A 71146-nucleotide genomic window follows, 5' to 3' on the forward strand; every position below is an offset into this window, starting at 1 on the left:
GATGCTTGTTTATGAACATTTTTTTTGTTGAAGGAGAGGCTCGGCTGGGCAGGGTAGAACATAGAGTCCTCGCAACAGGGAGGCAGAAACAGAAAGATCCAGAGTTCAAGGCCAGCCTTGGCGACAGAGTGAGATGTCTCCAATGCCAAACACGGGTCTGTAGAGATGGCTCAGCAATTACAAGCACTGGGTGTTCTTCCAAAGGACCATGGCTGGATTCCCAGCATCCTCATGGTGGATCACAGCCTTCTGTAGCCCCAGTCCCAGGACATCTGGTGCCTGCTCCGACCGCCATGTGCACCACGCACACAGGTGCTGCACCCGCATAGTCAAAATACCCATCCATGTAAAATAAAATGTAATTTAAAATAAAAGATGAGAAAGATTTAGACTTTGTATTCCTCCCTAAGGGCTGAGCAGATGTGAAATGACCCTTGGATAACTGCATCTTCAGGGTCAGAACTGCAGGAACAGGGATCAGGCCCACCAGGAGTGGCAAAGCCTAGGTCCCAAGCTCCTGGCCTGGTAGGCCCAGGGAACTCAGGGCACTCCGACTTAGGCTTCCACAGCCACCTCTGGCCCCATCCTAAGTGCTCAAACATCAGGTCAGAAATGGAGTTATCCCCAGCTGCCCCATGATCACCTTGGACCGTCAAAGGGTTAGGCAGACACAGGAAGGGGGCCAGGAAGGCATGGAGTTCTGCATCTCCAGCTGTGGTGGCCTGCATGTCCAGGTAGTGGTCAGGCAAAGCAGGACAATGTATAACCTGCAAGGATGGCTCTAGGTACCCCCTGAGTCCAGCCAGCCAGACTCCCACTCCAAGGCACTGTCTCCACACTAGAGTTTTTTTTTTTCAGGTGAGAGCAGTCAGACAGTGGGAGGCTCCATTCAGTAGCCCAGGGGCAATGCATTATCAACATTTTCAATTAGCAGTACAGTCTTCTCCCCGCCCCCCCCCCCCCCCAGCACTCAGACCAGGCTCCAGGAAGAGAGGGCTGGTTTTAAACAGAGCTTCTCTCTCCTCACTAATGGGGTCAGACCAGAGGGTGTATTACTTGCAGGCACTGGGAGAGGTGAGCACGTCAAAGAGGTTCCTGGGTTCCCCTTGAGGCAAGGGGCAGTTCTAGAACCCCCCCTCCTGACCCCCCCACCCCTCCAATCCCCAGCTTCACCAGCCTCCCTGGGTCCACCCTTTAAGATCTAGAATGCTAGCCGGGTGGTGGTGGCGCACGCCTTTAATCCCAGCACTCAGGAGGCAGAGGCAGGTGGAGCGCTGTGAGTTCGAGGCCAGCCTGGTCTACAAAGTGAGCCAAGGACAGCCAAGGCTACACAGAGAAACTCTGTCTTGAAAAAAACAACAACAACAACAACAAAAACCCAAAAACCCAAAACCAAAAAAACCCAAAAAAGATCTAGAATGCTAAGCTCTCTCTAAGGGAAGAGACTCTGTACAGAGAGACCCAGTCGGATAGCAGGCACCCAGTTGCCATCTTTAGGAAGCAACCGGAAGGTGAAACCTCACGGAATGCCCCGATGACTTTCCTTAATCTGGGCTTTCCCAGGGAATGTAGATGGATGTTATCATTTAATTATATTATTAACGGCGGTAATTGCTGCCATTTATTATATGCTGACAGCGAGCTAAACAAATGCTACACAAAATTCTTGTGTTGTCTTCCTAGCCCCTACAACTTCCTCCCTGCCTCTGCGGCCCCCCCACCCCCACCCCACCCCGTCTCTCTGTCTGTCTCTGCTACAGTAAGGGAAGTTCAAAACAGTTAAGGAGCTTGCCTTTGATGGCGCTTGATTTTAAAGAGAGGTGTGTGTGAGGAGGCCCTGCAGAGGTGAGAGGAAAAGGAGAAGCGCCGATGAGAAACCACCTGGCTCCTGCACCCCATGAGACTGATGTGGGGGGGCTGGTGATGGGGTGGTGGAGTATAGGGGTTCCCTCTGTTCTGGGAGCTGGAGAGATGGCTCAGCGATTAAGAACACCGATCGTTCTTCCCGAGAATCCTGGCTCCATTTCCAGAATCCACATCCTGGCTCACCACCTAACTCCAGTCCCAAAGAACACAAATGCCCTCTCCTGGCCTCCACAGGCAGAGAACACTTGTAGTGTACACACATACATGGAGACAAAACGCCATTCACAAAAAATAAAGGGTTGAGTCAGGTGTGGCAGATCTCTGTGAGTTCCAGGCCAGCCCGGACTACAAAGCGAGTCCAGGACAACCAAGGTTACACAGGGAAACCTTGTCTCAAAAATCCATAATAATAATAACAACATAATAAGTAAAATAAAAGGTTAAACGAACAAACAAAACAACACCAACCCCCGATCTGCTAACTGTAGATTTGGCAACACCTTTAGGCACTTTCTAGAATGTAGATCCTTCCAGAGATGGGGGGAGGCACGGGTGGAGGCCAACAGCCTAACAGGGATAGAGATGTCAAGAACATGAGAGATTTGGGTTAAATCCTCCAAATGTAGGCAAACATCTGCACACCCCAACTCCGGATGCAAGGACCAGGTCCATCTCCCAGTATGGACAGAGATGGAGCATTCTGCCCAGTGCCCTGCTCTTCTGTAGAAGCCCTGCTCTGTCAAGGTGAGTGTCCAGTAAATCTATGGTCAATGAAGGGAACCAGTAAGGATGGGGGAAGAGAAGGACAGAGGGAGGGGGGAGAGGTGCCCAAGCTATTGCAATAAGGGTCCAAGCACAGAGTTTGCATTTGTTGTCCCAGGTCTGGCTTCCGGTGTGACCTTAGCCACTTTACTCCCCCTCCAATGGAAGAAACCCATTGTCCCTCCATGCAAAGAACTGGTCATCAGAGGCCTTAACGCAGCTCCCGACCAGCCTGCACACAGCAGTCTAGTTTCCACGTGGGGGCGCTGGCAGGGCGTAGGAAGGACGGAAGAAGGGTCTAGCGGTGTCCTCAAACTGTTTGCTAACAGCTGGCTTTCTTCGTAAGTGTCCCTACGGAGTAGCCGAGTAGCCGATTCCTCTCACTCGAGCCCCTCCCAGCCCCGACATCCCCCACCCCGCCTCTTTCCGGTTCCTTGGTCTAGGAAGTAAACGGACACAGGTGAAGGCAGATCCAGGTTCGAATCCAGGCTCTGCCACCCATGGCGCCTGGCCTCTCGGAGCCAGCCTGTGCAATGGGCCCACGACCCCCTCCTCTGGCTGAGTGGGCGCTCGGAAGCGTCGGCTTCCTGCCCGCAGCTCGCCCGCGGGATCTAGTGTTTCCCTTTTCTCCCTCGGCTTTTTCTTTTTTCATCCCTCCCTGCTTGCATCTTTTTTTCTTTTCTGCTCCGCGATCCTGGCCAAACCGCAGCCTTTAGCAATCCTTCGCGCCCACCCGGCGCCCAGCGAGCCTCACCGCTGCCGCGACCCGCCCCGCGGCCAGAGCGCCGCCCGGGACCCGGCCGCCCACGCGCGGTTGTTCCGGAGCTGAACCGATTTTAGACGGTCGGTGAGGGCTGCTACCGGCCTCCGCCGATAGGGGGCGCTGCCCAGCTCGCCCGGCTTGGGGCACTGCTTAGCTCCGCAGCTGGAAGGCGCTGCTCGCCCAGGCGTGCTCAACCTCTGTAGGTAGTACGGGAGAAGCAACCTGCCGGGGCCCCGCCCCCCTCACGCCTATCCACACTCCCACCCTACGTTACCCTGCCAGTCCTGCTCCGGACTCTCCTCCAGTGACCTTGTCCTCCGTGTGGCTTTGGCGCCCCAGCCCAGCCACCTCCCGGGCCTCAACGTTGCAGCGAAGGGGACTCACCAGCCAGGACCTCGCCCGGGTGGCCGAGAGCACTGGGCGGGGCTGCGAACCGGGTCGCCCGGCCTTCCAGCTTCAGCCTGACCGCAAACCGAGGGCGACGCTGCAAATAGCCGCGGTTTGCAGCGGGTGGCCTGCCTCCCTCTCAGCCTTCCGGACCTTTGGGGTTTTCTCTCTCTTCTTCCCTCCGCCCTCTCATCTGCCCGAAGCCTCCCGCGGCATCCACACAGTGCGCCCACCACATCCTGCCCCTTGCACGGTGGTGCCTTCGCAGCCGAGGGAGGGAGCCTCAAGACCAGTGCCGAGGTCCAGGCTTCCTCTGTGCCTGCAAGCACTTTAACCAGTCATTCCTGAACAACTTGCCCCACCCTAGGAGGTTTACAGATGGGGAAACTGAGACTCAGAAACTCCCCACCGACTGCCTGCAGTGGGAAGGTGGCCTTCCACATCCAGAGGTCTGTGCTAGGATCCCCAGGCCAGCCTACAAGCCCTAGTGGAATTGAAGTCCAGTACACTCCTTTAGAGCAAGCCTGACCTGCCTGCTTCCAGAAAAAGGAAGAGGGCAAAAGTGGTACCTGTGGAGAGGAATTTGTTAATGGCGATGATGGAAAGCCCAAAACAAGAGGGTGGCGGCATTGGGTGTCTTGCCTAGGAAAGAGTTTGAGTCAAAAGCAGGCTGAGTTCCTGTGGTGGGCTGAACCAGGGACTCTACATTTTAACATGTGCTGGCATTCTGAAACAATTCCCATTGCAACCTACCAGAGATTTCTGGTGTTGAGGCCCAGGCACAGGGTCTTCTTCGTCTTTCTATCCAGTCCCAATAATCGTAACAACAATAGTTAGGCAGGCATGATGGCGCATGCCTTTAATCCCAGCACTCGGGAGGCAGAGGTGGGAGGATCGCTGTGAGTTCGAGGCCAGCCAAGGCTAACACAGAGAGACCCTGTCTCGAAAAACCAAAAAAGAAAAAAAAAAAATTACCATTCCACATTGTGCTGAATGTTTCACATGCATTATTTTTTTTCATCCTCAGCCGTTGCAGAATATCATTATTAGCCTTTTGCTACCCCGGAGGGTCCTAAGTTTAGAAGGGTTAAGTAATAGGCAGAGGTCACACAGCTATTCCACAAGGATGCTACAAACGGATCTCTGGTCTCTGACCACAGGGCCCTTGTTCTAGGCTGACAGATGATGGATGGATGGACAGATGGATGGTCAGGCAGAGGGAGAAGCTGAACAGACTGGGAAGAAGCATACCCAGGATCTTGGAGTTTGTAGAAGAGTGGCAGGGAGGCACACAGGGGGACAAGTGTGGTTCTGTGATAGAAGGTCATGGGAGCGACGGAAAATCACTGGGGGTCAATGGTTGACAATGAAGCCATTTTCTGGCAAATGTTTCCACTTGCAAGAAGCCTCACTTCTCTAAGTACTGGCATCTCCTGGGGCACACAATGTGTTCTAGGCATAGATGGGGATGGTGTTTGGGGAAAGTACAGAGGGAGGAGAGATGGGGTGGGCGAGGCTGGTCAGCAGTGACATACTGGCCAACCTTCTCATTTCCAACAAGAGAGAGAGCCCCCTGGGGTTGTCCTCAGCAAGCTGTAATCCCCAGGCCCCACATACTGTGCCATTGTGCGCCCCGTCTATCACAGGAGGGAACTCAGCCAAAGGTAAGGCTGGTATCAGTGTTAAGCCTTGGGATCAAATGTTGGGGGTGGCTACGGGGGAGGTCTAGGCGCCTCATGTCATTGGCTCCGTCAGCTAAGGAGAGAGGCTGTTACATGAAGCTGCCCAAAGGTGGGAAAAAGCCACAGGAAGGAAGCAGAGAAGCTGGAAGAGCAGGGGAACAAGGAGAGGTTTCCTACCCTCCTTGGAGCAGCCCTGTGTGGACTTGAGCCTGCAAGAGGAGGTGGCACCAGGCTGAGAGGCGCTCCGGGATTCCCAGGACGGGAGCAGCATTTGCTCACCATGATGCCCCTCCTCCTTGCCCTGTTTCTCCTGATCGGGCCATCGGTGTGCACTACAGCTGGAGACAGAGAGGAAGCAGAGCCCTGGGTGACCGTGAACCTGAAGGTACCTTTCTGACATGGTGACCCACCGTGGAGGGCTGAAAGATCCCTTCTGAGGCTGCCAGGAGAGTGGAAAGCACTCTCCCAAGACCTTTTTTTTTTTTTTTAATGTGCATTGGTGCTTTGCCTGCATGTATGTTCTGTGGGTGTCAGATTTTGGAGTAACAGTTGTGAGCTGCCACGTGGGTACTGAGAATTGAACCTGAGTCTTCTGGAAAAAGTCAGTGCTCCCAACTGCTGAGCCATCTCTCCAGACCCCAAGTACTTTTATTGCAAGACAGGCTAGTCAATTCCCTTGGATGAGGAGAATCAAAGTCTTGAGTCCTGATTTGTCCAACCACCAGAGGGGCATGCAGCTTATGCATGTGAGAGCTGTGTGTATGGAAACACTTAGTTAACACCTACTGTGTTCCTAGTACTGTCCTGATTGCCTTATAAAAACAGTAACCCATTTCAACCTCATGGAGAAAAACACCATCGTTATCCCATTTCACAGGTGGGTACAGAGGTCAAGTAGCTTGTCTACGGTGTACCAATTCAAAAGCACAGCTTCTACCATAGCTGGGTTCTGACTCTATGTATCTGTGCATTAGAGGTTTTTTTTCCAGAAGTCTTTTCAAGGGACCAACTGGAGCAGAATCACTAATTTGTCTCACACAAAGAATCGGTTTTGTCTCCTGACACGCACTGGTGTTTGACTATGGTGGCGTCTACCAAACTGCCAGTGGAAAGAAATCTCAAAGTTGGAGCTCAACCCTATTCTGAGATCCAATACCTCTGACTAGTCGAAGACCCTGACCTTGGAGCGTGGGGCGGGGGCTAGAGAGATGGCTCAGAGGTTAGGAGCACTGGCTGTTCTTCCAAAGGTCCTGAGTTCAATTCCCAGCAACCACATGGTGGCTCACAGCCATCTATAGTGTGATCTGATTCCCTCTTCTAGCAGGCAGAGCATTGTGTACATAATAAATAAATAAATCTTTTAAAAAAAGAAAGAAAGAGACTAGCACGGTCAGGACAGCTTGCACAGGAGGGTAACTGCAGCCTGTTTCCCCCACAGTCCCAGGATGAAAGGACATTCAGCTGATTTAGGCCATGTGGGGTCCTTGGAAGTGCTCATCGGGGGTCTGGGGATGCAGCTCAGTAGGTAAAGAGCTCAAGCAGCATACAGCAGCCCTGGGTTCAATCTCCAACACCATGTAAAACTGCCTGGTGATGCAAGCCGACTGCGTGGTGGTGCAAGCCGACTGCATGCTGGTACACGCCTGTAGTCCCAGCACTCAGGAGGTAGAAGTTCAGGGTCATTCTTAGTTGCATAGGGAGCTCAAGGCCACCCTAGAGAGGGAAGGGGCACTAGAAAATGGGAGACCCAAGGAAAAGCCACGCAGTCTGCCCCATTGAGGGTTGGGGAAATGTGGACCATGGGAGAAGACAGCAGGCCCTGGAGACCTGGGCTCAAGTCTCAGCATGGCCGCTGACTCCTGCTGCTCCCCACCTCAGTGTCCTTACCTGCAAGATGGAGAGGGAGGGAAAATGAGCCCTCGCTCATTCTGGAGCTGACTTTTTTGTTTGTTTGTTTGTAGTCAGTGACAGACATGCAACGTGTGAAAATTCCTGGCTGGTGTGTGGCAGCTCTGATTTCCACCTGGAGTTAACTAGCTCCTCCTACAGGAGTGAATCTTGTCTCCTCTTCACTCCGTTAGTGCCCCCTCTGCCTCCCAAGACATGAGGCTGGGCTAGAACAGCAGAAATACTGACTCTGCAGGTTGCTAAGTGACACTTCAAATGGGATGTTCTGATGGCTCCCAGTCCCCAGGGTGCCCTGCCTGCAGTCACCCCTGGCTTCCTGGGTAAACTAGAATGTCGTCCTAATGCCTTCTCTCCCCCTAGCAGAAACCTGATGGGTAGATGGGTCTGCTTTATTTAATTAGTAAAAGAACCACTCTTTCTAGTTTGCACTTGAAGGATACCCTTTATTAAGACAAAATAGTTTTCATGAGCTTTTCAAAGATGGGCTTAAATCTCCAAAGAGACTTTTCTCTGGTTTATGGCAGCTGGTGACAGCTGCCCCAGCCACTGACATCCTAGGGAGGAGACAGATTGGGAGATAGAATTAGGCCAAGACTTAGAAAACACAGACACAGGATGTGACCAGCCCCAAACAGCCTGTGGGTCTTCCGTGACTCCCAGCTGGATCCCTGGAGTCCTTGGATGCTGCACTGGCCCTAAGGAGAGTCCCTGATCTGTCCCCAGCTGCCATCCTCACTCAAGGCTGTGGCCTGTCTTCAGCCGTATTGGGAAAGGTGGTTCCCACTTGTCTCAATTCAGAAATGGTCATAGAAAAGTGATCCCTCAGAGACTCAAAGTCACGGAGTTGGGGGGAGGGAACACCTGGGTCTACAGCAGTAGGGTAAGGATATTGCCAATGGGGCTACTTGGAAGATTAAAATGGCTTTTTCCCTGGAGCAATAGCTCCACCTAGGCCCCAAGTGGGATTTCTCCCAGGATGCCGAGTTCTGGGGAGGGTAAGTCTGGGGGGCAGAGAAGAGAACAGTCATAAATGCTGCTCTGCCATATTAAGTGGCAGCCTGATTCTGGTCTTTGTTGACAAAATTTCTCAAGATGAAAAAGAACATTTCTTAAGACTTTTGAATGCTTCTTCAGCTTCTCCTGCATTGCCCTGATTAGGTCACTAGCTTACCTCAGTTTCCACATCTGTAAAGTGGACAGAGGATTATACTTTCTTTTTGAGACAGTCTTACTATATATCCCTAGTTTACCTGGAACTATATGTAGAATAATCCAACACCCAGCTGGCGGCAATGCGCCTGTTTTCGTGTGTGTGTGTGTGTGTGTGTGTGTGTGTGTGTGTGTGTGTGTGTGTGTAGTGTTTTGGCTGTGTGGCTCAGATTGACCTTGTACTCACAATGCTCCTGCCTCAGCCACTCAAGTGCTGGGGCTACCATCACATGCCACCGTGCCCAGCTCCATAGTGTAATGGTAGTTAATATGGAAAATGTGACTGGAGTATTTGAGAGCCTGCCCTTTGAGCTAGATGGCCTGGGTTTGAGTTCTGGCTCCACTTCCCACTTAGCTATACTATTTTTGGACATATTTCATCTCTATGTACCTGTATGTCTTTATCTGTTAAGTGGTAACAGTAATAGTACTGGGTAAATACTATTTTTAGTATTTGAAACCTATTTTCATGAGGTTTGGGTGAGAATGAGTGAGTTACTAAATTATTTTTTAATGTTTACTTATTTATTATTTATACGGTATTCTGCCTACATGTGGGCCTGCAGACCAAAAGAGGTATAAGTGGTTATGAGCCACTATGTAGTTGTTGGGAATTGAACTCAGGACCTTCAGAAAAACAGCCAGTGCTCTAAATCTGAGACATCTCTCCATCCCAAGTTACTAAATTAATGTGCTTAGGACAGTGCCAGGAACACAATATGTGAAATTTTAGATCCTCTTTAATACAATGTGCTGTTTGTGGTAAAATATGCAGAAGGCCGTGGCGACAGGCTGTGGTTGAGATGGTTATGCACCCCCCACCCTCACATCTCATCAGCGCCCCACTCTAATGCTAACCCTTTGCTTCTCCAGGGCATACCTGTGCCCAGCATTGAGCTCCAGCTTCAGGACATGAAGAGAAGCAGGACTCGCCAGTTCTATGGTCTGATGGGGAAGCGGGTAGAAGGTGAGTGACAAAGGTAGTGGGTGTCGTTCCGAGTGGCTTCTGCAGTACCAAGGAGAGGATGCCCACGGGGTGGTGAGGTACACCCCCATCAGTCACCATCCAAGCAGGATGCTCTGGGGAGTGCCCCTGGCAACAGGTGTATAGGGGCTGTCCAGCATATGAGGGAGATTGATGCATTTTGCACCCTGGTTCCATACTTGGGCAATGGGGAAGAGTTGTGAGGCAAGACAGCAGCATGAGATATGAACAAGGCAGGCTTTCCAGATAGTTCTGTGCAGATCAGCGCAGTTATTGAAGGTACTGAAACAAAGAAGCTGTCCCGGGACATGGAGAAAAGTCATACTAGACAGAGCTCATTTCTCTTGGCTTGCTCTGTTTTCTTCAGCACCACTGTCCTGAATAGTCATGGTTGGTGTCGGCTATCCTGGAACTCTCTTTGTAGACCAGGCTGGCCTTGAACTCAGAGATCCACCTGGCTCTGCTTCCTGAGTGCTGGGATTAAAGGTGTGTGCCAAAAGCACCCGGCTGTGTTTTGTTTTTTTGGTCCTTGAGTACAGCAGAACCTGACCATAGTCAGATCTCTAGGACAATGACAGCCCCACAGGCCTAGTAGGTGACTGAAGCTCTGATAGCAAGTGCTTTCCTCAAGGATGCCTCCTGGGTAGTGCCAGACTCCAGTGATGCCAACCTATGCACGTTCGACTGCCTCTTCTGGGCATAGTCCCACTGTCATCCAAGGCCAATGGGGTGGCTACAACCCTCATACCTCTCACCAAGCCCCTAAGGGAAGCAGGGTGGTCTTCATCTCCTTTTCCGTCTCCCAGGACTACATCCGACCCAGTCAAGGGAGAGAACGGGTGAGTGCTGCCCTGGTTTACCTTCAGCGTGCGCCCTGGTGTGGGGCACACTCTGCTGGCTATTAACTAACCTGAAATAAACAGGCAGGCTCCTGCTGGGGGCACGCCTGGCTGGCACTGCTGTACTCTTGGAGGACTGCTGTGACCTGACCAGAAGAAAGGCTTTCTGGGCTATTTCCCCAGAGGGTGGGATGCCCAAGGCCAGGCAGGGAATGCCTGCAGGGGTAGGAGGTGGGGCCAGAGTTGCAGAATTACCAGAGTTAAGAAAATGGATCAGCCAGGAAGATAAGAGAGCTCAAGAGATCCAACTCCTTGCCTCCTGAGGATCTAAGAACTGCAAATCTGGGTAGGCTTTATTCTGTGTAAGCCCTTCATCAGAAAGAAGGCTTACGTCTGATAGCTCACACCTGTAATCCCAGCACTTGGAAGGCTGAGGCAGAGGCATTACAAGTGGCCAGCCTGGACTACAAAGCAAGAACGTGTCTCAAATGAAACAGCACAGAAAATACCAACCTGTTCCCACAACTCCTGAAGGCTGCGTGAATCAGGCCCAGCTCCTTCATACCCTTTGGGGCCACTACTGAGCTCACTGCCCGATCCCTAGCAGCTACGGTTCGGCTGCCTACCCTAAGCACACAGCTTGTCTGTCTGCATTAACTGGGAACGATGCTCTTGGCACACTGCATTGTGTGACGGTCCTGCTGTGTCACACGGCTCTTGTTCCCAGCCTGGAAACTCCCCACAGGAAGACCCAGGGCTTGGGTCACTCTGCATCCTTAATACTCAGCCTAGTTTTTGTACATGGAGCAAGAGGAAGGGGTCAGTGAGTAAAGTCATGGATGGGTGAAGGGATCCAAGGCACTTCCTCACTTCCCATGATGAGTGACAATGGCTGCGTCTGTAACGTCCTGCTCTTCCTTCGCTGTCCTTCCCCCGTGCCCAAGGCAGCCTTCCTTGACTGTTCCTGTTACCTCTTCTCTCTCCCTCACCAGGCTATGAGCTGGGACGAATAGTGCAGGACCTCCTTGGCGCGAGTGGTCTGTCCATAGAAGGTAAGGGCAAGGGCCTTTAATCATGGGGAAACAGCCAGGGGCTCTCCTGCCATCAGATAGAATAATCTCCCATACTATTCCATCCAACAGAAGGGGCCATGGGAGGCAAGAGCTGAGGTACAAGGAGGGGAAGCGGCCCCTGATCTGTATTTGTGTACACCTGTGTGTGCTACAGCATGTGTATGGAGGTCAGAGGTCAACTTTACTTCTTTCACCATGTGCCGGAGACCCACCTTAGGTGGTCAGACGGGGTGGCTGGTGCCTTTACCGGCCGGATGACCTTGAAGTTGCATCTTTCCTAAGTGGAGCCACAGAACACGATCTTCCGCAGATATCGCCTATCTTTGTAAGGTTCTAGTTCTTGATCCCTGGATCAGAATTCAGCATTGGAGAGATCCGTAGTCTTCAACAACTGTCACTAAGTGAGCAGCCCCAATGGAGAGGTGATACCCTCGACACCTAACCCTCCCCGCCATAGCACGCACGCACGCACGCACGTACTGTACCTTCAAGTGGTCCCAAAGCCAGGCATCAAAATAAACGATCCAGGCTGGGGGGAGGAGCACAGAGCGGATGAGTCAGAGCAAAAAGGGCAGCAGATGCAACAGTGAGCAGCAGATGCAAGCCACACTGAGCTCCAGGCTGTTTCCCTGTTGTGCTGACTTCCGGCCCCTCCCTATCTTTCCTGATAGACCGCTGGCTATGGAGAAGAAAGACAGGAGTGAATTCTGTTTTCCCCTGAGATTTTAAGACATTTGAGTCTTTGAGGGGACCTCTGAACTCACCCAAATATTGAGATGAATGTTCTACATACATAGGGCAGTGAGCTGGTTGCTTAGAGCCATCATTTTCCAAGGATAGAAAGTAATTTGTCCTAAGTCACACAGAGAACTAGAAACGAAACGTTTCCTGGTCAGTGGCAGCTCCATGTCCCCAGGGAGATCTTTTGGGCTTCAGGATACCATTCCCCTTTCTGTGGGGGATGACCGACGGGATGAACCTGTAATTTTACTGTTCTAGGAACCTGCAGACAGGAGACGCACCGCCATGGTACAGGGCCTGGAACAGTGGCCAGAGAAGACCTCCAGACTCAAAGAGGAAGACCAGACTCTCCTGATCACCAGCAACATGTAGCATTATCCCTGGGAACAGAAGAGGATGGCCAGGGTTCAGAGTGAGCCCCAAGGGACCAATTCCCAAATGATGCCACACCCATCTCTTTCCTAAACATCAGTTGAAGAGCCTCAGGCCAACAGTCCTGTATCTTCTGTCCTGCCAGGCCCGCACCGAACTCTTTTTCTTCCAAGATTCTTGGCATCAGGTAGAATGGCACACAAAACACTGTTGCCTCTCAAGCCATCTCTCCTCCCTTGCACCCAGGCTCCCAGTGGCTATGCACTGCTGGGTTAGCTTCTCACCACTCTGTATCCCATGTCCAACACACAGTAGGGCTCAATAAACAGTCAGCACTAATAAGTAGCTTCCTCAGCCACTCAGGGTAGAAGGTGGGATGTCAGAATAGCAGAGAGCAAGATTATACAGCCCAAGCCCATCCTCAGGTGGGAAATGGGCTTGGGGCCTGGCTGAGAACGAACGGCACAGGAACAAGAAAAAGGTCCCGGTGGGGGAAGGTGCTACATGCACTTGAGGGTGAGGTCATGGGCCTTCTTCCCTTTAGACTCCTGATATTCCAGCCAACAGAGGTCACCTTCCAGGCCAATGCCATGGCTCAGTGGGATAAGGCAACTGCTGCCAAGTGTGACTTGAGTGCAATTCCTAGGACGCACAAGGTGGAAGAGTAAACTTTCCCAAGTTGTCCTTTGACCTCTACAGGTGTTATGCCATGTATATACACAAAATAAAAAGTAAATAATAATAATAAAATCAAAAGCTTTTTAAAGAGGTCACCCTCTCTAAGCCAGTCCTGACTGACTCATCAATCCTCTTGTGTTAGGTGGTCCTTCAACTGCCTGAGTTAGTTGTCCCCATTCATAAGTCAGGGGAGAGCTCAAGAGAAACAGAACAGCTCCAACCTCAGATGGCCCCATCTAGTCGGGGAAGCCTTGTGTCTATCACAGAGGACCCTGATTTACAGACATCAGAAGCTGGGGATGGTGCTGTTCACCTGTGGTCTCCGCCCTCAGGAGGCTGAGGCTTGAGCCTATGAATTCAGCCTGGACAACATGCTGAGACAACAGAAAACGAAAAGACCAGTGGGATGGCTCAGAGCAGAATATTTGCTGCCAGACATGATACAATCCCTAAGCCCCACTTGGTGGAAGGAGAGAACTGATTCCCAAAACCTATCCTCTGACTTCTACACAAGTGATGTAGTGTTCACCCATGTATGTGCGCATACACATATACACAGATACACAGTAAATGTAACTTTAAAAAAGCCCCTTGGTCAGGATGAAATCCAAGGAAAAACACTGGGGAGGAGGTGGGAGATAGCTCGGCCAGCAAGGTACTTGCCGTGTGAGTACTAAGACCTCAGTTTGATCCCTACAACTGACATTAAAACAAACAAAACAAAAACCGGCATGGTAGTGTATGTTTGTAATCACGGTGCTGGGGGCAGAAGACAGACTGGTGAGCTCTATGCCAATGAGAGACTCAGCCTTAAAAAACAAGTGTTCGGCACCTGAGACACAGTAACAGATTGTCCTCTGGCCTCCGCATGCTGTGCATACACATGCAAGTGTATAAGCACACACATAAACATAAATGGGCTGAGCCAGAAGTGTGTTGGAACTACTTGGGCAGGGTTAAGAACAAAGGGAGCTCATTCACACATTCACTGGACCATAAAAAAGTTTATCTTTTGTGTCTTTTATCCCAAAGAGGAAATGGGTTATTTTTCCTAGGCACTCAATCCCATCTATGTGCAACAGGGAGTGAAAGTAGACTATATTGAACAGGAAGGGGAAATAGGCATTCAGATGACAGCATAAACTGCTGAAGAGACTGAATAAGCCAAAGTAGTTTTTTTTTTTTTAAACCTTATGTACATTGGTGTTATGCTGGCATGTCTGTGTAAGGGCATCAGATACCCTAGAATTGGAATTACATAAGGTTGTAGATGCTGGGAATTGAACTCAGGTCCTTTGGAAGAGCAGCCAGTGTGCTTTTAATTGTTGAGCTATCTCTCCAGCCCCAGCTTTTCTAGTTTTCTATGACTCAAAATCCCAAGTCTGGGGCTGGGCGTGGTGGCACTCGCCTTTAATCCAGAGGGGTTAATCCACACGCCTTTAAGGCAGAGGCAAGCAAATGGCTGAGTTCGAGGCCAGCCTGGTCTACAGAGCGAGTCTAGTACAGCCAAGGCTACACAGAGAAAACCCTGTCTCGAAAAACCAGAAAATAAAACATAAAAAAAAAAAAAAAAAAAAAAAAAAAAAAAAAAAAATTTCAAGTCTGGTGTACACCTGAGGAGTAAAGTGAACCTCTGACAAGGGGCCTCACACACAGGGATCTGGCAGGATCTGGAGGGATTTCTATTATGAGATAAGATACAAATCTCCCAGAGTAAGCACGGGGTAAGGCATTTCCAGAAACAGACCCTACTGGAACGTGGCTTCTCTCTCACTTGGAGTGCTTGGGAGGCACCAGGGAGCCAAAGTGGTCAACAGACCGGGTCATCTTCTTTACTTCTAGGCATTAGTAAACAAAGCCAGGCATCCAGACAAATACATGAAGGCACTTAACAGGAGGGAAGGGACAAACTGAGGCTTCACCCAGAGGGCACATTTTCCTTACCAGAGAGCCTAGTTCTGGTTTAGTGACACTCAGTGGCATTGCTGAATTTACCACAAAGGAAGTGAGCAATTACACTGCCCCCCTCAGTCTAGGAGAGGCAGTTATTTGCAAGCTTGTGGCCAAAAGGCCTGAAGTAAAACCAGCTGAGACCCAATCCCCAGCACACACCACATCCTATTGTTTAGCGAAGGTGTTCTCATCTTCTGGTCTCAAGATCCATACCCCATGAGACCCAGCAGCCAGTGGGCCAGACCTTCCTCAATACTTCACCACTCATCCATCAGTTCTTTCCATTCCAGCACATTCCAAAACCTAGTTCAGAGTCCTGAGAAAGAGCAAAGCAGCCAGAAGGTGTTTCCTGATTTACACTGAGGCTTCTCCAATCATCCTTCATTAATCCTGTGTCTGGGAAGGGACTTCAAAGGCAATTTCCAGAACTCTGAACAAATGTGTGCATATCTGCATAGGTACACTAAAAAACAAAACAAAACAAACAAAAAACGAATGCGTTCATCAAGTAAACAGGAGAGACAGGGCTCAGAGCCTGTGACTTGATCCTGCTGTTGACTTGGCAACTGTTCTTCAGAGGAAGAAGGAGGTTTAGGACTATCCTTGCAAGGCAGTCAGAATGCCATTGGTTTCATGTTCCAGAAGGGAGTTTTGCTGCAAGCAAACTGTTCTCCACTTTTTTTTCTTTCTTTTTTTTTTTTTGGTTTTCCAAGACAGGGTTTCTCTGTGTAGCCTTGGCTGTCCTGGACCCGCTTTGTAGACCAGGCTGGCCTCGAACTCACAGCGATCCGCCTGCCTCTGCCTCCCGAGTGCTGGGATTAAAGGCGTGCGCCACCATTGCCTGGTACATGATTGTTGTCATTGCTATTTCATAACTGTAATTTTGCTACTGTTATGAATCATAATGTAAATGTTTTCCAATGGTCCTAGGTGACCCCTTGTGAAAAGGTCATGACCCACAGACTGAGAACCACTGCTCTGAAACATGACTGTTTGTAACTAGAGTAACATACCTAGAAGGAAAAGGATGATTAAACACTGGGAACTGAAGCTGAAGAGAAGGCAATGGTAGAGGTGCTTTGGATTCTCAAGTGGGAGAGAGTACAATGAGCACTCTGGCTTCTTGGCTCATGTGTTGCAGTAGGCTACAGGTTTCCTTCTGTATGACCAGTGTGAGCAGACCGCATATAGCTTTTAAAAAAAAAAGGGTCCATGGAAGTAGTGCTGAGCGCACACGATGCTGCCCCACACAGGCCTCCACTGAGTGGCTATCAGAAATCAGACCCAGGAACAACTGCAGAATATTGCTTCAAACTTCTCTAGGTAAGAAAGGAATTGAGCTGTCAAGGGAGGGGAATATTTCCATACTGGTAAGAGTTTCAGACTTCACTGATGATCAGTCTAGAGACAGCCATCACCTCACCTACCTTCAACCTTCAAACTGTGAGAAAACAAAAAGTTCCCTCTCCTTCCAGTATTTACAACGGAGACTTGAACAAACCTGATTCTAAGATGAATGGATGGGGAGGTCCTTTTTCTCCTCTGCATTTCACAACTGCAGTAAGAGGCCCTGGCAGTGAGCAAAACCAACCCAGCAAACACAGCACCCTTTCCACCACATAGACGGCAGCGCCCAACCTCCCTATCCCTGCCTGAGCAAACACAAGTAAAATGCAGCTATTTCCAGACGCACAATCTGGGTTGGATAATGAGGCTTGCTACTGGTGAACATACTTGGAAAAAAGGAATACACTTGTTCCCGCCTCCTGCTAGCATCCACGGTACTCCCCACCTACCTAAACTTTCCATTGGTTCCTTGACTCCCTCCCCCAATTCAGATGCAGACGAATCAAAAAATGAGTTACACTAGCTAGCCACTGTTGTGCATAACTAGTTCCTGGAGCCAAAAGGGGGTAGATTCCATTTGTTCTTCGAATTATGAGTTCAGAGAAAATATTCACTCTGTCAACACTATGTTTCACAGGGGAAAACAATCCACAATTACAAACCCCACTAACACATCACTCAGCCGTTACACCCACAGATCAGTCACACCATTTTCACATATGAATGAGCCTCGGACTAGTCAGATGTCAGCAGAGAACATGCTTTATTGAGTAGATATAGAAGAGCACATTCTAGCACGTGTGGGGAAGGGCTCAGCATATGTGAAAGGCCTTTACCCCTTAAGAAAACCTCAGTGAAGCGGCTTTTAGATACATTTTAACAGTGACACTGAAACTGGAGGGAGCCTCCAAAGAACATGCTTAAAATCAGCTCCCTCTAACCCACAGTGAGCATTAGTAGTGTACAGAGATGTCAAGAGAAAGGCACAAATGACCAGAGTTAGGACTGTGGTGAGGGTGCCACGTGAAGACAGCAGTGCTGGAGGGGAACAAGTGGGAAGGGTGACATGTCAGACATCAAAAGCTGCCCCAAGATAGCAGGTTATACAATGGGACAGGGAGAAATTAGAGGGAACATTTCTTCCTTCACTTAACACCACCAAAATTAGGAACCAGAGAACAGGATGGCGGTGGCAAGTCCCAAAAGGGAAACAGAGTTCTTGGAGGGTCAGACAGGAGCACTTCAGCCTGTTGGAGGGGAGGCACTGTTGAAAGGGAAGCAAACCCTAGCAGTGTGGCCACTCTGTCTTGCTGAGTCATGGGCTGAGAAACAGAAGCCATTTGCAACTACTTTCCACTTCTCCCAGGAAGCTCTGGACAACATCAGTGCAACTTACATGGAAGCACAGCTGCCCCGTACCAGCTTGGCCAAGGCAGGCGGAAAGGGCTGCGGTGTGAGTACTCAATTAACATGTGGCAGGAAAGGAAACTTAGAACGATTTTGGCGAATGCCAACATAAAAGAGGGCAGGAAATAAAAAGCAAGGTGGGGGCACTTTCTGCTGTGGCAAAAGAATTACCCATTTCCTTCCAGCAAGATGCTGTCCTGGTGCCCACAAGCGAATACAAAGGAAAGCCTGGGGTCGCCACCTCTTACTCTTCACCCTCTCGCTCAGGTGGACCAGGTGCTGAGAACCCCCGGGAGATTTTAGGCGTTCCAAGCTCTGGTCAGCCTGATCCTGACCAAAGGCAAGTCGTTAGACACAAATGGAGAAAGTAAGTGACTCTGGGATGAAATCCAGGGTGAAGGAGCCCTCCCTGCACACACACACACACTCACAGGTGCTGCCTCTCGCCTGCCCCTACCTTCACAAAGAATGAGTGAGCAGCACCTGGAAAGGGCCCTTCGGTGGCAACCACGCTTGGAGGTCTGGTAACCAGGCATGAAAAAGCACTAGCACAAAGTTCAGGACACAACAAGCCTCATGGGGCTAAAGAACACGAGGAGAGAACCAGTGACTGGACAGGTACAGTACCATAACACAACTCCTTGGGTCAGTGCTATGAAGGATCTGTACTCAAGCCTAGTACAGATCCATCCAGGCAACCTCACTGAGGCCGAAACAACAGTTCCTCAGAACTAGCGTCTGCAGTGTACATGAAGGTTGGAGCCAGGACAGTCCTGAGGGGGTGGCCTTCCCAAAGGATACTGTACTTGCCAATCACAAGAGCAACAGAAATGACAGACAGATCCCTAGGGTATGGAGTCCTACTGCTGGGGCTCGCTGGCTCGGAATGACAGGTCACTTAAGTGCCCTTGGGAGGGGTCCATTTTAAACAGCTGGGATCCATGGTTTTATTGGAGTTGGACCTTTTGGCCTCTTTGGCTATCCATTCATCTATCAGGTCCTGTGAAGAATAAGGGAGCAACTATTACATACACGGAACTAACACGCTTTAAAACAGATTCCAAAATGACTATGACAGATTCACCCAAGCCCTAGTAAGATAGTAAAGGCACAAGATGATACTATCTTCAGGTTTGCAGGCTGTTTCCTCTGTAATCTATTCCTACTCCCTTTGGTGAGAACTGAAAATTATTATTCATTACACTTACGACATGTAAGTAACTGAAAATGCAAAATGGGCTTGAGCTGAAGTGCCAAGCCACTTGTGAAGAGTCCTAGAATATGTATAGGGGCTCAGAGATGGGCAGAAGTGTAACGCCACACAAAGCTGCTTAGCTTGTGTCATCTGCATCTGACAGAGCTTACCAAAAGCTCTGATAAGGACAAGGGAGGAGATAAGATAAGCTTCGCCACAAAAACCAAGTGGACCTTGCTGCCAGCTGGAACGAGGCTAGAAGGAGCTTCCGGTTAAATCCTCTAAGGAAGTTAACTTGGGTAGTGTAGCCCCCACTGAGTTCTGTGATGCCTTAAGAACAACACAGGCGGGGCTGGAGCGATAGGTCAGTGGTTAGGAGCACTGCCTGCTCTTCCAAAGGACCCGGGTTCAATTCCCAGCACCCACATGGCAGCTCACAACTGTCTGTAACTCTAAGATCTGACACCCTCACATCAATGAACATACATTAAAAAACAAAAACAAAAAAAAAACAAAAACAAAAAACAAAAAAACCACAGGCAGCTGAGAAAAATCTCACCTGTCTTTTCAAAACTAGATGCTTGCCTTTCCAATACTTGAGCATCTGAAGGGCTTGCAGAGTGCTGACAATGTCCACGGGATTCACAGCAGTTTCCTGGCTGATTTCTGTAACAGAGGAACCACTGAGGTCCCAGCAGAAGCACAGACTCCCACAGCCCATGTCTCCCAAGGCCCCTTTCATGCCTCAGTTTTCCAGAGGCCAAGTCTGTGGTGCCTGGGCTGACCTGTTCAGAATGTTTCACCAGTCCAAATAACAAAAGCCAGATGCTAAGAAGCTATCTGTGGCCCCTTAGAAATCAAGGTCAAATATGGAAGTCCTAAATTCTCCCAGTGTTAAAAGGAAGATGTCTTTCTTAAAACTCACGGGTTTTGCCGGGTGTGGTGGCGCACACCTTTAATCCCAGCACTGGGAGGCAGAGGCAGGCGGATCTCTGTGTGCTCAAGACCAGCCTGGTCTACAAAGTGAGTCTAGGGCAGCCAAGACTGTTACACAGAGAAACCCTGTCTCGAAAAACAAAACAGGTTTCAAAATGCTGAACTCTTTCTTCTTGATTTTTTAAAAAAATGAGAAGCCGGACACAGTGGCGCACACCTTTAATCCCAGCACTTGGGAGGCAGAGGCAGGCGGATCACTGTGAGTTCCAGGACAGTATGGTCTACAGAGTGAATCCAGGACAGCCAGGGCTATACAGAGAAACCCTGTCTCGGAAAAACAACAACAACTAACAAACAAACATACGATATGTGTGTGTGTGTGCGCGCGCGCGCGTGCACATGTTGTATATGTATGGGTGTTTTGTCTAGATGTATACCTATGCACCATGCATGTGCCTGGAACTGGAGCTACATATGGTTGCAGGACACAATATGGGTGCTATGAATTGAACCCAGGTCTTCTGGAAGAATGGCTAGTGCTCTTAAGCAGTGAACCACCTCTCCAGGTCTTCTTCTTGGTTTTTTGAAGAATTAAGTGTAAACAACTCGAGACAGGAAAGCCCCTTTATAACCATTCTCAGGACCTAGTGTTCTGGGATCTTCAGGTCTGCAGTGCCAATCTCTGCAATGTTCCCTAGTCACAGTCAGACTAAACAGAATAGGGCCAATGTCACCGAGTGCAACCTACCTTTGATGGAAATCTCCTTGCCCTGGAAGTTGTGCAGGTACCGGAGCAGCACTTCCTTCCAATAGCTGCGGTAGCTTATGAGGCCCAGGTCTGACAGTGGGCGCTCTGGAGAGCCAACTTTCTCTTCCACTTTGGAAAGTAAATAACCTACCAAGAAAGAACACCGAGGGGTGTAATTGTGTTTATTTTATTTTGTGTGCACACTAGCCTGGAGATTAAAGAACTTGCAGGAATTGGCTCTCTCTTTCTACCATGTGGGTTCTGTGACTCTAACTCAGGACCTTATCCTGGCAGCAAGTGTTTTTACCCACTGAGCTATCTCACCATGCCTGGGTGAGGGGCTCTGCTGAGACAAGGTCTCTAGGTAGTGCTGGCTGCGTAGAATGCACTCTATAGGCCAGGCTGGCCTTGAACCTGCAGTGAAAATTTCCGTTTCTGCCTCTCTAGTGTTGGGAAACCCAGCCAGACTTTTTCAAACACCACTAAACCTCATCCTAACATCAAAAGCCAGTGTGCAAACACAGAAGACTTAAGAAGGATGCCTCTTAGCCATTCAACAGAATATGTACTGTGTGGCTGTTGAGGACATAGTGGCTTTGTATAAAGAAAAGTGGAGGAATGTGCGCTCACAGTACCTAAGTGCCTTCTAACAGGCACCTAGAAACAACCCTAGAAGACATCACTAGGAGCTTTAAGAGCCTTTTCTCTAGAGATGTTTGCTAAGAACAGAGGTGGAAGTCCTTTCATTACACAATACAGCAGCCATTTCTTCTTTCTTTCTTTCTTTCAAAGTTAACCCGGGCTGGCTTTAAAATTTCTTATCTGAGGACTAGAGAGATGGCTCAGTAGACAAAGCACTTTTCATATAAGCATGAGAACCAGGGTTTGTAGCCCCAGAAACTTCATAAAAGTAGGTCAGGCAGGGTGGTTGCCAGTAACCTCAGCCTTTTAGAGGCACAGATGGGAGCTCCAGGACATGCGTGCTAACTAGACTAGCCAATGCAAGCTCTCAGTTTAGTGAGAGATGCTCTGTTAGTAAATAAGCCAGAAATGGAGGAAGACACCAGCAACTTCTGGCTGTTACATGTGAACATACAGATATGACCAAAAAATAATTTTTTTAAAAGATTTATAAATTTTATGTGTATGGTGTCTGCCTACATGTATGTGCATAGTGTGTTGAGGGCAGAAGAGGGCGTCAGGTCGCCTGGAACTGGAGTTACAGCTGGTTGTGAGCTGCTGTCTGGAGCTGGAAACTGGAGCCTGGGTTCTCTGCAAGAGCAAGTGCTCTTACCTGCTGAACCATTTCTACAGCCAACCCCGGACTCTAATGCAATGACAGTGCATGCTGACTGGGACACTCTGGTTTGTCACAGTAGAATGCAGACTTAGCAAATATTGAACCAATATTCCAGGAGTATGCTTGCTTCTTGAAAGCTTCTGGCCAGAGTGTCATCAGCTTTTCTATGTATAATGTTCTTTTCTCTATTTCTGTTTAAAACAGCTTACAACACATCTGTTGACTCAGAAGCACCGTACTCACAACCCATAGCACCATAATTCACGTCTGCAGAGAGCTTGTCAGCACAATACTTACAGCCATTCTAAATCAGCAGTGTGAGGCAGTGGTTCTCACCCTTCCTACTGCTGTGACCCTTTAGTACAATTCCTCATGTAGTGGTGACCCCCCCAACCATAAAATTAATTTTTTTGCTTGTTGTTTCAGAATTGAATTTTGCTACTGTCATGAATTATAAGTATGTGATATGCAGGATATCTGAAATGTAAGCCCCACAGGTTGAGGACCACTGGTTTAAGGTACTTGCCGCCAAGCTGATGGCCTTAGTTCAGACCCAGGACCCACAGCGAGGAGGGAGAACACTCCTGCCAGTTGTACTCTCATCTCCACACGTACCCACCAAACTAACAAGCAATGTACTAAGAACCACCCTCCAGGTAATCTGCAAGTTACATGTCAGTGGGTAGACACACTCACACCTGACACCCATGATTAGTGAGGAGTATATAATACCCAAAGCCTGAATCAGGTACACGGATTACCTCCACAGTGCTTTCATACATGAAATCCCAAGCATCAAAGCCTTAAGCACACATCTGCGCTGTCTCGGTCTCAAATGGGCTAATCCTTGCAAAGCTTAATTTATTATTCTCTGCATCTCCTACTATTCAGTGACAACTCAAGGTTTTGTATTCATTGATAAAGAGTTCCTACTTGCACTAGTTGTAGGAACTGTCAAGAAAACAGGACACAAGTGACCAAAAACATCCCCAGAGTCCCGCCTTGAAGAACTGACGCTTAGCAGGATCACTTACTGAAATCAATGAGCATCTTGCCATAGCCCTGTCTCATATACTGAGGCATGGTGAGGATACAGGATACGTTGTAGTTGAGAAATGAATTCTTCTCCTAAAATCAAGAACAGAACAGCAGATCATGAGGCACTGAAACCAGAAGTTCCACCACCTCCCGCCCCCAATCCTAGATAGAAAATGAGGCTTGAACAATGGTTCTCAACCTTTCTAATACTGTGACCCTTTAATATACTCTCTCATGTTGTGATGACCAACTGTAAAATTATTTTCATTGCTACTTCATAACTAAGTTTTGCTACAGCTATGAATTGTAAATATCTGTTTTCTGATGGTCTTAGGCAACTCCTGTGAACGGGTCCCTTGATGCCCCCACTAAGGGATCGCAACCCAAGGCTGTTACCGCTTCATGATGGGCAATGTATTAGCCTGAGGGTCTGAGACCATCAGTGCCAATTTAGGGGCCAACTCCAGGAGCATGCCAAAGCCAAGAGGGCTAAGCCAACCAACTAGGAGCCCTGTTTAAGAAGCACTGTTTTAGAAGGCAGTTTGCCTACTCAAAAGAGAGGATCCTAACAGAATTCCTTAGAAGGTCAAAATAGACCAACTCACTTTATTACCTGTTTAACCTTCTCTCAAAAAACTATTAATAAAGTTGTTACACTACATTAAAAAACTGGTAACAAGCCGGGCGTGGTGGCGCACGCCTTTAATCCCAGCACTCGGGAGGCAGAGGCAGGCGGATCGCTGTGAGTTCGAGGCCAGCCTGGTCTACAGAGCAAGTCCAGGACAGTCAAGGCTACACAGAGAAACCCTGTCTCAAAAAAACAAAAAAAAAAAAAACAAACAAACAAACAAACAAAAAAAAACGGGTAACAAACCCAGCACTAAGGAGACAAAAGCAGGAGCATCTCTTTGAGTTCTAGGCCAGCTAGGACTAATGGGGAGATCCTACCTCAACAAAGCAAAAGAAAACTATAAGCTAGATTTGGTCTTTTATCTTTTAAAGCAAAGAGGTACCACCACTAAAGGGACTGGCCTTTAGTGAACCCAGCTGGTTCACTAAAGCTACAGTAAACCCAGCTGGAGAACAAGCAACCCTAGGTTCCTGATTTTAACTTAAAATGGAGAAAGGCAAAGCCAGAAGTTGGCTCAACTACATGATGTGTTTTAAATTCACAGGATGGGGCCAGGCCAGCAATTAATGTCTCCAACCTACAAGCACAGAGTAAACCAGAACCTTCTAATAACAGAATCAGGAGCCGGGCGTGGTGGTGCTGGCCTTTAATGCCAGCACTCGGGAGACAGAGGCAGGTGGATCGCTGTGAGTTTGAGGCCAGCCTGGTCTACAAGGCCAGTCTAGGACAGCCAAGGCTACACAGAAAAACCTAAAAACAAGACCAAACAAATAAAAAACAGTATCAGCAGGTTTCCCGAAACATGTTTGTAATCCGGAGGTTGATGCCAGCCTAGGCTGCATATGATTCCATGCCTGGATATCGGAGGAAGATCCTGAAGTGATTATTTCCATGGAGTCATCTGTGGTCCATATTTGTCTTTCTTCTTTTGCTTATGGGAAGGCTATCCCTGGTCTGCTTCCCCATCAGATATGTGAGCCCTCTAACGCCAATACCCATAATGTTGCTGTGGTTAAGCTTCTAAATCACCAGATCCTGCTGACCTTAGAAAAATATCCAATCAGGTGACAGCCGGTATTGTCCGCTTCTGTCATAACGTAGAACAGGAAAGGCTCTACATCATAGTATAATGTCTTATGGTCCAGAAAAAGCTTTGCCAAAAGGCAGAGATTTTGGCAGTAGATCTGAAAGCAGAAAGGGGGAGTTTGTGTGAAGGCCAGCGACTTCGAAACTCACCCAAACCAAAGAATGATCACACCATTCTATCCATGAATCAGAACTAATTCCTTTCGCCCTTACAAATATTTTGCAATGACAAAACATTACTTTGGAACCCTATCAACGCTTGACACTAGCACCTCTTTCCCTCAAGTCACCATGTTTTACCTTGTTTTTCTTGCCATCTACTTCAAACACAGAGATGGAGCCTTTGCGATATATCTCATCACCAGGGGGGTGTTTCCACACACACTTGGCCTAAAAAAGAGCAGAGTTCACATGAAGCAGTAGCATCTTTCTACATCCCTGTTCCTTCACCAGGAAAAGGAATTGCAGGTTAACTGTGGTTAACTGAGTAAAAGAACTGTTGAACACACTTGAGACAGTGAAATCCGTTGTTTTCAGAAAAGTTAAAGCCTTCTTAAGCTGTTGCAATATAGCTATGGCATTTCTATAGCTGTTTGGCTCAAGTTTTCTGGATTATTTTTGGCATTATCTCAGCCCAAGATATTAAATCACCTACTACGTAAAAGTTAGATAAACAAGAATACTCTTGCTTACAATAAAATGTCTCATGCCAACAGGAAATTGGTTCTTAAGCAGCTTAGTGTTGCTAAATATGTTATGCTCATCATTACCAGTCACTTCCCACCTCCATGCTACGTCATATTTGCAAACTAGAAAACAGATCCGCAAAGATGAAGGTCACGGGCACTCACTACCTGCCCACCCCCTGCCACGTCTTAGCTAAAGACAAAATCCTTCCATGGCCTCTTTTAAAAGCTAGGTCTAGCTGGACAGCAGGAAGCTGGAAGGCACTTGGTTCCAAAGTAACCCTTTCTTTATTCTCAAAATGTTCGATTCATAGTGCTGGAGCTGGTGCCCAGCACCCCAGGCAGCAAGCCAAGCTCTCTCCCGCTTAAGCCTGGCCCTTCAGTGAGAGCGGGAAGCAGGTACAGGTGTGTACTGCCAAGACTCATGCCTCCTACTCGATTCTGGGACCCATGTAGTAGGAGAGAACTAACTCCCACAAGTTGTTCGCTTGTCTTCACAATATGCCATAGTGTGTATGCACACACACACACACACACACACATACACACAAACACAAAGTTTACACATATAGAAAATTTCTTACTAAATAATTTACAGGACACAGTGGTTGGTCATGTCAACCTTCTACAGACAGATAGGAAAACAGCTACAAGCTCGAGGCTGGCCTAAGCTAGAGACCTTCTTGATACAAATAAAATTCACATACTCATCCTCTAAGAAGTATGTTCTGGGTTTGGGCGTGTAGCTCAGTGGTACAATACTTACCCAGTGAGTGTGAGGCTGTGTGGATGGGTGTTGTGTTGTGTGTGCGCGCGCAGCCTTTCCTATTTTAATACAAAGAATGTTCAGAAATGCAAACTACCAATCCATTCTTTCACTTTCATCACCCATTGCAGGTAGAGCTCCCCTTTTTTGTTTGTTTTTTGAGACAGGGTTTCTCTTGCAGTCCTAGCCTCACTTTGTAGACCAGGCTGGCCTTGAGCTCACAGATCCACACGCCTGTGCCTGCCAAGTGCTGGGATTCAGTCCAGCCTGAATCTCCCTTCTATATGCATTCATTTAACACACATTTCACAGACACCCACCATCTAAAATAGGAGCCATACTGTCTTATCTAATAAAATATGTTTTCACTGAGTTTGGTACAAACTGTAGAAGAGGTAATTCATATTCTGAGGAAGAAACAAAAAACGGGAAGTGAGAAAAGATGTTTGTGGACAGGTATTAGTTAAGATGCCATGCAGCACTGGTTCTGGCAAGGGCTACCCTAACTGTAACTTTCAGTTCTGTACATTTCCACCCCATTGCTATGGACGCTGGGGAGATGTCATCTCTTGGGCATAACTAGGAAACTGTGTAACATCCCCCTCCCGGCCATGGTTGCAGCAGTGGAACAAGAGCACATACCATGTGTCGGCGGAGTATTGTTTGGCTCTTCATGTATTTTAAACAGAATTCACACATGTAGAGCCGTCCCAGCCGTGCATACTCTTCAGGATAGGGAGAGTGGTACCAAGTATCCAGCTCATAGCGGCCAAAAGCAATTGTTTTGATCATGTTGCTTCCCTCAGTGATTTGGCCTTGAAGCCTTAACTTCTCCTATTACCAAGAAGAAACCAAAACAAATAAGGATTAGAATTCTTTATCTTTGGTTTTAAAATTAGACTTTTATTTATATAATGTGTATGGAAATTTTGTTTTCACATATATATGTACCCACATGTATGCCTAGTGCCTGCAGAGGTCAGAAAAAGGCATCAGATGTCCTAAAATTAGAGTTATAGGTGGCTACAAGCCACCACCTGGTTGCTGGGAACTGAATGTGGATTCTCTGCAAAAACAGCAAATGCTTGGAAAATCAGGCAGGTTTACAGAAAACCTGCCAGCTATACTGCCCAGGTATCTCAAAAGAAAAGAAAAAAAAAGGGGAGGGGGTTATTTATATTTTAGCCCACCCTGAAATGAAGATGTAATGAGGATGACCTAGAACTCCTGACTTTTCTGTCTTCGTTTTCAGATGCTTCAGTTACAGGCATGTACAGCAGATTTCTGTGGTGGTGGAGGTGGACCCCAGGGTGTCCTGGACCCCAGGTAATCACACTACCGAGAGAGCTACAGTCCTAGGCCTTTCTTGGCTTCGTGTTTTCAATTTTTAAATTAATTTTTATTTATACTGTGTGCATGTAAATGCAAGAGAGGTCAGAGGGGGGCTGGAAAGATGGCTCAGTGGATAAGAGTGCCACCTGCTCTTCCAGAGGTCCTGAGTTCATTTTCCAGCAACCACATGGTGGCTCACAACCATCTATAATGTGATCCTATGCCCTCTTCTGGCCTGCAGGTGTACATGCAGGCAGAGCACTGTACACATAATAATAAATCTTAAAAAAAAAAAAGAGAGGTCAGAGGACAGTTCATGGGAGTCAGTTCTCTCCTCCTTACAAGAGGATCCTGAGGATAGTGAGGCTTGGACTCAGCGGGTGCCCTCCTGGTGCTCCTCCACCTCAGTGGGCTAGGATTACAAGTGCACACTAGGCAATTACTTTCTGTAACCAGCTGGAGGACTGGGACTGGCTGGCTGTCCCGGACACTAGCTCAGTCAGGGAATAGGTCCTTGGAATCGGGGGGTTTTGGAGCGTCAGTGAACAGAAATAAGGTGTCACTTCGCTGACACTCCAAAACCCCAATCCCCAGGACATATTCCCCAACTGAGCTAGTGGTCTGTGGCAGCTGGCGCACGCACATGGGGGATGGAACAAGGTAAGCTACCTCTCCTCTTTTTAAATACTTTTTTTTAAAAAACAGAGATAAGGACCTGGCCATAGAGTGCTATAGACCCCTCAACAAAGGACAGGCTGAGCCAAGAGGGCAGGTAGGTAAAAATCATGGGGCAATCTCAGTCCAAAAACAAAGGAATGTTCCTGGCAATGCTGAGTCATACGTTAGAAGACAGGTGTAAAAACCTCAAAAAAAGAGTTTGGCAGAGTTTTATGACTTTTTGCTGAGAATGAGTACCTGGTTCCCAGAGGAAAGAAGCCTGTCTTTAGAGAACCAGAAAAGAGTAAAAAAGGAAATGAGGAGATTCTGTGAGGCTCATGGTCCAAGTCAGATACCGGCACAGACATTCTCCTTGTGGTTAAATATTAGAGATCTGTTATTAGACAGGCCGAAAATGGAATTCTTCGTGGAGGAAGCAACCTCTGAGGAGGAGCTGCTCCATTAGAGCCAGACTAGAAGAGACACTAGAAAGGATGCTTCCTTCCTCTTGGGGATTGGACATATTATTGAAACAACTTATAGGGAAAATGCCAATACTCTCTGGCAGGAACTAATTAGAAAAATAGGGACTATAGATTCCTCAGCCAGTGCAAGGTTCAGAGGATAGCCTATGCTGTAGCTTTATAAGAGAAACATTTTTGCACCGTCAGAATTTAAAAGAGACATGACTACAGATTAATCATTAGTTAATAAGTTACATTATGGTCTACAAAGAAATGGAGTATTTCAAAAAACTCCAGGTAGAAGAAACGAGATGAATAGAGAAACATCCTGACACACAGGTACTGGGCACAAGTTTCGTTAGAGAGAAGGCCTTAACACTGGACAAAGAAAGCGCATACATATTGATATCAAGCTAGTAACTTATAAGTGATGACATTTTTCTACTATGTACTTTTTCATTCAAAGCTGTAATTCAAAAAATGACAACACAATAACTTCACATTCTGTATCTGCACTGTGTATGTTAGATTGCTCACTGACTTCGTGAGACTACTCTGTGAAAACTATAATCACCACAAACCCCCGTTTCAGGGGGGAAAATGTTAGACTGCTTGGCTACAAAATACACTCAGATGAAGACTTGTCTGTGTGTCACTTCGCCTTACTTCTGTTCACCGACACTTCAAGAACCTCCGATCCCAAGGACCTATTCCCCGACTGAGCTAGTGGTCTGTGGCAGCTGGCCTTAGGCAATGAACTTCATAATGGGAAAGAAAACCAGAAGGTGGCAACCAACAAATATTCCAGACTAGAGCAGTCACCAAACCCTACCTCCTGAGACTGATGTACGAAAACCGAGGGGAGGAGATAAAATTAACGCTACAAACTAAATTTGCCTTAGAACATTTGTTTCATCACAGGTAAAATCAGTTGCTAAAACTATTATTCTAGGCCAGCAACAGGTCTATAACAAGACTGTATCAAAAGCAAAAAAAAGCATATCTGCCAAGATATCACATGCACCTATAGTCCTAGTGGAAGGACGACATGAGCCCAGAAGATTCCAACTTGCTTGGGCAACAAAATGAGACCCTACTGTCAATACTAAGTTCTGGTCTTCCTCCCCATTTTTCTTCGCTGTTCTTTTCATGCTTTTAGGGTAAATGTATTGAAATTAAAAAAAACAAACAAACAAAAAAACCCTGTAGGCTCAATTTTCTTAACAATTATTCTTTATTATGAACTAACAGAACATACCTCACTTACAACCCAACTAACCCAAACAACAGGAAAAGGAGATTAAAGAACACAATAATGAAACTTTAAGGATATCAGTTCTGAGAAATGATTCTCCTGGCATAGTCAGCAGGACCAACAATTCAACAAAGGTTGCTGCTGGAACCTGGAACAGCAGCTGAGGCCTAGAGCCTCTGCCGGAGCCCAAAGCCTTGAAGCCTTCCTGGAGCAGTTCTCTCTAGGAGCGTCCCTCCAAGCGTTCATGAACAGCCAAAACAATCCCAAGTCCTCTCTCAAGCCTCTTCTTTTGGGCTCATATATATATATATATATATATATCTCCTCTCAGAAGTCTCTACTAAGATGTTTTCAGCTGGCAACATCCAAGCTCCCCCACAAAGTGAATAGACTTCTAAGTGGAAAACCACCCTGCTCTCTCACAAGTCTGTTCCTCATCCCACACTGGGGATCTAAACAAAAACATGTTTATCACTCCTTCAGAACCCTAGAAAAAGGGTGGTCCTGAAGTCCCTAAGTCCCGAGGTCTCAAAATTATAAATTTTACCCAACAGAGACAAAAGGGCACCCAGAATTTTAGCCATCCCCTACATCAAGGCAAACTGCTCCCCCAGATGAGGAAGACAGGAGGGAGGGGATGAGAAGAGGGTGACATGTTTTCCATGTAAGTGGGAAGACTATGGGGAGACAGGGGAAAGGGAAGAGATTTCAGCAGTTACTACTCAATTCCCATCAGTCTGGTTGCTAATCACTTTTCTTGGCAGTTCTAAGAGCTTTTCACAAGGGTCCTCCCCACATCGTGAGGGTTTTGATGCTCACCAAATCCTCAGAAGCTCGGGCTTGTGCTCTTCGGAAAAGATCTAAGTCATATTCGCTTGTCAGATTTTCCAAGAGAGGCTCCCGAGTGTTCCCATAGGTCTGTCTGTGCTCCTAGGAAAGACAATCAGGGGGTGATACAGTCTGTGTAGAACTTGAGTTTATTTCATTCCAATGGCTGCCAAGCTGAATCAGAAGCTATGTACGAAGTACCTCTCACTGGGTGTGGTGGTCTGAGCTCAGGCACAACAGTTACAGTCAATGTCAGAGGCTGCCCCTGTCTGCCCTATGAACCTGAGCAACATAAGGGCCAGCAGGCCCCACGAGGCACTGCAAATCCTATAATCCTAGAGCTGACTGAAGGAACTCTGGCAAGCTCAAGCCTGGCAAACATGGTCTGGCAGCCTTGCCCTTCTCCCCCATTCCCTCTGCCTTGCTAAAACCCACTAGATTACATTCCGAAAGCTGCTTTGGTCATTTCCTCCTGAAGCTGAGTACCAAGGTCCAGCTGAAGTCCAACAATCAAAGGCCCCCTTTGGTTCACCTAATACATGCCTAATCAAAATACACCTCACATCCTAGCCCATTCTAACACAGCCTTCTCCTTGTCTCCTCTTACAAATTACACCTGCAAGGTCATTTGCCGTGATTCTTCTGCCTGAGTCAGAAAGCAGTCACTTTAACTTATCTTCCCTGCTTGACAAAGGATCTGTGAAAACAGGTGCGTGGGCGTGGTTTGTGCCCCATCCAGGTCTCTGTGTGTGTAGGGTCCCCCTCCCTCATTGACAACATTCCCTGAGAAAGAAGCAGATTCTCCGAGCCTTGGTGTTTAAAGATACTGCCTGGAAGGAATATCTGAAGCAAGGGAGGGCAGCTAGGCCAGTGGGCCTGGGAAACTGCTTCTGACACTACTGACTGCCACGTTACAACCTAGGCAAGTGCACAGAAAAAGCAGCTCCTGGAATGTTTAATAATGTCTTATTAAACATCAAGAAAAATTAAAATAATTTTCATATCTTACCAAGTTGATCACTACAAGTTTCCTTTCTCTGGAAGGAAGGTGAAGAAGGGAGCCTTCCCTTTAAAACTGATTCTAGCCCCTCCCTCTCTGCTCTAGGCTCCACCTGCCCCAGAAGGAAGACAATGGGGGTTACAGGAGTAGGAGAGTCATCCCAGGAAGAACATTCCATGCTTAACACACACATCAGCATCTAAAGAAAACACTCACCCCCCAAACATTTCCTATGGTTAATATGGTTCAATCTGCTGTAGGTCTTTTTGAACTTTGGTCTCTGTGAATTAAGATTTACATTCTAAGTATTACTGATTTCCTCTAGTTTTGAAGAGGACAGACAATACACTTGCCCCCTTTCTTACTTTTTTATGTAGGCCCTACCTTCACTTCCAATGCTAGAATTGCCACAGTGCTGGGGAATCAATGTGCATGTCCTGCATATAAACACACGCACAACTAGCTGAGCCACTTCTCCAGGCCAAAAAACAAAAACAAACTAGCTAGGGGTAGTGTCATAGGCTTGTAATCGCAGCACCTAGGAGGTATAGAATCAATTTAAGGAAAACTCTGGCCACATAGGAGACCCTATTTCAGAAGGCAAAAAATAAACAACAAGAGCCGGGCGTGGTGGCGCACGCCTTTAGTCCCAGCACTCGGGAGGCAGAGGCAGGTGGATCACTGTGAGTTCGACGCCAGCCTGGTCTACAAAGTGAGTCCGGGACAGCCAAGGCTAGACAGAGAGACCCTGTCTCGAAAAACCAAAAAAAACCCAACAAATTTCTACCTAGCCATTTTGAAATCAGGAAGAATCCAAATAACCTATCTCAAGCTTGTGAAAAGCGGGTGTCTGTAAGGCGAAGCAACTTAAGAGCTTTTACATCAGGTGCTCTTTCTCCCTGTGTTAACTAAAGGTCCACTACCTTTTCTAAGTCCTTTTGCGGAGTGACCAGATGCATCCTAGAGGACTGTCATGTGGGTGAAGAGTGCATCGCAGCCTCTTAGTGAATGACATCATTTCACTGTGCTTCCACAACTCTGCTTAACATACAACACTGAGCGGGCAGGGGCAAGCATGCATCTGACCTGACAGCCCACCCCAGAGACCTGTGTGGTTAGCTACGGGCTCCCAGTAAGTTCACCTACAACTTACAAATCATAATTTATTGCCTACTCCAAAGACAAAGCAGAGTAACATCCAATCTTATAAAGAAAAAAACTCAGAAGAAGACAAAGAGAACACACATCAACACACTACGTAAAATATACATATATCTTGGGTGGGTGATTTTTACTGGGTTTTGGTCTCTCTCTCATTTCTTTTTTTTCTCAAGGCAAGGTCTTACTGTCTAGTACAGGATGGCCTAGGTCTCTAGGACCTCAGACTCATGGTCTCCCTGCAAGTGAGTCACCCACCACTCCTGACTTTTTCTTTTGTTTTGTTTTTGAAACAGGGTCTCCCACCACTGCCCAGGTTAGCCTCCAGGCAGAGAGCACCATGGTTGGCTATATTTCAGTAGAAACCATGTACTAATACACTTCCAGTCCAAGTAAATCTTTACCTAAAATGCTGTTTTATGAAAGGGGTTGAAGGCTTATTAAAGTCTTGAGCTTTAATGAGGACATCAGTTCAAGATCTTGAAGTGAAAATATGGACAACTGGGTGGTGTGGTTTAATGGTGAAAATGACAAAATACATAGTTACAATATAAACAGCTAAAAACTTACTAAAGTGTTAACTGTGCCTATTTTTAGGTAGATTAATTTTATCTTCTGTATATACTTACTTTTTCCTTACTATTATAAAGTGTGTATTATATTCAGAGTTAGTGCTCTGAAGCTCAGCTGTGTGTCCTTAGCCCGTGAATATTTTATATTATCAGCCATTTCTAATGTTGTCATTATTTGTTCTAGTAGACAAATTTGCCTTCCTCCCCTAGTACTGCAGATTGAACCGAGGCCCTTTACATATGCTACTAAGCCCTTCTTTTTCATTTGGGAACAGTGCCTCGCTAAGTGCTGAGGCTGGCCAGGAACTCACCTGCTAACCAGGGAGGTCTGGAGCTCATACCCTCCTGCCTCAGCCTGCAGAGTAATTAGGATTACAGAGCTGCACCAACAGGACCTCCTTAATGTAATCATTTCAATTTTGTGAAGGGGTTCTGCCAACTGAGCTAGACGCCTAGGCCTAGAGGATGGAGCCCCCAAAAACATAAGCCCTCTTTCACCTGTGCAACCCCGTCTCCACTCAACAGCTCCAACTTGGGGGAGGGCACTAGCTGACAAGAGCACCCCCGGAACTCACTGGATACTCTCACAGAAAATAGCTAAGTAATCCGGAAGGCAGACACTCAGACTCAAATGTGACAGCGGAGTTCAGACTAATTAAGTACTGGAGTTTTCCTCACCATATACTTCTCCTTCTGCTCTTTGCTCAGTCCAGAATTTCTTTTTTTCCTGAGTTCAGCCACCTTTTCCTTATACCGCAGCTGTCTTTCTGTCGGTGCCTAAAAGAAAAACAAAACTGAGAAGCTAGCTAGAAAACTCACTATGATAGGCTTCAAAATACCAATAAATAAATAAATAAATAAAATTAAGTGGTTTGTTTTGTTTTGTTTTGTTTTTAAAGATAGGCTCTCATATAACCTAAAACTTCTGATCTTGCTTTCACCTCCTAAATCCTGGGATTACAAATCCAAACTGCTAGCCGGGTATGGTAGTGCACCTTTAATACCAGCATTTGGGAGGCAGAGGCAGGCGGATCTCTGAATTCAAGGCCAGCCTGGTCTACAAAGTGAGTCCAGGACAGCCAAGGCTACACAGAGAAACCCTGTCTTGAAAAAACAAACACAAAAAACAAACAAACAAACAAACCCAAACTGTTATGTGAAGCTTTTTGTTTTTTCAAAAGTGTGAAAGGGTTCTTCTCTACCTAGCCCTGGCTGACAATCCTTGTTTCTCTAAAGTACTGGAATTATAAGCATAAGCCACCACTCGGAACTAAAAGAAAACAAAAACAAAACGAACAAACAAAAAGAAACAAATTGTCAGAAACACATAGCTAATAATATGTTAATTTTATAATTCTAAAGTAGATTATTTTTCCATCCAAACCATAGTTCTTACTGCCATTTCTGGAATGCAGACTTATTTTAATTAATATCAATAAAGAGTGGAAGTCACAATGGAGGAGGGAGGAGCTTTATGGCTCATGTTTATAATCCCAACAGAAACAGAAAACTGCTATAAATTCCAGGCCAGACCTCTAAGGGATATATAATAAGATTCTCATTTAAAAATTTTGCTGGGTGGTGGTGGAACATGAATTTAATCCCAGCACTTGGGAGACAGAGGCAGGTGATCTCCTCAAGTTCTACACCCAGCATGGTCTACAGAGAGAGTCAGGGCTACACACAGAAACCCTGTTTCGAAAGAAAGAAAGAAAGAAAAAGAAAGAAAGAAAGAAAGAAAGAAAGAAAGAAAGAAAGGGAGGGAGGAAGGGAGGGAGGAAGGAGAGAGAGAGAAAGAAGGAAGGAAGGAAGGAAGCAAAGCCCATGACTACAGATTGTTTTTAGGCTAAGGGCCTGAAGTTCGGTACTATACACACATTAGATGGCTGCCCCCATCAGGTGGGCATTATTCACTCCTTCATATAAACAAAAACGTGAAGTTTACCATCTGGCCTGCCCAGGACAACACAGGCAATAAGAGAATCAGAGTACTCAGATGCACATGAGTGGCTCCTTACCGCTGTGCCTCCTCGGCTAGTCACCTATCACCTAACTGCACAAACAGATACGTAGATGATGAGTATGACTAATACTTTACAAAGGCCAACATCTGGGAGAAAAGTACATGAGAAGAATACACAGGAAACATTTACTAGTTGTAGGAGAAGGTCTTGGAAAAATCCCTGTAAGAGCTGACTTGCTCAAGGCCTTGAAGGATTATGTATGCAATCTCTTCTTGGTAATGGTATAGAGTTCTCAGAAAGACCAAAGTCACTTAAAAGGAAGTAAGGATTAAGTGCGATCTATGCAGTCTGAATGTTCAGAGAGGACGATTACGACCGAACAAGGACGCTTTCTGCAATTCACAGAAAGACAGAAGTAGAAACTGGCCCGGCCGATAAGTGTTAAATACCACTGTTAAATGCCACTGGTGATATCGAAAATAGGCCAGCAAAGTCAAAGGTGTTTGAAAGCCAACCACAACAGGTTAAAATAAGGATGCAAAATGAGGAAATGGAAATGCGATGTAACCTTTCAAAATAACCAAAATATACTATTACTTGTTACTATTATTATTACAAATAGCTTGATGCCTCCACTTCTGAGAAAGAAATGTTTGCTTTATGAAAAATTACTAGTTGAAAATTTCAAGTTGGTATCTGGAAGACCAGTGATTTTGATGTGTTGTGGGAAACAAGAGGTTTGCCTATAAAGACAGTTATGGGGCAAAGGAGATCCAAAAGACAGACCTCAAACTGTGGCTGGCCCGAGCTTTCACAAGGCCCATACCTGGTGCCTGGTTGCATGCCTGTTGTTGTCATCTTGCCTGTGGGACAGCATCCTCTCTTCTATCTGCTTATCCCGGCTCTGTGCTCTCACCTGCAACCATCAACAATGTCAATAAATCCACCTGCTTCTAAGACTACATTTCCTTAAGCATAAGACTCTGTAATAATTCCTTGTATTTGCACTATGCTTTGAAAGTATATGTATTCTTATTATTGATTATTACTATCTCTATTAGAAAAAGATGAGGTGAGCCGGTGCTTTCTCAGCCACTAAATACTGAGGAAATGAAATGATCACAGCTAAATATTGAAAAGTTGAGACTTTTGGTAAAAATGAGGACTCTGGCCTGGAAGTTCTTCCACTATGCTGATAGGAAACTATGAAGAAGTACAAGGGAGTAAGGAAGTATGAAGAAAACATCAGAAAAACCTGGGCTCAGGATGGACACAGTGACATCTGCCTATAGTCCTAGCTAGCAGACAAGCTGAGGCAGCTTAGGAGTTCAAACCCAGCCTGTGCAGCATAGGAAGATAAGACCCAGCCACAGGTGAGGGGTGAAGATAAGGAAATAGGAAGGGGAAAACCTGAATTCAAGTCTATAGGGAGGTAAAATTGTAGATAGAAATCACATCATGCTCATTAGTCTCCCTATCACCCTTTGGGAACTGACACCTCACATCTACCTGCCTAGGGGGTTGCATTGCTGAGCAGGCTCAAAATGGAACAACCAATATTTCTCACATCTGCTCCACTATCAACAAATGTACCACCTCAACAGCTGATCAATTCAAAACCTGGATGTAATCCTTCATTTTCCTCCCATCTCTACACTGAGCCCATCTCCTAGTTTGCTCTCCTTCAAAACACATGCAAAATCCAAACTTTCCTTAGACATTTTAGACACCACACTGGTCCAAGCTATCATTTACTGCACAAACTTCGAAGCAGGCTTCCAATCCACCTATCCTGTGTCACCTCTTTTTCCCCCAGTCATTCTCTACATGCCAAATAGTTATTGTTTCAATAACCTACCCTTCCTCTGTCTGGGCCCTCCAATAATTTCAACTGTCATCAGAATAAACCATAATCCCACACCACCCATCCACAATCCAATCCAATCACACAGCCATCACACAATCTACCTTCAAACCCAACAGTCCATCCTCAGCCTATGGCCACTGTACTTACTGTTCCTTCTCCTTAGCTATTTCCACTCTATGGTCTTCACATAGTGTTACTTTGACACCATCCACCTCTAGATCATATGCCAACCCCAGGTAGGCTTGACCTTATTCTAACAAAAGCACTGTACTCCCACCTTGAAAATGGACTCTCTCTTTTGGTTTATCATAGTGTTTATCTTTACATAAACTTACATTTACTTATTAATTTATAGGTTTCTCCATGGGAATGTAAACTCCTTGACTGCAGGTGTTTTATGGGTTTTGATTCTTATCTTAGTCACTGATTCCTTTGCTATCCCTAAAAAGTTATATGCAGCTACACAAACTACTAGGAAATACAAGAGCAATTATGCGTATGCAGGTACCTTAAAATGTAAGCGCTTTCCCCAGGCCAGGGAAGCAGCCCAATAGTGCCCTCCGCCAAGCACATGGCCCAGTGGTAAAAAGATGGATAATGCTGGTCTCATTTCCCCTGTAGAGGACACAGAGGAAAAACCTACAACAGATATGTTTCCCTTTATACAGCATTTTCTTCCCTGATCTGAATTTTCTGAAATAAATTGCTTAAACTACTTAAGGTGTAGATATTGCTTCAAGTCGTACCCCACAAAGTCACGCTTCAGGAAGGCTGATGCAAACCGAAGTGCTATCACACTGCTATGATTAAAGACAAGCAGGAGAGGAACGCCATACGAACACCATCATCAGAGTTATTTTCAGGGAAAAAGTGTGTGTGTTTGGTCAGCTTCTGAATCTCAGTCACCTGAAGACAGCGAAAAGAGAACAGGAAGAGCCCACAGAGAAGGCAAGCTGTGTCATGTACAAAGACGTGCAGTGAAGACAAAGAGCAGGGTCTTTGGCAGAAAATTACACGTAAGCATTTCAAGTTTTACTTGGTGAAAATTTAAACACATGGAAAAAACACTCTCCCAACTCCACCCCAAGACCTTGTAAATAAGAACAAGTTTCTGGAGCAAGGAGAACAGGAAACTGAATTCTTCTCCAAATGAGACCTGCTCACACAAGCATAAACCTGTGACCCAGGCACTGAGAGCAAAAGAACAACCAAAAATCACCTAGCACTTTAGTGTAGTCAAAGTATTTAGTTTGGATAATTTGTCCAAAGAATACCTGACCTGTCTATTTAATTACTATTTAATTAGCTGTGATTCCATCCTTGATAGCAGTAACCCAAGCAGGACCGCACAAAAGAGGACCTCAGGCTCAAATCTCAAACACATTACCCCCAAGTCTCAAAGGTTACTTAGGAACCGTGCTTTTGAAGAATTTAAAAGAACTAGACATGAACAGATATGACTGTTAGAAACCAAGAGGAACATTATCTGCAGAAGTGAACAGAAAAGGGAACATTTGAAAATGTTTGAAAGAGCAAAATAACTTCATGGATTTGTTAAGAGATCCTAAGGTGGAACACAGCCTGAGTAAAAAAGATGCCTCCCTGGCAGGAAAAGAAGTCAGTTATCAAGGAAATGAAGGTGCCAATGATGAAGTTCCCAATATTCTAAAGACAAATCTCGTTATTCATTTCTTCCTGAGCACTCACCACATATTACACTTTTTTTTTTTTTTAAAGATTTACTTATTATGTATACAGTGTCTGGCATGTACAACTGCACACCAGAAGAAGGCATCAGATCACATTGTTGATGGTTGTGAGCCACCACGTGGTTGCTGGGAATTGAACTCAGGACATCTGGAAGAGCAGCCAGTGTCCTTAACCGCTGAGCCATCTCTCCAGCGACCCCCCTCCCCCGTATTACGTTGCTTTTATTTGTTCATGTAGTTAGCTTTTGTTAAAAAAAAATCAAAAAAATCAAAAAACTTTTCTTTCATTCTTTCCTCCACTGACATGTAAGAACATGACCTCATACCTTCACTGCTGTACTCCGAGAGCTTAGCAAGGGGCGGGTCGAGTAGCAAGCATTGAAGAGTGCACCCTGAATAAAGGAGCAAACCATTACCTTGCATTCGTCAGCTGAGAGGTTATGATAGAGCGGACATCCTGAGATGGAGAAATGTCTCTCGTGTTTTCCTGTAAGATGTCCTGTTAAAGGAGGGAAAACTTAATTTCCAGGAAGAACATGCACACTTACGAAGTGAGATTTTTCTTGACAATAAATCTGTTTTTAGTATTCCATTTTATTAAATAATTGTTATCAAATGAAAGTGCTATCAAGATCATGATTTGTATCCACCATGTATTATTTTCTTCCACAGAATAGACCTGGCCATCTTTGAAAACACTCTGGTTTGCTTTTTGAGGCAGAATCTCACTGTGTAGCTCTGGCTGGCTTAGAACTCACTATGTAGACAAACCAGCCTCTGCTTCCCGAGTAGAATACACTGTACACATTCAATATGGCGTGCAGCCCCTTCTGATAGAAGTATTATCAAGTCCCAAATGCCATACAGCCCTACAGCTGCAAGACTATACATAGGAACACTTTCTTTTAGCGGAATTTAAATCCCTTAGGTAGTTGGGTGGTGGTGGCACAAGCCAGCAGTCGGGAGGCAGAGGCAAATGGATCTCTGAGTTTGAAGCCAGCCTGGTCTACAGAGCAAGGACAGCCAAGGTTACACAAAGAAACCCTGTCTCTATAAACAAAAATCAAGCAGGCAAGCAAGCAACTTTGTTAAGTTAACCCATAATCCAGTCTTTTTGATGACATGGTTTCTCTGTCCTGGAACTTGTTCTGTAAACCAGGCTGGCCTTGAACTCACAGATTCTCCTGCCTTGGCCTCCCAAGTGCTGGGACTAAAGGCGTGTGCTACCACCTCCTGGCCCATAATCCAGTTTTAGGAATATGAAAAAAGTATACTAGTCTTTCTACTATGCAAAACTATTCTACATTTAATTCCTTTCAATAATCAAAAGAAACTGATTAAAGAAAATGGCCATTTTTATAACATAAAAACATATTTTGATAATTCTGAACAAGATTCAACATACTTTAAAAAAAAAGATTTTATTATTATGTATACAGTGCCAGAAGAGGGCATCAGATCACATTATAGATGGTTGTGAGCCAGTTGCTGGGAATTGAACTCAAGACCTCTAGGAAGAGCAGGCAGCGCTCTTATCCACTGAGCCATCTCTCCAGCCCAACACTTTTTTTTTTTGAAGGACGAATATTTCAAGATTTGAACTTCTACAATTAAACTCTAATATGGTGCAATTAGCACATGGCCTTCTTAGAAAAACATGAAGGACGGCACAGGAAGCTTGTTCTAACGAAAGGGCAGTCAGTCTTTTCTGTCTTCCTTCCTCCTCTTGCTCCTCCTCCCTTTTCTTTCTTTTGTTTTCCACATTTGCTAATAGGAACGTAACCCGTGGCCTATGCCATGCTAAACAAACACTACCACAGAGCTACATTTCTATACACTCTTCATTTTTCAGACAGGTGTCGTCTTCTTCCTTCCTTTTCTTTTCTCTTCCTTCTTGTTTTATGTTCGAGATGGTTTCTCTGTGAGCCTTGGCTGTCCTGGAACTCAATCTGTAGACCAGGATGGTCTCAAACTAACAGAGCTCTGCCTGCCTCTGCCTCCCAAATGCTGGGATTACAGGCGTGCACCACTACTGCCTGCCAGGTAGGACTTTTTATTATTGTTGTCATTATTTCTGTCATCATTATTACTATTGTCATTACTAACATGTGTGCCGAAGAGGACAATTTTTAGAAACTGGTTCTTACTTCCTACCGTTTTTGTTTGTTTATAATTTATTTATTTTTGTTTTTTCCGGGACAGGGTTTCTCTGTGTCGCCTTCCTTGGCTGTCCTGGACTCACTTAGTAAACCAGGCTGGCCTCAAACTCACACTGGGTTCTGAGAGAACCTAGGTTTGGATCCCAATACCCAGAGCCACTTGTAACTCCAGTTCTGGTCCCACAACTTTTTATTGTTGTTTTTTGAGACAAGGTTTCTCTGTGCAAACAGCCCTGGCTGTCCTGGACTCACTTTGTAGACCAGGCTGGCCTTGAACTCACAGCAATCCACCTGCCTCTGCCTTCTGAGTGCTAGGATTAAAGGAGTGCACCACCATGACCAGCATCACACAACCTTTTTTGACCTTCTCAGGCACCAAATATAAACATATTATACATACATATAGGCAGGCAAAACACTTATACAAAATCAAGCAAACAAACAACAAGTAAATCTTTTTTTTTTTTAATTCTTCTTAGAGGGTCTCTGTAAATCTGAGGGCAGCTTGGGCTCCACATGGCAATTATCAGGCCAGTCAGGACTACACAGCGGGAACCTAACCCAAAACAAATTCAGCTAAAAGGACACAAATTCTAAGAGAACCACATACTTACAGTCACATACTGCCTAATGTTCAACAAATAATGGACCTCTAAACATAAAAATAGCAGACCGTAGACATAAGGGATCCATAATATACTAGGGCTGAAAACTTTCTATCACTTTGTGACTTTGCAGTTGCAACAGCTAATGTATTTGTGGCCACTCTGACAGAAACAAACCTACTGCGTGGACCATAGGCAACTATGTTATTGGTTTAGGGCTTATGTTAGTTTTATAATTTTCTTAATTATTTAAATAGACTCTCCAGACAGCCCAGACTGGCCTTGACCTCAATCCCCTTCTATCTAGGCCTCCTGAGTGCTGAAGTTAAAGGCATCTGCCACCACTATGCTGGCTCATCATTATTTCAGGGTGGTCCTTCTATTTAATAAGTTCACAGGAAAGCAGCACCCAAGTTACACAGCAACCGTTGCACACATTTTGAGTTTATCAAGTCTCTAAGCTAAACCATGTTCTCCTGTTTGACTTACCTCACGTTGCCTTGTTCCCTGGGGAGTAGGGGCAGTAGGCTGTGCCATATACAAACGCACACAAACATACACCCAGCAGCCTATGTGTACAGTAGGCTGTGTCAGCTAAGTTTGTCAAAGTATATCCTTGCTACTAAGCAGCACGAGGCCATTTCATAGAGAAAACTGTTCAGGATCAAACACGAAGTATAAAGTGCTGTCATTTCTCTGAATTTGAGGCCAGCCTGGTCAAGTCCAGGATAGTCATGGTTACAGAGAAACCCTGTCTTGAGAAACAAACAAACAAACAAACAAACAAACCAAACCAACAACAAGAGCAAAAAGTGCTGTGTCACTATGTGCAAGCCTGCTTTCAAAGACTGTGTGTTTTACAAACTGAAGGCCATGCCATTCTGTTTATCAAGTCTACTGGTACCAATTTCCCAACTGCTTCTAATCATTAGTATCTTTAACAAAGCACTTTAAAAGAAAGTAATTACCTTTAAAAAGTACACAACGCTGCTAGCATACTTCACAGACCACAGTATAAGCATAAAGATAAGCTTCATATGCACTGAAAACTTCATACTGAAAGGCACCTTATCTATCAACCGGGACCTTCCAACTTCAGCCAAAGGCTTCTGCTCAACAAGTGCACCTCAGCTCACTCGAGCAGCACAAATAAGCTTCAAATCACTGTAAGAATCCGTAAGTGATTCGCTAAAAGTTAAGTCCAAGATACTAATCAAATACACAAAATTAGCAACTCCTGGTCATCAAAGGCCAGGTCTCACACAAACGCTTAAGATGTACAGCCTCTTGAGAATTCTGTTCTCGTCATTTTTCTAACAGCTATGGCCATGCATCTATTATTAGGCATTATCTTATACCCTATCAGTCCTTATGAGAATCAACTATGTGTCACAGGATGAGACATTTCAACTTGTTTTCCATTTGTTTTTGTTTTGTTTTTAATTTTATTTATTTATTATGTATACAGTGCTCTGCCTGCATGTACACCTGCAGGTCAGAAGAGAGCAACAGATCACATAATAGATGGCTGTGAGCCACCATGTGGTTCCTGGGAATTGAACTCAGGACCTCTGGAAAAGTAGGCGGTGCTCTTAACCTCTGAGCCATCTCTCCAGCCCTCCATTTTTGTTTTCGCTGAGGAAAAGAGGGAGTTTCTTCACTGGGAAAAGCATGTTGAATACAGTGAATGGTTCATCACTTACATTTCCCTACAACTAGACCTGTTATTATGCACAGACAATAGGCCAAGAATAGTTCTTTTTTTATTAGTATACAGTGTTCTGCCTGATAGCCAGAAGAGGGCACCAGATCTCATTATAGATGGTTGTGAGCCACCATGTGGTTGCTGGGAGTTGAACTCAGAACCTCTGAAGAGCAGCCAGTGCTCTTACCTCTGAGCCATCTCTCCAGCCCCCAAGAATAGTTTTTATTTATGATTGCTCTGAGTTCACAACCACTGAAGGGTCTGAGAAGCTGGGATCACAACGGGATCCTTGTGCCACAAAAGTCATGAATTCAGGGCACTCACCTAGAGAGTTGCAGCCTGGCGTAGGACACTTCATATTGAAATTGTAGCTTTCATGAAATCGACGACGCTTGGGGCGGTGAGAGAGATCACTGCCTGAGTCCTTCAGGGACATGTCCTTGGCAATGCTCTCATCATGAGACACGTTGGGGCTGGAGATGTCTATGTCAGACTCAGAAGAAGGTGCATTTCCAGTTGGAGTTCGAGGTGGGGACTCATCATGGTCAGCTGTATTTTTAGTTTCTAAAGAAAAGAAACAAGCAAGTGGGTCCCTTTATTTAAAGATTCACCAGACAGAAGAGCTTATGGACTCTGCACTTCTCTTTCTACAGCTAAAAAAAAAAAAAAGACAGGATGTCATGTATGTAGCCCAAATTCTCTAGGAAACTTAGAATGACTTTAAATATGTGATCCTCCTGCCTCTATTTCCCTAGTTCTAAGCTTATAGGCAGCTTTATGCGGTGCTAGGGAACAAAATCAGGGCCTCATGCATGGTATAGCAGCAGTCTACGAATGAGCTACATCTATAGTCCTCCCAGACCTAGACCTAACCAGTAATTTTTAGCTACTTATCTGCTATAAGATACTTTAAACTTTAAATTCTGATTGAATGTAAATCTGCGGTCACATACTACATGTTATTTTCCCATGTTTCTCCTAAGCTCCTAATCCTGAGAATTCAAAATCAAATATAGTGTTTGAAAAATTACCAAAAAGACCCAAGTATGACAAAACTGTTCTCACCATTCCAGGTGTTGTTTAATAATGAAACTTAAAATTATTTAATGTCGCCGGGTATGGTGGCGCACGCCTTTAATCCCAGCACTCGGGAGGCAGAGGCAGGCGGATCTCTGTGAGTTCGAGGCCAGCCTGGTCTACAAAGCAAGTCCAGGACAGCCAAGGCTACACAGAGAAAGCCTGTCTCGGAAAAAAAAAATCTATTTAATGTCAAAAACTCACCAAAATGTATTGTGTTCTTTATTGGAAAAATAAGTAAAAAACAAAAACAAAAAAACATGCCTTTAATCTCGGCACTTGGGAGGCAGAGGCAGATGGATCACTATTAGTTTGAGGTCAGACTGGTCTACAAAGTGAGTCTAGGACAGTCAAGGCTACACTGAGAAACCCTGTCTCAAAAAACCAAAAGACAAACAAACAAACAAAAACAAAACCCATTTCCCTTCCTAGAGACACAAGACAGAAAACAAATGCACTCGGTGTAGTGGTGGGCTCCTTTAATCCCAGCACTCAGGAGACAGAGGCAATGTTCCCTATGAGTTCAGGGCCAGCCTGGTCTACAGAGTAAGGCTGCATACAGAGATCCTGTCTCAAAACTAACCCTCACTAGAAGGATGGATGGATGGAAGGAAGGAAGGAAGGAAGGAAGGAAGGAAGGAAGGAAAGAAAGAAAGAAAGAAAGAAAGAAAAAAGAAACTGTCTTAAGGCCAGGCGTGGGAGGCAGAGGCAGGCGGATCACTGTGAGCTCGAGGCCAGCCCAGTCTACAATGCGAGTCCAGGACATCCAAGGCTAACACAGAGAGACTGTCTCGAAAAACAAAAAACAAACAAACAAAAATTTTCTTTTAAGGGGCTAAGAGATGGCTCATCAGTTAAGAGGCTGCTCTCTCAGAGGCCCTGAACGTGACTCCAACGCCCACATGATGGCTCACTCCAGTCTGTAACTCCAGCCCAGGGACTACAGTTCCAGGGGATCCAATGCTATCAGCATGTAAGTGTTACAAAGACATACATGTAGGTCAAACACATAAATTCTTTTAGTACTTGTTTTATGTGTATTAATGCCTGCGCGTATGGATGGTTATCGTATGACTGGTACCTGAAGTTACTGTGGTCTCAAAATTTTGAAATGCACTTTTTCTTTTCTTTTCTTAATTTTAAAAAAGACAGGCTCTCACTGTGTGTCCCTGGCTAGCCTGGAACTTTCTATATATGGCAGGTTGGCCCTAAACACATAGAGATCCACCTGCTTCTACCTCCCAAATGCTTAAAGACATTTTTAACATCATACTCTTTTTTTTTTTTCTTTAGAAGTTTTTTTTCTTTTTTCTTTTTTTTTTTAAATTAAAATATTTTTATTTAATTTTTAAATTTATGTTCATTGGTGTGAGAGTGTCAGATCTTGGAGTTACAGACAGTTGTGAGCTGCCATGTGAGTGCTGGGAATTGAACCCGGGTCCTTTGGAAGAACAGACAGTGCTCTTAACCACTGAGGCATCTCTCCAGCCCAGATTTTATGTTTAATTATGTGCATGTGGGTATAATGTGAGTGCTGGCAGAACCCAGAAGAGAGCATCAGATCTCCATGAGTTGGAGTTACAGGCAATTGTGAGCCAGCAGACATGTGTGCTGGGAACCTAACTTGGGTCAGCTACAAGATCAAGAAGCCCATGTGCTGTGTATGGTGGTGGCGCACACCTTTAATAGCATTTGGGAGGCAGAGGCAATTCAGATCTCTGTGAGTTTGAGGCCAGCCTGGTCTACATGAGTTCCAGAACAGCTAGGGATAGAGAGAAACCCTGCCCCCTTAACACTGCAAAAAATAAAATTAAGAAAATAGCAGTACATGCTTTTGACCACTGAACCATCTCTCCAGCCCCAGAAACTGCACTCTTAAATCAAGGTTTACAAACCAGATGCCTACGGGGGTTGAACATGGTCAAATAATCTGTCTATCCAGAGGTGACAACTCACCATTCAGCTCCAATTAATCACTACTATAAATAAATGGTCATCCCATATTTCCAAATCTGTCCTGTTTTCAAAATTAACTATTGAGCTGGGCATGGTGGTACATGTTTGTAATCTCAGCACTCGGAGGCAAAGGCAGGCAGATCTCTGTGAGTTCCGAGGCTAGCCTGGTCTACAAAGTGAGTCCAGGACAGGCAGAGATCTGTTACAGAGAAACTCTGTCTCAAAAAACAAGATAAATGAACTACTAATCTATGAACTCAAAGCCAGCCTGATGTAGATAATGAGTTCCAGGACAGCCAGGGCTACATAGAGACCCTGTCTCAAAAAGTGCAAAACATAAACAAATAAACAAACAAACAAAAAATTAAGTTGGGGCTAGAGAGATGACTCACTGTTTAAGAACACTGGCTATTCTCACAGAGGGCCTAGGTTTGATTACCAGTGTCCACACAGCAGCTCACAATTGTAACTTCTGTTCTAGGGGATTTTATCCCCTCTCCTGGCCTCCATGGGTACCAGACACAAATGTAGTGCACAGACTTCCATGCAGACCAACCACCAATACACATAAAATAAATTAAAATATAAAAATTAATACAGGTTTTTATATGAAAATCTTTGTACTTCCAAGCACTACCAAGAAAGTTACCGAGCCAGGTGTGGTGGCGCATGCCTTTAATCCCAGCACTAGGGAGGCAGAGGCAGTCTAGTACAGCCAAGGCTACACAGAGAAACACTGTGGGGGCAGAGGGTAGGGTGAACAAGTTTTAAAAAAATGAAAACTCCACAAACCATCTGAGACTGTGCACACCAACCAGTATGTTGCCTGGCTGAAGAATCTCAGTAGCTTGTACGATCACTCTAACCCTCCACTCTACGGCTCTTGAAGTACTGGGCCACAACCTCAGTAACTGAACACTGCCTACTACTAAAGGCCACTCCTAGTCAGCCGTCTGGAGGTGAATCATGGCTCTAATAAAATCTGGGGCAAGCCTTCTTTATGGAGAGGTTCAGAGGCTCTGTCTTCTCCCTATTGCACATCCCAGCCAACACACTCCAGCTGCTCAGACCCTAACACTCTTTATATTTTTTATTTTTTTGTTTTTTGTTTTTTTTTAAATTTATGTGTGCTGGTGTGAGGGTGTCAGATCTTGGAGTTAAAGACAGTTGTGAGCTGCCATGTGGGTGCTGGGAATTGAACCCAGGTCCTTTGGAAGAGCAGGCAGTGCTCTTAACCACTGAGCCATCTCTCCAGCCCCAACCCTAACACTCTTAACAGTCAAAATAAACTGTGAAAGACAGTAAGAAATTAGATAAATTGAGCATGGTGGCACAGATGTATAATTCCAGCATTCTGGAGGCTGAGACAAGAGGATCACAACTTTGAGGCTCTTTGCTACGAGCCCTGTTTCAAACCCTACAAGCTAAGCCACAAAACCAAACCAAACAAACAAAAAAGGAAATCAAGTGAACAGGTTGCTCACCTAAACTCTGACACTCTCTCTGTAGTGCCAAAGCCTTTCTTAAAGAGAAGTGACCAGACCCTCTGTACAGTACACATCACAAAGGCCCACTCACCTCTATCTGAAAAATCAACCACCTGCTCCGTTTCCGAGCCAGAGGAGCGAGTCTGGCGGAGAGGGTACTTTTTTGGAGTCACTGGGGTGGGCTGCTGCTGACTGCGGGTCACTCTTCTGGTAGAATAGGCAGGCTCCTCAGAGCCGAAAGACGGCAAGTTTCGAACAGGGCTTGAATCTGATCAAAGGTCATGAAAGAAAAAAGAGAATCCATTTTATTCCCATCCAAACAATTAATCAAAACACAGCTCCTTCTCTTCATGTTTCACAAAACCGTAGAATTGCTCAAGCTCACTAAATAGCACATGACAAGGCACTTCAGCTCATAACTGCAGGGCATAACAAGTTTACGCTCTGTAGTGAAGACTGAGCTCGACGGGACTCCACTCCACCACAGCAACCATCTGTGGCAAGTTAATGTCTCCAAGCTTGCTTCTTTACTCATGAGAAAGAAAAACTCACCTCATTTTAGGGAAAAAAAAAGAAAGAAGAAAGACAGTCATAGCATATTCCTCACGACTACTGTGAAAAGATTCCCCCCTTCTCCTTTTCCCTCCCTCCTCCCTCCCCCCACCTCAGGTTTTTCTAGACTGGTGTGTGTGTGTGTGTGTGTGTGTGTGTGTGTGTGTGTGTGTGTGTGTGTGTGTGTAGCACTGCTGTCTTGGAACTCACTCTGTAGACCAAGCTGGCCTCCAACTCAAAGAGATCCACCCACTTCTGCCTCCAGAGTGCTGGGATTAAAGGTGTGCACCACCACCGCCCAGTGGGAGAAAAGTTCCTTACCAGTATTAAGTACACCACCTGTTTCTTCCCTTGCTCATCATAACACAGATATCCTACAACTAACCTAATAGTGCATAAATACTGTGTCCTACAACTAACCTAATAGTGCATAAATACTGTGTCCTACTACTAACCCAATAGCGCATAAATACTGTGTCCTACAACTAACCCAATAGCGCATAAATACTGTTTTTGGGGGGTGGTGTTAGTTGTAAAAAATTCTAAAAGTACAAAAAAATTTAAGACAGATCTGGTGACACAGGTATTCCTAGTACTTGGAAGTCTGAGGCAGGAGGATATTAACTTCCACGCTAGCCTGAGCTACCTACACTGTCTCAAAACAAGCAAATGAAGCACACCTTTAAAGGTTTTGTGTGTATGAGCGTGTGTATGAGCAGAGAAGAGCCCTGGACTCCCTGCAACTGGAACTGTCACTGGTGTGAGCCACCATGTGGGCTCTGGGGTCAAACTCAGGTACTCTGCAGAAGTAACTAAGTGCTCCTAACTACTGAGCCACTCCAGCCCCTAAGTTCTTCCCGTACAGAAACCGACTCTAAAGCCTTCATAGACCTTTCACATCTCCAACCTGATGCTTTCTAAAGGAAATAAACTCAAAGCTGAAACTGAAGAGTATTTTAAGTAACAACAACCTATGACAATGTTTAAGTTGAAATTCTCAAGCTGTCAGGAGAGGTTAGTTAGTTCACGGCCAGGCCCCCTGGTCTGTATGCTTTGGGGGGCTCTTTTCACAAAGTTGTCTACATGTCACGCTGGGGAGGGTAGCCTTGCCCAGTGACTGATGCTCCCAAGAGCTGCAAAGCTCTGTGGCTATGAAATAAAATAAGTGCAGAAACCCCAAGCTCACGTTTTGAATATCCATCACCTTTAGGGCACAGCTAATGACGGTGTCTAGGAACCATTATGACTCTTTGCATATATGATTCCTTCTGCCTAAAACATTTTTCTCATCTTTCAATTTGTAAAATCCTACTGGACTCCTAGCAAACTGTTCTAGGAGACCTTTCCACAACAATGTGGTTGCCCCACTTCTGGGCTTCCATAGGATTCATTAATAAGTCATTTTTATCTGTGTGTGCACATTCATACTCATATATCTGTATATTATCTATATAGATGTACATGCATACATACATATCTTTTTTTTTTTTTGAGAGCCGGAGTCTCAATATGTAGCTCTGACTAGCCTTTAACTATCTGGCTGGCCTTGAATTCAGGGATCTGCATGCCTCTGATTCCCACATGCTAGGACTAATGGTATAAATCACCACACCCAGCCCCATACTCTAATTTTCCCATTTACTCTATCACTGCAGACTAACCATAGAACTACAAGGGGCAACGGCCCCTCTAACTAAGCCCAAGTGACTAAAAGCGCCAAGAGACTTCCAACTACCTTCCAACTATAAGCCCTTTGTTTTTTCAATACCAAAGCAAATTTTTGAGTATTTATTCACACAGTTATATGTGCCAAATGTGACTCTTCATTTTAGAATTAATCGTGCTAGCCAGGTGTGGTGGCACACGCCTTTAATCCCAGCACTCGGGAGGCAGAGGCAGGTGGATCACTGTGAGGTCAAGGCCAGCCTGGTCTACAAAGTGAGTCCGGGACAGCCAAGGCTACACAGAGAAACCCTGTCTCGTAAAACAACAACAAATAACAATAACAATAATAAATAAAACAAAATCAACCTGTGGGTTGCCATCCCTTTGGGGGTGGGGTATCAAATGACCTTTCACAGGGGCACATATCACATAACCTACATATCAGATATTTACAATCTGATCCATTAACACTAGTAAAATTACAGTTATAAAGTAGCAACAAAAATAATTTTATGGGGCTGGAGAGATGGCTCAGTGGTTAAGAGCACTGTCTGCTCTTCCGGAGGTCATGAGTTAAATTCCCAGCAACCATATGGTGGCTCACAACCATCTATAATGAGATCTGGTGCCCTCTTCCGGAGTTCAGGTGTACATGCAGGCAGAATACTGAATGCATAATAAATAAATCTTTAAAAAATAATAATAATAATTTTATGATTTGGGGTCACCAGAGCATGAGAACTGTATTAAAGGGCCACAGCATTAGTACGGATGAGAACCACTGACCTATACCAAGCCATAGAACCAGTCTCCCTATGAACTAGCACAATAAAATACCAATCTGTCCACTGTGAGGAACAGTCAGAAGAAAAAAATAAAAAAAATAAAAGACTTTTACCTTGAGAACTCTGGCTTAGCCTGGCTGAAGAACGGGTGACTCGGGCAGATCGGCGTGATGTGCCATCGCTCTCTGAACTGTCTGTATGCTCCAGATCTGTAGAGAAATCGGAATCTTCCGTTCCATCTGAACTACTGCCTGCATTTCTCTGTAATACCATAGATCCAGACATTAGCACGAAAGCATTTACTGCAGGTTTCTATTAACACTGGACATACAATGAACCAGATGCTGAAGTACCAAGTTCCAAGGCAAGAGAGAACTCCGCCACAGGCACCTCCCTGCTGCTCAGAGGGAGCCCTTCATTTCAGCAACTTTAGTGGAACAACCTACAACTAGGACACCTGTACTCAACAAACTTAGAAAGAGAAGCCATTCTAATTCTGAAACAATTCCAACTAAGTCATTAACTCTGACGGGAGATTAGCATAAACTGGACATAAAAGAACCCAACCCAACAGCAGAACATCAAAACAGTCTGGTTAGCAGAACTATGTCAAAAAAAAAAAAAAAAAAAAAACAGACAAAAGCAGGGCTGTCAGGATGGCCCAGTGGCTAACAGTTGTTAGGCTCCATTTAACTTCAGGGTAAATTTTGTTCAAACTCTCCATCAACAAAAATCACATTAGCTGGTAGGTAGGAAGATCTCTGTGAGTTCCAGGCCAGCCTGGCCTACATATGAGTTTCCAGGACAGCCAGAGCTACATAGACAGATCGTGACTCAAAAACAAAAAACATCATTTCAAAATATGGTTTTGGGCTGCAGAGATGGTTAAGTGGTTACGAGCACTTGCTGCCCTTACATAGGACCTGGGTTCAATTCACAACCGTCACATGGCTCTTATCTGCCTGGAGCTCCAGTTCTAGGACCCAACAAGCTCCTCAGGCCTCTTTGGATATCTACCTACATATGTAGTAAATCTATATACATGCAAAAATTTTAAAATAAAACAAAACATGCTACTGTCTATAACTAATCTCAAAAGAATTTAATCAGACAAAAATACAAATTCTTTTCTTAGCCATCTGCCCTTGAAGTTTCTCCACGTGGATAAGTACAGGAAAAGGAATTTATACTAAAGACTCATAGGTATTCAAAACCAGGTTTAAAAAATATATATTTATTTTGAGCGGGGCGTGGTGGTGCATGTCTTTAGTCCCAGCACTCAGGAGGCAAAGGCAGGCAGATCAGGCCAACCTGGTTCTACAGAGAAAGTCCAGGATAACCAAGGTTATATAGAGAAACTAGAAAAACAAAACAAAGATAATACTGGATTTGTTTTACTCTGTGTATAAGAAGTTTTGCCTGCATGCCTGTATCACACATGGATGCCCTCAGAGGTCAAGGGAGGTTGTCAAATCACCTGGAACTGGACTCACGAATGGCTGTGAGCCAGCATGTGGGTGACAGGAACCCAGATCCTCTGCACGAGCAACAAGTATTCTAAAGTGCTGACCCAGCTTGCCAGTCACATATGCCAGGTTTTTAGAGACTCACATCACACCCTGGTCTAAGTGTCAGTTAGCCTCCTGAGCAGTGATTTAACATGAAGATCACTGTTATCAATTAAGCATTTACACTAAGCCCTTTTCTAAGCCAGAAGCAGGAAAAGATTTGCTGAAATCACTACAACACCTCAAACTTAAGTCCTAGTATTTTTGGCATGGGCAGGAGTGGGGTGCAGCAGGGCCGGGCTCAGAGCTTCAAGGCACTAGCCACGGAGCCACACCCCAGCTCCAGGTCCCAACCCTTCATTCAAAGAACAAACTGCCTTAGGCCAAGTATGTTTGGAGTTAATAATTCTTTAGATTCCTAGAAGAAAACACATACCCGGCAAATAGCACCCCATACTAAATACTTTAGTATTTCTATAGCAAATAGGAATTTAGTGTTAACATTAAATGACATTAAAAACAAAACAAAACCCAACAACTAAATAGCTAAGGACATTTTAGAACAGAATTGCCATCAAACAAGTTACTAACATATTTACACTTGGGATTTTGTTTTTGAGAAAGGATCTTGTTACGTTTATAGCTCAGGCTGACATGTAATTTACTATATAGCCTAGGTTTGCCTTGAGCTCATGGTGATCCTCCTGCCTCAACCTCAGAGTACTAGGACTGAAAGTGTGTGCCAGTATAGAAAGTCAGCAGCAAGAGCTTACATTTTCTTGTTGGTTTTTGGGGATTTTTGTTTTTGGTTTTTTTGTTTGTTTGTTTGGTTGGTTGGTTGGTTGGGTTTTTTTTGTTTGTCTGTTTTTTTTTGGGGGGGTTGGTTTTTGAGGCAGGAACTCTCAGTATGGAACCAGGTGTACCTCAAACTACAGAGGTACCCAGCAAGAGCTGGAACTGAAAGCTTATACCTTAACATCCAGTAAGAATTTACATTTTCCAGGACTACAAGTATTTCAAAATTGCTAATAGGAGACTGGGCCTATTACAACATACCAGTATGTCTCCTGCATTTGGTGTGCCTGGATATAAATACTACCTGTCAACCCTGGCTGTTGTAAGAGACATTAAGGTAAATATTTAACTTTGAAAACCTCCATGAAGGGCCTTAGATAGATGGCTCAATCGATAAAGAGCTGGTCTCACAAGCACAAGTACCTGAGTTCAATTCCCAAGTACCCATGTGAAAAGCTGGGTGTGGTCAGCATGTTTCTAATCCCAGTAACGAGAGTTACAGACAGGTAGATTCCTGGGGCGCTCTGGCTAGCCAGCCTAGCTGAATTAGTGAGCTCCAGGCCAAGCTGAGACCCTGCCTCCAAGGAAAAGGGTTACAGTGTTCCATCCTCTGGCCTACATGCACACATAAATTTGTGCTGGGTGTGGCAGTACATGCCTTTAATCCCAGCACTCGAGAAGTAAGGCAAGTGTATAGTTGTGAGTTCAAGGCCAGCCTGGTCTACAGAGTGAGTCTAGAACAGCCAAGGCTACACAGAGAAAAACCAAAATAAAATAAAATAAAAAAGAAAAGAAAACCTCCATGAAGAATGATTTCTGCAGAAATATGAATACTACTAACAGTCTACACATCGAAATATTTCATTCAAAATCTGACAGGGTGGCCAAGGCTACACAGAGAAACCCTGTCTCGGGGAAAAAAAAATCTGACAAGGAAGTCACACAGCGTCACTAAAATAAGGCAATCTCTAAGGTCATCTCATCCAATGACCCAGATTCGAATCCATGACCTCCTGTCAATTCTTCCTGGCTTAACTCTACACCTATTTGTTTCCTAAGTTCACCGTTTCCTTACCAGTGCACACAGTTTCAAGCAGAGACTAAACTGCAGCCTTCTTGGTCTGTGTTTTCCACACAACTGGGATAACCCTTTAAACCAGTGATCACACATAATTTTCTAATTCCTAGCAACAAGCACCTAGCAAGTGGTCAGCAAACATTTGCTCTGTAATTCTGGCTTTCATTTGCCTGATCAGTGTCTTAGACACAGTTGAGCTGTGCTCCGTACGTTCATTCAGCTGTGAAATGCAAAGAGCAAGGTCCGGGATGGGGAGATGGTTTTATCAGGCAGAGCACAAGCATAAAGGCCTCAGTACAGATCCCCCCAGCAATGCTTTTAAAACAAAACAAACAGAACTGCACGGGCCTGCAACCCTCGCACTGGGGAGACAACATCGGTGGGTTTCAAGAGCATGCTGGCCGGATTACCTGGCTTCTGGTTCAGTGAGACCCTGTCTCACCGAAGTAAGGAAAAATCGAGAGGAAGATGTCCTCCTCACGCCTTGTCAGTCGCCCGCACCCACACACTCACATTCAAATACACGCACCATACACAACGATTTTAAAATTCTAAAGATCCTTCTAATTCCAGCAAGTTTTGCGTTGTTTTTCCGAAACGCGCTTTCCAGGCAACGTCAAACAGAATAAGCGGAAGACAGGTCTGAGATGCAACAGGCCTGTGACCTCTCTCCCCTGGGAGTGGGCGCTGGTTTTTCCGCCACCCATTCCCTCTGCTTTGTCGTACCTCTCCGCCCCGCTTGCCTCCCCCCCACCCCCCGCCCCGCGCCCACCCAGAAAGGCAAGTGATCTCCCCAACTCGCCTTTGCACCTAACGCCATCTCTATCCGGAAGGGTGGGACGGTGGGCGTCCCAAGGCAGGCCTTGCTAAGCCGCACCCGCCACAAGAACAGCCTGCGAAGCTGGGCCAATGAAGAGAACGGAGAGCGTTCACCGTAGCCAGTGGCAGAGCACCGGGGCCAGACTCGGCCACGCACGGCCCACGCACGCGGGGAGGTGACCGTTGGGCCCGAATAGGCGGCGTCACAATCCAATCAATACGCTTCGAGACGTTTCAGCGGCCAATTAACAAGAAGGACGCCTCCGATCCAGGCACGCAGAGGGCGGGAATAGTTTACAAGCTTAGGCCGAGGCCAGGGTAGGGCCCACATTTTTTTTCTACCTGGTAACCGAGAGGAGACCAGGATGGCTTAGGCTAGGATCGGGGGGGGGGGGGGGGCGGCGGAGGGGGGGGAGCGGAAAGTTGGAACCCGACCAGCGCGAGGCGTGGCAAACTGCGTCACGTTGCTCAATCGACTCTCCTTAGAGAAACCCCGCCATCCCTTCTCTGCCAATTCTCACCTTCCTTCGAGGCATTGCCGGCGGCTGCAGCCCGACGGTACCGACTCGGGCGGCGGCGGCGGCGGCGGCGGCAGGAACGGGGGCTCCGGAGGGCTCCGTGGCGGCCTCTGTAGCAGTCCCAAACCCTGCGGACGATCTCAAGCACCTCCTGCCTCTCAGCGTCTAGAGGCTTCTGCGCAGGCGCGGCGGGCTGAAGCGCTTTTTCCTCCACTTCCGGCTGAGGCTCGCGTCACATGATTGTGCAGGCCAGAGAGCACACTGGGAAGTTCTCAACTTTTAGTGAGGCCTGTGAGCGCCATTTTGGAGTCGGGCACCAATTGTGAAACCTTGGTCCCGCCATTTTTTTACTTAGGTGTGTGGCGTCCTTTGTGGAACTAGGTAGCCATGCTTGTTTGGGGCAGAAGTCTGGCACTTGAAGTTAGCCGTTTCCATCTTTACCTCGGGCAAAGTCACACTTCCTGGTCGTTTTCATTTCGAGCGGGGAGGAAGGAAAAACCCTAGAATCCGTCAGGTTGTCGAGCTTTAACCCTTTCGTTTCCTAATCGATCAAAGAACGCTTCTGCTTATCATGTAAACTCGGAGTTGGGAAATATTTTGTACAAGGAACTGTTTTAAGAACTATTCAGTGTTCCGGAAGGGTGTGGATGGGGCATGAATAAAAGATTAATAGGGTTATGGCATGAAGTTTCCTGTTTGGTAGAGGAGGCGTTGTCCTTGCATTAAGAGAACAAGTAAGTTAAGTCCACGTTACAGGAAGATGCCATAGCGCTAAAGAATTCCCAGGTTAGCTCTCCCGAAACTCCCCCCGGCTTATCAACAGATAACTCTGCTTTGGTTTGCTTTTGGTGTCCCGGAGAGGGGGCGAGACGGTAATGTGTAAATGAGGGTACTGAATCAAAGTCCAAGAAGGGCTGAACCGCCATTCACCCATGAGACCTCTGTAGCCCAAATGCAGGAGCCAAGAACTGGATGGAGCGAGAAGTAACACTGGAAAGGGAACGGGTATTTAAGAAATAATAGCCCAGCATAGGAAGGAGAAGTTGATTAAGGCTGGAAGGAGAGTCATAAGAAAAGCTTGGAACTGGGCGTGGCCGTGCATGGTTTTTGAGGCAGGCGGATCTCTTGAGTTCAAAGCCCTCCTGGACTACACAGCGAATTCCAGGCTAGATCCTGTCTCAAAAAAGAAAAGTCTGGAAATTGGTTAGCAGGCCTTGAAGTTTTAACCACAGGGGACTTGAGAGAACCAAAGTTTGACCCAGAGTGACTTACTGGGATCAAAGCAAACTTAGTTACCAATTAGAATTCTGATTCCAGATATGTGTGTGTGTGTGTGTGTGTGTGTGTGTGTGTGTGTGTGCACGACTGGGTGAGGGCTCAGAGGACAACTTCGTGGAGTAGATTCCCTTCTTCTGCCTTTATGGGATCTCAAGGATCAAACTCGGGTCACCAGGCTTGCTGAAAGAGCAAGTGCCTTTATCCACTGAGCCACCACAGGGCCCTATCAGAATTTCAATCTGAGGCCAGGCAACCTCTGGAGAGAGGCTTTAGGAACAGAATACAAACACCTGATTGATATGCTAAACAGAGGACTCTTTAGAGTTAAAGGTTCCAGACCCTCATCGTACATTCCTTGGGGCTAGCTTGAGCCATTGTTGACACAGGCAGCGTTTAGTATTTCCTTTTCAGTACTTAGCATAAACACCTTTGAATAATCTTTGTGAGTTGAGCTGCACATTACTAACTTGCTTGAAAATGACTGATTTTTTTTCCTTCGTATTATTTTAGCGATCATGTATTTAATTTCATGGGTTTTTTTTTTACACTTATAAATGTGTTCCTGGGATTACTCTGGAATGTTATAACTTCCTAACTAATGATAACAACCTCTTTTGCTTGATTTAAGTTAGCTGTAGTGGCACACATCTGTAATCTCAGCCCTTGGAGCAGGAAGCAGGAGATTCAGTTTAAAGTTTTTAGCTACATGATTCTAGGACAGTTTAGGCTAGATGCATCTTCCAACTCTCTGTAATTTATTTTCTTTCTTTAGTCTTTCTTAGTTTACTGTTTGTAAGGTAAGTAGGGCATAGTGACATTACTTTACAGAGACTCCTGTGTATTTTTACCTTAAAACTTGCTAGAAACTAGCCGGGCATGGTGGTGCACGCCTTTAGTCCCAGCACTCGGGAGGCAGAGACAGGCGGATCACTGTGAGTTCGAGGCCAGCCTGGTCTACAAAGTGAGTTCAGGACAGGCAAGGCTACACAGAGAAACCCTGTCTCAAAAAACATCAAAAAAAAAAAAAACTTGCTAGATATTTTGTTCCGCACTCCATTTCACAGCCAAAAGAAGCCTAAGTCCTTTTCATCGTATTCGTCAGCATTGCTAGAGTACAAGGCTTTGATGTCAGGTGTAGCTTTGAATCGGCTCTGTCTTTTTTTTTTTTTTCTGTGTGTGTTGCTCTTGGACAAGTTTTTAAATTGACCTGGGTTTTCTCATCTTTAAGTGTGCATGCTAATGGCCAGCTTATTACTAAGTGCTTGTAAGGAATAAAAAAAAAATGAGTGTTTTGAAATACTCCTGAGGGGGCTGGAGAGGTGGCTCAGTGGTTAAGAGTGCTGTCTGCTCTTTCAGAGGTCCTGAGTTCAATTCCCAGCAACCACATGGTGGCTCACAACCGTCTATAATGAGATCAAATGCTCTGCACTGTATACATAATAAATAATTTTTAAAAATATACTCCTGAGATAAAATAAGCTCAGTACATGGTTTTTGTCTTCGTAGTCTCCCTACTCATAACTATAACGTCATAATGTTTGGCATTTTCATGCGGTATCAGTGGTTGCATTTGTCTATTTAACCTCACTTCCACTTTAGAAACCCAGCAATTACACAAGCGTCATGCCATACCAAGATGAGGAAAACATCATCTTCCCTCAGTGGAGCCACGAGTCCAGTGGGGGAAAAACTGGCCAGTGAGCTTGTAGTTCTAAAGTGCTATGGAGTATAGAAAAATAAAATAAAATAAAAGGCCGGCAGTGGTGGCGCACGCCTTTAATCCCAGCACTCGGGAGGCAGAGGCAGGTGGATCTACAAAGTAGTCCGGCCTGGTCCACAAAGTAAGTCCCGAGAAACCCTGTTTTGAAAACCCCCCAAAAAATAAAAATAAAAATAAATGGAATTAATAGGATGACATAGAAAATAGGGGCTTTCCATTGCAAAGAGTACAGAATGTACAAAAGTCGAGGTGTGGAGCAAGCATTGTGTCTGGGGTAGCTTACTTAGCAAGGGGGATGAAATGGTTGCCAAAACAGTGCTAGGAATCAGTCCATGTAGGGCCTTCTACGCCTCGGTAGGGAGACTAGCTTGGAGGTACTAGGCTGGTACTGGAGCACTTTAAGCAGAAAAGTCCCATGATCTGACTTGCGTTAAAGAGATTTACTTTTGGCAGCGTTTAGAGTAATGATCAGAATAGCAGGGAAGCCCAAAGCAGATTAGTTAAAAATGCTGCCGCAATCTCCTTAGCCAAAGATGCAGGATAGCTGGCGTGGCCTATCATAGCGGGGACAATGGTGTGTTCCTCAGTACATTCTTTTTACTTGTATCTGTGTCTTGCCTCCTCAGTTACATTTCTGAGTGCGGGAAAGAGCTCCTCAGTTTCCAGGGCTGGAGACATGGCTCGTTGGTTAAGAGCTGTTTGGCTGCTCTTCCAGAAAACCAGGATTCAAATCCCAGCACCCACATGGCAGCTCACAACTCTGTAACTCCAGTTCCAGGGCCTCTGACACACAGACATACAGGCAGGCAAAATACCAATGCACATGAAAAAAAAAAAGGTGTCTCAATTTCCTTTAAAATGCACCAAAAAAGGGCAGGTGATGAGGAAGAACAGAATACAGCCAAAGGACTCATGAGTCATGAAAGAGGGTAGAAGGCTATTTTTTTTTCTAGTTTCAACCCTGCTGTAGTTTTTCTCTTCTTTTTTCTTTTCAGTGGATAAGCAAATAAAAACGTAGCTGGTAATGTAAAATCCTAAGCCGAGTTCCATTGCTTCAGAATAGCCATCCTAAGTGTTGGAAGCTCACTGAACTTGAGATGCAGCTCGGGACTTAGCAAGAGTCTGAGCCGGTACTTTAATCTAGCTATGCAATGTTTTGTTTGTGAGTTCATTACAATAAGTGATTCTATTAAAAGAAATTCCAAGATTAAAAAAGAGATTAGAGCCGGGCGTGGTGGCTCATGCCTTTAATCCCAGCACTCGGGAGGCAGAGGCAGGCGGATTGCTGTGAGTTCGAGGCCAGCCTGGACTACAAAGCGAGTCCAGGATGGCCAAGGCGCCACAGAGAAACCCTGTCTCGAAAAACCAAAAAAAAAAAAAATAAATAAATAAATAAAAATAAAAAAGAGATTAGAGGTGGTGGTGCACACCTTTAATCCAAGCACTCAGGAGGCAGAGGCAGGCGAATCTCTGTGAGTTCGAGGCCAGCCTGGTCTACAAAGCAAGTCCAGGCCATCCAGTGCTACACAGAAAAACCCTGTCTCAAAAACCCAAAAACCTCCTTTGCCAGTAAAATGATAGGTACCATATTTCTTTTTTTTTTTTTTTTTTTTTTTGAGACAAGGTCTCTCGGGGTTAGCCTTGGCTGTCCTGGAGTCACTTTGTAGGCCAGGCTGGCCTCGGACTCACAGCGATCCGCCTGCCTCTGCCTCCCGAGTGCTGGGATTACAGGCATGTGCTACCACATCCGGCTCCATATTTCAAATCCAATTGTAATTGCTCATTGCCTTAGGGTTCCTGAAAGCTGGGAACGTTGGCCTGTCACACTGTCTGCAACTTCATTCATTCTTGCTGCTTGGCATCCAAAGGACTCAGTAAATGAAACAGTACCAAATTAAATGTTCCTGAACCCACCATGGCCAGGTGTTGACTCAGCCAGGAAAGACTTGCAAACAACAAGATTAGAGATAAGGCATTTCCTCTGGGTGCAGATACTGTCTTGTGAGAGAAGTCTGCCTGGACCTTTTCCAGACAATGCTACTGTAACTAGACTCATCTCATCTTATAACCTCCAGCTAAAAGTATTGATCTATCCTCTGTCCCTTCCGGAGCATCACAGCAGTTGCTGATGTCACGATAATTCATATTAAAATCTCCTTCTTTACATTTACCTTAAAAATAGTCAGCCGGAGCCCAGCGTGGTGACGCACACCTTTAATCCCAGCACTCGGGAGGCAGAAGTAGGTGGATCTCTGTGAGTTCGAGGCCAGCCTGGTCTACAAAGTGATTCTAGGACAGCCAAGGCTACACAGAGAAGCCCTGTCTCGAAAAACACACAAAAACAACAACAAAAACAAAAAAGAATAGTCAGTCAAGCAGGGTGTGGTGGCACACCCCTGTAATCCCAGCACTCGGGGAGGTAAAGGCAGCATATCTCTGTGAGTTCAAGGCCAGCCTGGTCTACAAATCAAGTCCAGAACAGCCAGGGCTATTCAGAGAAACCTTTTGCGGGGGGGGGGGGGGTTTGTTCAGGGAACCAGGCATGGCAGTGTATGCCTGTAATCCCAAATCCCAGCACTCAGGGAGGCAGAGGCAGAGGCAGAGGCAGAGGCAAGCGGAATCGCTGTGAGTTTGAGGCCAGCCTGGTCTACCAAGGGAGTTCCAAGATAGCAGCCAGGGCTACACATAGAGAAACCCTGTCTTGAAAAACAAACAAACAAACAAACAAAAGGAGAGAGTCAGTCTGGTGTTGGTAGAGCATAAACCTAATACAGGTCAAGTTCAAATCACTGCAAATTCAAGGCCAGCCTGATGTACAGAATACGTTCCAGATCTGCCAAGATTCATAGCAAAGCACGGTCACAAAATGGTGGAGGAAGAAGGGAGAGGCCGGGTGTTATAGCTCACACCTTTAGTCAGGTCTCTGAGTCAGAGGCCAGCCCCGTCTACACCGAGTTCCAGGTCGGTGAGAGCAGCACAGACCCTGGCTCAACAGCAAGAAGGAACCCAGAGCCGCGGGTGAGCCTTTCTTCCTTCCCCTCATTGGATATGGCCTGCAGCTTCTCTTAATATTCTGGCCACTGGTAAAGTCGGTCCTTGTGTCATCCTTGCCCCCCCCCCCGCCACCCCACCCCAGCCCACCCCAGCCCACCCCAGCAGGCACCAGCATAGCATCCCGCCTCTGCAGCTGGGGTTATAAATAACCACCAAAGCTAAACAGTCAAAGAACCACATTCTGAAAATTGCTTAAAAAAAAAATCCTGTTGCTGCTTCAGCACCACTTCTGCTCCCTGTCCTTCACCCCCACCCCCCTTTTCTCCCCCTTAATTTATCTCTCTTCCCTGCTCCAAGCCCTCCAGGGAAGTCTGCGTGAGCACAAAGCTGTCCTGTGATGAAGACATCCTTTTCCACATTTGACGGGGGCCAGGCCCCTCCAGGGCTGTAGTTATAGTTACGTGATGTTGTTACGGCAGCAGAGGCCTCAGGGCAGCATATGTTCCTCAGTGTAATTGGGTTTTCTCTAGCAGACTGTCTCTCTTTGGGCTCTCTGTGCTCAAATTCGCTTGTCAAGAAGACCAGGGGATTACCGTTATGGATGGCCCTTCATGGTTTGGACTCCAGGAACACCGAATGAATTCCCTTTTATACTTCAAGGGGGAATGCACACAGTCAGCCTCAGATTGCAGGCATTTTCATTTACACACCAAATATTTACTAAGCATCTGGTGTATGGTAGCCACCTGGCTGGGAACTGAGCAAATGCTGTGAATAAGCCATCACCTTGGGGCAACTGCCTCCAGGAGGGGGCTGTGGGGCGTGGCTTTCTCTTGCAAGCAGCTCCTTCTGCCTTTCAAAAAGTATTAACCCATGGGCTGCTGAGATGGCTCAGAGGTTAAGAGTACTGGCTGCCGGCACCACTGGGCGTGGTGGCACACGCCTTTAGTCCCAGCACTCGGGAGGCAGAGGCTGGTGGATCACTGTGAGTTCGAGGCCCCCCTGGGCTATAAAGCGAGACCAGGACAGCCAAGGTGAACACAGAAAGACCCTGTCTCAAACACACACACACACACACACACACACACACACACACACAAGAGTATTCTTCCAAAGGTCTTGAGTTCAATTTCAATTTCCAGCCACAGCATGGTGGCTCACAACCATCTATGAGATCTGGTGCCCTCTTCTGGCATAAAGACGTACATGCAGGCAAAACACTGTATACTTAATAAATCTGGAAAAAGAAAAGTATTAGCCCAGTATAATAACATAAGACAAGCTAATGAGGAAAATGAAGCTTTTCATTTTGGGGCTTTCGAGACAGGGTTTTTCTGTGTAGCCTTGGCTCATTTTTGTAGACCAGGCTGGCCTTGAACTCACAGCGATCCCCTTGCCTCTGCCTCCGGAGTACTGGGATTAAAGGCATGTGCCACAACACCAGGTGTGGAAAGTGAGGCTTTTTAAGACTTACTGCTACTGTAAATCTACACACACACACACACACACACACACACACACACACACACACACATTAAAGGAAAGGCATTAGGATTTTGTAAAAAAAAAATTGTAATAGTTTTTGTAATTTTTTAAAGAGTTGTTTATTATTATGTATACAGTGTTCTGTCTGCATGTACACCTGCATGCCAGAAGAGGGCATCAGATTACATTATAGACGGTTGTGAGCCACCGTGTGGTTTCTGGGAATTGAACTGAGGACCTTTGGAAGAGCAGGTGGTGCTCTTAACCACTGAGCCATCTCTCCAGCCCTTATTTTTTGTAATTTTAAAAAGATTTTATGTGTGTGAATACTTTGCTTACATGTACGTATGTGTACCACGCTCATACCTGGTGCTCTCAGAGGTCAGAAAGAGGGTATTGGATCCTCTGGAAGAGGGGTTACAGTTGTGAACCACCATGTGGATGCAAGGAACTGAACCCAGGTCCTCTGGAAGAGCAGCCAGTGAGTACACTTGCTGAGCCATCTCTCCGGCTGTCTCAAGGGGCGTGGTTGATGCAGGAGGGCCAAAGCCACGGTGAGCAGTGTCACCCATGGCAAGTAGACCTGAGCTGGGTGAAAAAGGTGACTAGAGGAGCAAACTGGCAGGCAACAGTGCACTGTGGCCTCCGCTTGCTTCAGCTCAGGCCTTGCCTTCCCTAACTGCCTGTAAGCCAGATGAGCCTTTTCCTTCCCCAAACTGCGTTGGGTACTAGAGTTTACCACAGCATCAGAGAAGCAAACCGGAAGGCTGGTCATCTGCCATGGTTCTCTACGGTCTTCGTAATTGGAGCTGCAACTTCCATGTGACATGGCGCTGTAATGTGTTCTCGGTTCCCAATATTAAGGGACTTTCGTGTCCCAGAACATGGGAATGTCTGCTTGCACCTTTGGCTCCCTTCTGCTTTTATTTCTGCCTCAAATGTGTTCTTTATTTCGTCCCTCAAAGGGCTGTGTATAGTCACTAGCATGAGGGTGCCAAACTAAGAGAGTCCCAGAACTAAAATGTTAAACTATAGCTCCAAAAATATTTGTTTAATGAGGCAGGGCCTCTTGTAGCCCAGGCAGATCTCAACCTCATTCACTGCCCCGTGATGGAATTACAAGCATGTGGCACCACACCTATTTTTATGCTGTGCTAGGAATCAGCCGGAGCACAGTGCGTGTGATAGGCAAGCGCTTTCTACCAACTGAGCCACATCTCCAGCCCCTCAAGTGCCTCAAGTCTATTTTTGTTTGTTTAAGAGGATGGCACACTTGTGTGTGTGTGTGTGTGTATGTGTGTGTATTTCATTTTTTGGTGAAATTATATTCTCTAATGAACTCTTTGTTTGTTTGTTTGTTTTTTCAAGATAGGGTTTCTCTGTCTGTAGTCTTGGCTATTGTCCTGGAACTCGCTTTGTAGACCAGGCTGGCCCCAAACTCACAGAGATCCACCTGCTTCTGCCTCCCAAGTGCACCGCCTCAAATGGACTCTTGATTCTTAAGTTCCAATGAGAACTAAAGATTCGGGGTGGGTGGCGTTTATCTGAACCACATTCAATTATAGAGAAATTGTTAAGAAGACAGAATATTTGCTTCATAATTACTTCTCTAGTACTGACTGCTCTCTCCTTCTCTTTGGCTTCCCAATCATCCCACTGATGAACTCTGCCAAGTGTCCATGGTATTAATAAAGAGGAAAACTGAGCAGAACACATGCATAAAGTGCATGAGAGCAGGGAGGTGGGTTATATGTTACCTCACATAGGACTAAGGGTTCACCTTAAACGCTGTAGTCACAGCTGGGGACACAACTCAGCGATGAGCCTGGCATGTGTGAGGTGCTAGCTCTGAAAAAAACCAAACCAAAACAACAACAACAACAACAACAACAACAACAACAACAACAAAAACCAACCAGCTAGATTCTTCTTACCATTGTAGGAACCATGAAAATGTTGACACCATTTCCTTGGTAACCTGAAAGGACCTTTAAAAAAAAGGTCCTCAAACCAGTCAACCTCAAAGAGACTTTTATTTATTTTGTTTGTTTGTTTGTTTTGTTTTGCTTTGTTTTTTGTTTTTGTTTTTGGTTTTTTCCTGAAACAGAGTTTCTAGGTGTAGCCCTGGCTATCCTGGACTCACTTGTAGACCAGGCTGGCCTTGAACTCACAGTGATCCACCCCCCTCTGCCTCCCAAGTGCTGGGATTAAAGGCGTGTGTCACCATTGCCCGGCTAAGGAGATTTTTAAACAAACAAACAAACAAACAGACAAACAAACAAAAATACTAGCCAGGCTGTGGTGGCGCACATCTTTAATACCAGCACTTGGGAGGCAGAGACAGGTGGATCTCTGTGAGTTCAAGACCAGCCTGGTCTACATAGTGAACTCAGGATAGCAAAAGTTACACACTGAGAAACCCTTGTTTATATTTAAATATATTTATATTTATTTATAAATATAAATAAATAAAATAATTAAAAATAGAAAAAATAGAAAATAACTTTTCCTTCTCCTATTTTTAAAATATGAGTAGTTTTATTTGTGGAAATAAGCCTTGCCAGAAATGAGGACTAGAAATGGGTCCTGGCGCCCCGCCCCCAAGTCATCACACGTGTTTATCCAAACTGCCTCCATGACTTACTGTGCTTAAATGAGCATCAGCTGGCTAACATGGGCTACAAGTTACCTCTAGAAGAAGCATTTTCACCACTTAGCACAAACAAGCCTATGGCTCAAACCTACAGCTTTAGACTTTCCTGCTTGCTTGTCTGTCTGTCTGTCTGTCTGTCAATCTTTGATTTTTTGAGACAGGATCTCTCTGTGTATCCTTGGCTGTCCTGAAACTCATTCTGTAAACCAGCCTGGCCTGGAACTCAGAGATCCGCTTGTCTCTGCCTCTAGGATTAAAGGAATGCACTACTAATGCCCAGCCTTTTCTGCTTTAAAAAAAAAAAAAGCTTTTGGGCCAGACGTGGTGGCGCACGCCTTTAATCCCAGCACTTGGGAGGCAGAGGCAGGCGGATTGCTGTGAGTTCGAGGCCAGCCTGGCCTACAAAGCAAGTCCAGAACAGTCAAGGCTACACAGAGAGACCCTGTCTCGAAAAAACAAAAAACAAACCAAAAAAAAAAAAAACCCTTATTTTAAGGTATTGTTTTGTTCCCTTCGTTCTTTCCTTTCTTTCCTTTTTTTTCTTCTTCACTTTATTTTTTATTTTTATTTTATTTAGTTATTTATTTTGTTTTTTGAGACAGGGTTTCTCTGTGTGGCCCTGGCTGTCCTGGACTCACTTTGTAGACCAGGCTGGCCTTGAACTCACAAAGATCCACCTGCCTCTGCCTCCTGAGTGCTGGGATTAAAGGCATGCGCCACCACACCTGGCTCACTTTATTTTTTTTTTAAATGATATATATGAATGTTGTATGAGTGTGTCTATGCGAGAGTATATGTCACTTGATTGTGGGTGCATGTAGAGACCAGAAGAAGACACTAGCTCTCAGATCTGAAGTTAACAACAAGTTGTGAACTGTTCAACGTGGGTGCTGGGAACTGAACTGAGTTCCTCCAGAAGAGCCATAAGTGTTCATAACAATTAAACCATCTCTCCAGCCTGGTCTTTCAGCTCTGTACCAATCAACTGTCTCTTGTACAGTCTCAGAGGTCTTTGTGGTGCTGGGATTTGAACCTACGACCTCACATGTTAGGCAAGCACCCTACTACTGAGCCATATATATCCCTAGCCATCTTTTGCACTTTTTTGAGACAAGGTCTTACTAAATTGCCCAGGACAGCCTCTACTGCTCGGGAGGCCTTGTGAGTAGCTGGGATTACAGGCTTACCCCGCCAGGTCTGCTATAATGACATTCTTACTCTTCTAGAAATTAAATGAAGATGATTGGGCATTTGGTCATTTTATTACCTGCCCAACTTAGCCAGCAGATGTCACTGCACCAAGTCACATTCTCCTAAGATATGCCTAGGATGAAAGGGAGGGCCAGACCTGACCCTCAGGACCCTCTTTCCCAATGGCTTCGATTAGTAGTAGTACCTCTGGAAAATGATTAAACACACACACACACACACACACACACACACACACACACACACACCAACAAAACTGTGGCCCAAACTCATCAGATCAAGATGCAAGGTGCTGGGCAGAGTCAGAATTCTTATTCAGATACCGTCTCCAGTCTGGGCAGGGGCGGGGATGGGTGGGTGGGGGAGCAAAGCTGCTGCAGGGAGGTGGGGCAGGTGGAGCACTTCAGTCAGGGTGGGAGGGCACATGTGATAGAGTTATCTGGGAACAAGGACTATAGTCTTGGGGCTGTTCCAAACGTCACTGTGGAGCTGATACCTCAGGCAAAGCACTCCGCCCACCCTCCACTCTGCCCTTCTGTCCACACTGGCAGAGGCTGACCCAATAGTTAGGGAGCCATACTACGTTAGGTCACTGGGAAGGTTCTTAGCAGTTCAAACTATCACTGTCACTCCTAACGGGGGAGAGAGTGAGGGAAGCAACAGTGATCTGAGAAAATGAGCCATTTTTGGTCTTTTGGACCAACCTTCCTTCCATGTGCCTTCCCACTGTGGGAAAGGCCCGCAGCATCCTCGAGGCCAGTCCTCTGGCTGACTCTCAATAACCCTTCTCACACAACCCCCTGCCTCATGCCCTGTGCTGCAGCATCATGGGCTTTCCTGCAGTTCTTGGGGGTACACTGGTTCCCTTTCTCACAGGACCTTTGCACGCGCTCTTCACCTTGCCTGGAACATCCTTCCGCATGCTCCGCTTCTCCTCTTTTCCACCAGTCTTTCAGATCTCACCTCAGAATCTGTCCTCAGGAGACCCATCTCTTAGCCTTCTAGACTATACCGCAGGACCGCGTTCACACTCGCAACGCCCTGTACGGTCTTCGTCACATTTGTCCCCGCTTGTAATTACATACTGAGTTGTGTGATATTTGGAGTCTTTATCTTCTGTTTCCCAAACACGCGCCCAGATGCTAGCTTCCATGACGGTCCCCAGCAGGCATTCAATAGCTACCTGGCACGTAAGCGAATAACAAGTGGATGAGGAAAGTTAATTAACTTAGTGATGTACACACTCAAATAGTATTTGCATTTAAAACACAGTGCCTGATTCTGGTTATCCTGCCTGCTAAGGAGGACATAGTACAGTACAGAGAAAGTCATCCAAATTGATCAAAATGGAGGTTAGCGTATGAGGCCGAGTCAAAAGATTGCAAGAAGGGACAGATGGCTCAGCTCTTAAGAGCATTTGCTGCTCTTGGGAAGGAGACCTGGACACCTCACAACCCCCTGTAATTGCAGTTCTGGGGGATCCAAGATCATAAACTCATGCAGTAATATACATATACATATGACTAACAAAGAGTGCAGGAAAATGGAGGCTGGCTTTATAATCCATGTGTATGAAATATGAAAGGATAGATGCAGATTTGCCCACTAACTCCCAAAGGTCATTAGGAAAGCTTTTGAAAACCAGGCTTCAGCCTCCCCACAAAGAGGACCCTATATTTACTATTCATCTCTATGTTCCTCTATCCTAGCACGATACCAAGTGCACAGGAACTCGAGAAAAATGTGTTGAACCATTTTGTGTGTGTGTGTGTGTGTGTGTGTGTGTGTGTGTGTGTGTGTGAGAGAGAGAGAGAGGGGGGGGGGCGGAGAAGGAGATAGACTTTGCTCTAGAATAAGGTAGTATGTAATTATTCACTTGGGGGAAACCCTGGAGGCCAAAGGAGAAAAGCATGAATAGGGTCAGGAAGAGTTCCTTTACATGTACGGACAATAGCTACACAATGGACTGCTTCAGGGACATTAGGGCTATTCAAGGCCCATCCCTTGACCTTTAGAGACCATCCTCATGAAGGGCAATTGCCATGCAGCTCTCACGAAAATGCATCTCTTTCCACCAGCAGGGACCAAATTCTGCACTCCATCAATCACTGACTCCTCTCGCCCTACCCTGGGCTTCTCAAGTGGTCATCTTCCCAGCCCGGCGCACACTCCTGGGTACCGACCCTGTTGATCCTTTAGGTTTGTGCTGCTCTGTTTCCCACCACGGAATGGGAGATCCCAGAAGGTGGTGTCCTTCAGTCAGAAGTAAAAAAAAAAAAAATCTGCATCTCTCTGGGCAACCAGTGCCTGGGCCTGGCATTCCTGAGTCCACAGCGGGGATGCCATTAGCCTTGCTCCCGAGATCCCTGCAACCAGCACCCCTGGCACTTAGCCTACCATCCCTGGCACTTTAACCCCACGGCCCCATAGGAAGGGACATTTCAAATAGGTTTTCTTGGAGCCATGGAGGGTTCAAAAGGATTCTTTCATGTTAAAAATAATAATAATAATAAATCCTCCAAAACTAGCAGTTACTGAGTGCCCCCCCCTCAACTTATTTCAAGGCTAAGGGTGTGCATGGACATCCACTAATCTTATTCTGCTAGTTCCACTGGTTTTATTCAACACAGAGCCAGGGCCTTGGAAAAGGGAAGGCCATATCCTGTCCCAAAGTTGGCCTGACGTCACAGGCTTCAAGAAGATGAGGACCTTGACTCTTCTCAGCGGTGCACTGAAGCTTCATAAAAACTAGTCTGGGGTCTTCTCTCTGCCTCCCCACCAAGTCCCTTCTAGGAGCTCATGAATCACTGGGTTTGAAATACTACCTGGAGGAGCTCCAAGCCGGACTTGGAGGCTCCCTGCCAGGCAGAGGCTACACACTAAGCAGGGAGCAGAGAGAGAAAGGCAACAGGCAGGGGTGCCCATCACTTCTCAACCAGACGCAGTGGCCAGCGGCATTTTGGCAGGCTAAGCAGACATATGCAGTCAAGGCTTTTCTGGCTCTGGAGGGAGCACAGTCCAATCAGGTATGAGGTCCTCTTACTTGGCTGTCCAAGATAGACAAAACGAAGAGACAAATACTTTACCCTTTTGATTTCTATTGGTTTCAGAATTAAAACACATTTTCATTCCTGCACAGATTCCTTTTCTTTGTTTTTTTCAAAAACAGAGTTTCTCTGTGTAGCCCTCTGGCTGTCCTGGAACTTGCTCAGTAGACAAGACTGGCCTGGAACTCACAGCGATCCGCCTGCCTCTGCCTCCTGAGTGCTGGGATTAAAGGCGTGCGCCACCACGCCCGGCTTCTCTCCTGCTCTTTTCCTCCAAGTCTTTCCCTGGGTTTCCTCTAACGGCCTCTCTTTTGACCTCTCAAAGAGCTCTCTCACTTCCTCTGGCACACTCCTAGGTTTCTTAAAGAGTTCTGGCTCATTCGCTCTGGCAGGCTGTAAAAAGTAGCGCCACCCTGCCACTTCCCTTGGTCTTTTTTTTTTTTTTTTCTGGTTTCTCTTTAATGTGCGGCCTCTACCCCCAACCCCTCTCTCTCCATCTCCAAGGTAGGAAACTCTGAGAAAATTGGATTTGGCCCTAGCCTAGCCACTGAAGCACACACATGACAATATTTTAGTGAAGAAATAAAACTCCTATGGAAGGGAGGGGGGGAAAAGAAGGGGCGGGCGGCCAGACTCTATCACACTCACCTATATAATTTCTGAGCTGTGTAAGCAAAATCAGAGCTTTGAAGAGTTTCGGTGTGTGGGAGACAGAGGGAGTTGTGCTTTGTTGTGACTGGTGTAGCCTACAAGCCTAATGTTGACCCTTACCTCTGGGTCAGGAGTACACCCCTAGGTCTGGGTTTGTCTGACCCAAGGCACTGCTTCCTATGTATTGACCGTGCAGTGGTCTTTAACTGTCACTTCTAGCTGTGTAAAGTCATCGG

The 71146-nt window shown here is 45.9% G+C and overlaps 2 protein-coding genes across 6 annotated transcripts; one reads left to right on the forward strand and one right to left on the reverse strand.

The window, feature by feature from the left end:
• Nucleotides 1-5572: 5572 nt before the first annotated feature.
• Nucleotides 5573-18311, forward strand: TAC4 (tachykinin precursor 4). 2 transcript variants are annotated; one of them, XM_084749967.1, is made up of 4 exons: nt 5574-5845; nt 9451-9544; nt 11394-11453; nt 12474-18311. In XM_084749967.1, the coding sequence occupies exons 1-4, from the start codon at nt 5741-5743 to the stop codon at nt 12629-12631; spliced, it is 417 nt and encodes a 138-aa protein (XP_084606093.1). In that variant the 5' UTR covers nt 5574-5740; the 3' UTR covers nt 12632-18311. The 2 variants fall into 2 exon arrangements, with proteins under 2 accessions (XP_084606094.1, XP_084606093.1); XM_084749968.1 differs by lacking the exon at nt 11394-11453 and having other exon boundaries at nt 5573-5845.
• KAT7 (lysine acetyltransferase 7) lies at nt 17310-56524 on the reverse strand. 4 transcript variants are annotated; one of them, XM_084749910.1, is made up of 15 exons: nt 55877-56524; nt 51269-51416; nt 48245-48421; nt 43958-44197; nt 39581-39663; nt 36415-36504; nt 34303-34401; nt 30886-30996; nt 27001-27192; nt 25207-25296; nt 24864-25004; nt 23186-23279; nt 20852-20998; nt 19753-19833; nt 17310-18972 (listed from the first exon to the last, which is right to left on the reverse strand). In XM_084749910.1, exons 1-15 carry the CDS (start codon nt 55889-55891, stop codon nt 18959-18961), a joined length of 1722 nt encoding a protein of 573 aa, XP_084606036.1. In that variant the 5' UTR covers nt 55892-56524; the 3' UTR covers nt 17310-18958. The 4 variants fall into 4 exon arrangements, with proteins under 4 accessions (XP_084606036.1, XP_084606034.1, XP_084606037.1 ...); XM_084749908.1 differs by having other exon boundaries at nt 19727-19833; nt 55877-56522; XM_084749911.1 differs by lacking the exon at nt 19753-19833.
• Between the last annotated feature and the right edge of the window lie 14622 nt (nt 56525-71146).

The sequence above is a fragment of the Acomys minous genome, assembly GCF_964271855.1.
Source record: "Acomys minous genome assembly, chromosome: 12".
In the NCBI taxonomy this organism is placed as follows: Eukaryota; Metazoa; Chordata; class Mammalia; order Rodentia; family Muridae; genus Acomys; species Acomys minous.

Bases quoted from the DNA above. Each gene is read 5' to 3' on its own strand.
- TAC4 (XM_084749967.1), top strand. From the start codon at position 5,741: ATGATGCCCCTCCTCCTTGCCCTGTTTCTCCTGATCGGGCCATCGGTG. The intron at 5,846-9,450 runs GTACCTTTCTGA...TTGCTTCTCCAG, and splicing joins GGGTGACCGTGAACCTGAAG to GGCATACCTGTGCCCAGCAT. The intron at 9,545-11,393 runs GTGAGTGACAAA...CTCCCTCACCAG, and splicing joins GATGGGGAAGCGGGTAGAAG to GCTATGAGCTGGGACGAATA.
- KAT7 (XM_084749908.1), bottom strand. The intron at 34,402-36,414 runs GTATGGGCCTTG...TTTTTCTTTTAG, and splicing joins GGCATGCAACCAGGCACCAG to GCACCGACAGAAAGACAGCT. The intron at 23,280-24,863 runs GTCAGCAGGATC...TCTTGATTTTAG, and splicing joins TGATTGGATATTTTTCTAAG to GAGAAGAATTCATTTCTCAA.